The sequence below is a fragment of the Castanea sativa genome, chromosome 5 (genome assembly GCF_040712315.1).
Source record: "Castanea sativa cultivar Marrone di Chiusa Pesio chromosome 5, ASM4071231v1".
NCBI lineage: Eukaryota > Viridiplantae > Streptophyta > Magnoliopsida > Fagales > Fagaceae > Castanea > Castanea sativa.
Window position 1 is genome coordinate 12,306,740 of NC_134017.1, and position 72,089 is coordinate 12,378,828.

At 33.4% G+C, this 72,089-nt stretch overlaps 3 protein-coding genes, 1 long non-coding RNA gene and 3 pseudogenes across 5 annotated transcripts; 1 reads left to right on the forward strand and 6 right to left on the reverse strand.

The window, feature by feature from the left end:
• Positions 1–8,135: 8,135 nt before the first annotated feature.
• On the reverse strand, positions 8,136–10,047 carry LOC142633647 (uncharacterized; annotated as a pseudogene).
• Positions 10,048–24,014: 13,967 nt separating this feature from the next.
• On the forward strand, positions 24,015–29,850 carry LOC142636229 (mitochondrial ATP-independent inner membrane protease subunit 1a-like; annotated as a pseudogene).
• On the reverse strand, positions 29,824–34,113 carry LOC142636228 (putative purine permease 10). Its single transcript, XM_075810372.1, has 2 exons — positions 34,016–34,113; positions 29,824–32,353 (listed from the first exon to the last, which is right to left on the reverse strand). The coding sequence occupies exons 1-2, from the start codon at positions 34,050–34,052 to the stop codon at positions 31,155–31,157; spliced, it is 1,236 nt and encodes a 411-aa protein (XP_075666487.1). The 5' UTR covers positions 34,053–34,113; the 3' UTR covers positions 29,824–31,154.
• Positions 34,114–35,097: 984 nt separating this feature from the next.
• LOC142636227 (putative purine permease 10) lies at positions 35,098–39,150 on the reverse strand. Of its 2 annotated transcripts, none has more exons than XM_075810370.1 (2): positions 38,950–39,150; positions 35,098–36,349 (listed from the first exon to the last, which is right to left on the reverse strand). In XM_075810370.1, exons 1-2 carry the CDS (start codon positions 39,071–39,073, stop codon positions 35,202–35,204), a joined length of 1,272 nt encoding a protein of 423 aa, XP_075666485.1. In that variant the 5' UTR covers positions 39,074–39,150; the 3' UTR covers positions 35,098–35,201. The 2 variants fall into 2 exon arrangements, with proteins under 2 accessions (XP_075666485.1, XP_075666486.1); XM_075810371.1 differs by having other exon boundaries at positions 35,098–36,346; positions 38,950–39,122.
• Positions 39,151–44,020: 4,870 nt separating this feature from the next.
• LOC142634735 (protein REDUCED WALL ACETYLATION 4-like) lies at positions 44,021–46,939 on the reverse strand (annotated as a pseudogene).
• Positions 46,940–47,240: 301 nt separating this feature from the next.
• LOC142634338 (uncharacterized) lies at positions 47,241–48,463 on the reverse strand. The gene is made up of 3 exons (XR_012844121.1): positions 48,404–48,463; positions 48,252–48,324; positions 47,241–47,416 (listed from the first exon to the last, which is right to left on the reverse strand). It is a non-coding gene; the product is annotated as an uncharacterized LOC142634338 (long non-coding RNA).
• A 4,321-nt stretch (positions 48,464–52,784) lies between these two features.
• Positions 52,785–53,921, reverse strand: LOC142634736 (sugar transport protein 13-like). The gene is made up of 3 exons (XM_075809004.1): positions 53,501–53,921; positions 53,006–53,410; positions 52,785–52,897 (listed from the first exon to the last, which is right to left on the reverse strand). Exons 1-3 carry the CDS (start codon positions 53,919–53,921, stop codon positions 52,785–52,787), a joined length of 939 nt encoding a protein of 312 aa, XP_075665119.1.
• Positions 53,922–72,089: the final 18,168 nt, after the last annotated feature.

Sequence of the window (72,089 nt, forward strand, 5' to 3'; positions counted from 1 at the left end):
AAAGAGTCTAGTAAGCCCAAGAGACTGACTTATGACAAAGGAACTTGAGAAATTGTGGAGCAAATTGTCCTTTACAGGAGGAAGACGAAGGCATTGAAATGGGTAGCAACTATACTAAAGCTGCGAAGGCTGTAGGGAGGAACTGTGTTGTAATGAAGGTCCTTACTTCCAACTAGGAACCAACTACCAAACCCAAGAGGCCACCAATGACAACCGTTTTTCACATGTTCTAAAGCTCCAATATATGAATCCCAATACTAAGATTTGCATTAAAAAACAATAGCCATAACCCAAAAACCCGGAAGTGCTAGAATAATAAAATACAGAAAACAAAGATCAAAGCTTCAAGGTTCGAAGGTTGTACCTCAGCTTCAGTGCAAAGCAACAGTGAAAATTCAGCAAAACAAACCCAATTGAACGGGTCCAGTCCTATTGTCTTTGTTTGTTCTGTGCGCCTGTGCCGGTGAATTCCTGCTTTCCTTTGAACGAACTGTTCTAGTGTTGAAAGCCAAAGGAGAAAGAAAAAATAGAGCTAGTTGTGAAGACAATTGTGCGGAGCTGTGCATCTTCTAAGAGAGAAGACAATTGTGGTAGCAGAAGCATTAATGCATGGAGAGACTATTACTAAAAATAGAAGTACGTAGGAATATTATATTTTAAATAGGAAGTACAGTCACATGTACGGATTATTTGGGAAAGTTTATCTTTGAAGTGGTTGGATCCAATTCTTATCATTTATAGTTGGTGGCTTTTCTCGTAGGTAACAACAATCAATGTTTATGACATCTTATAGTTCTTTTTGCAGAAGTTATAGCAATAACTAATAGGTAGTTCCTTGCAATTGTCATACATTGATTAATTTCTTTTTTTATTATTGATAGTTGCTTTTGTATTAATTGCTATGATTAATAAAATTTAAATCCGTTTTTTTTTTTTTTTAAGAAGCGCCAAAGGTTTGTTTGAATATCATTTATTGCTAAAAATTGAAAACTAAAAACTAAAGATATTGTAATAAAATAATTTTTAAATGTGTAAACAGTTTCGTGGGACTCAATTTTAAAGTTGATTTTACCAAATTCTGTACTTACGAGTCGCGTGAATAGTACACGAAACCCACTATTTAAAACGCAAACGAAAGTGAGTTTGGATTTCAGCTGTATCCAAACTCACACTAAGAGGGCGTTTGGATTCCACTGAAAAATGCTGCGTTTGCGTTTTCATTTTTTTTTTTTTTTCCAGCCGCAGTTATTGACCCAGTCTTCTATGAACAGTGCATTCGTGCACTGTTCACGAACCCACAAATTTCACTTTTCAGCAACTTTTTCATTAAAAATGGGTCCCGCGGTACTATTCACACATTTTAAAATTATTTTGCTACAGTGTTTTCAATTTTCAGTTTTCAGCAATAAGTTCTATCCAAACAGACCCTAAGTATGAGTTTAGATTGCGTCTAGCGTTTGGCGTCTAGCGTCTGGTGTTTAAACAATGGGTCCCATGCACTGTTCACGAACCCACAAGTACAGAATTAAACAAAATTTTCATTAAAACTGGGTCTCACAGCACTATTTATACATTTAAAAATTATTTTGCTATAGTATTTTCAATTTTCAACAATAAGTGACATCCAAACAGACCCAAGGCTTCCGTAATATTTCTAAATGGTCCAATTCCAACAATAAATAAATAATAATAATTGTCCAAATTGAAATAATCCCCTCTTATTAATTACGATTCCACCTACCTATATACTTTGTTACTAAGGAATATTTAATGAGGTTAAATTATTTGTTACGCAATCTAATATCTACTACTCTCTTTATTGAAGTACATTGCTATTTACCTTTTAATAATTTTTACAAATAATAATCAGTTTCACTTTGGTAAGCTGTTTGTTCATTGGCAGCTTGGAAATTTTTTTTGAAGGTGATTGGCTGTTTTAAGTTGTTTCACACAATTTTGACCTCTCTTTTTATCTGCCTGATAAGCTTATTTGTATATTCTTTCTTTCTTTACCTTTTCCCTCTCTTGTGGGTACTCCTAGAAGTTAGACCTTTTATAGTTTAAATAATTTTCCTTTTTAGCCAATGAAATGTCACCAGTAAGTTATATTGAAGTCCTAAATAATTACTCGAAATTGTTTCTTATTGAAGTGGAATCGTTCAGGTCCAGGCCAACAACTAAGTTTCAATTTTTTTTTTTTTTTGGTGGCACTAAAGATAAGTGTGTTGTTTTAAAAATATCAGCAATTTAACATACAATTATTGATCTCTGCGTTTTTCTTTAGGGGTAATGTTAATTCTCCTCAATTTGAGTCCTCTCATTTAACAATTATATTGTGAGCTCCAAATGTGTAAACCGGTCTTTTTTTTTTTCTTTTTTTCTTTTTTGAGTGATGTTCGGGTTATGGACCATTTGTAAACAATTTATTATAACTTTTTGCTGAAATTGTGTTAAATTATACTTACACTTTTAAAAGTATAAAAAAATATATTAAAAAAAATAAGAAAAAAAATAAAGCTTTAAAAAGCTACCCATAAAAGCTAAAAATAAAAACCCTAGCTTATAATCCAATGTGATACAGACAAGTCTAGTAGCTTTTGAAATTTGTTAAGACTAGGCAATATCGAAGGAGATTTTTTTTTTTAAATCTCCAATTTTTCTTTTATTTCTTTTTTTAACAAATTCTTATAATTAAATGCATAACTTGTTCTCTTTTATTAAAAGAACAAAAATTTGAATCTCCCTTCCCAATTGTTGTAACTACAGAATAATAAAATAATAATAAAAAAAAGTTTATAATCCTTTTTGAAGAATTCTATTTTTTTTTTTATGAGCAAGAGGTAAGTACATAAATAATAATTCTTTTAAAAATTTTCTATTATTTTCGGTTATGAATTGGAACAAAAAGTACATAAATAATTTTTTTTTGAATTAGTATGGTAAAAAGAAAATGGACCATATAAAATTGCTAAATTGTTAAGTAGTACATTTTTTTTTTTTGAAAAAATAGAAAATTAATGCTAAGAAGTTATAAATCGGTCCAACCAAAATAATTTTCACAAGCCAAAAGCATATCAAAAAGTGGTTTTCAAAAAATCCATTTGAAATCCCTATCTAGGGATTCAAAACTCTAATTAGCTTTTAATGCATCTTTCACATTCACCAATGTAGCAATTTCAGACCATGAGAAACTTCCCCTAAAATTTTTTGCAAAATTTTTTGCATTAGAGTGAAAGACCTTAAATATCGTATACAACTTCTTCACTATATATATATTGTAAGTGCACAATTGCACCTGGCCTCAAGAACAGTTACGGGCTCAGGCCCAATGAGCCTTAAACAATATGATTTGTAGAGTGTGGGCTTGAAACCCAGGTTAGAAGTGTTCAAGGATTAAATGACAAGCCAAAGATTGCAAACATATGAAAACAACAAGGAATATTATAAATCAACATGCTCGGACGTAAGCCGAGGGCTGTTCTTATATAATCTCTTTCTCTTTGTTTTCTTTCTTTTAGGTTACAAAAAAGGATCCCCTATTTCTGTTCTAAGTTGCTCCTTAAATACTCTTCTTTTTGATGCTTTGTACATGTGTTGCCCCAAACTCCCCCTTAACCTAGATATTTCTTTTCTCAGTGCCTTTGAATAGTAACCAGAAGTTTCTCTTCCACTATTCAGGTGTCACTTCCCCATTAATGCGGCCAGGGTGGTAGGTGCAGGGTCTTTAATGTGGAGGTGACAGCCTTTATCTTTGGTATCTCTCTAACATCGGTGCTTCTGGGACATTCAAGGGCTTCCCCCCTTTAACCATCGGTCTTGACCGTGTCATTCCCTAACCTTTATCATGAAGTCCCGGGTTCTCTGGTGTCCGTCCGAAGATAAAATCACCCTCGGCTGGATCCTCGGAGTATAAGCCAACCCGTAGTACTGACAAGTCCTAAACCTAAGAGCAGGTCGGCCTTCCTTAGCATGGCCCAACGGCCTATATTCCCATCAGGGTCTTTTTACTCCCCACATATATATATATATATATATATATATATATATATATATATATATATATAAACTCATACTTGGAAAAATAAATCAATCATTGATATCCCAAGCAAGATTTTTTGAATTAACATGAAAATAAAGAATATCTTCATATATACAAGTTAACTTCATATGATGTTTGATGGCACAATAATTACAACCTTTTTCTGCCTCCATTCAAAAGAATTTATCAACCAAAAAGAATATATATATATATATATATATATATATATAAAGAACCGTAAATAACAGTGTACATTTCAGCAAATGGTAGTAGCATGAACAACAAATGGGGTACTTATGTCATTTCCCACTTGCACATCTCTTCTCACTTGTTTTCTCTCAGATTTGGGAGGAATTGTTTTTTGTGGGCTCTGGGAAATACCCATGCCCTACCAAAATCAACTCCCATTTTCTCTCTACCAAACAACCAAAAATTATCTTTTCTCTTCCAGATTTTCCATTCTCCCAAAAATCACTCAATCCAAATGCACTTTTAAATGATATTACATAGTTCATGGCTTGGAGCCAACTTGGAAATGGATATACAAAAGAAGATTTTGAATCTTTCTATGCATTTACACCATAACTATCATTCTATCAATTGTAGAACTTTCCAATGGAGAGTTACAATCCATCCATACAATGGGCTTCTGTCCTCAAAACCATGATCCATGTCTTGTGTTGCAGGTGTCAGTTACAACTTGGGTCAGCAGCAAACTGCATAGTTAAACAATGTGCAAGGATGAGACTAACAGAGACGTCATGGTTCGATCTTTTTTATGAAGATATAGAGAGACATTATCATCTTCTTCAAAGTACATTTCATTAATTGTACTTTTCAGCATAGTTTGTAAAATGCTGCAAAGTAGTTTATTATTATGCGAAAGGTAGCTGAAGGTTTTGGGATTAATCACTCACGAAAATTCTTGTTTAGGACATAAAATAGTAGTGGCTTTGAGCCATAGTAATCTGGTTCTAAACTTAAAGAGTCAAAGATTAATTGCAACCTATGCTGTAAAATTTAGTAATTGTAAATAATGCAAATAAGACACAGACAAACTGTACTAAATCAAATGTAGAACACTTTAATTTGTTTCTCAACATAACAGTGATTATGTTTAGTTTTATGAATAAAGAAAAACACACTGACATATTTGTTTTCTACAGATTTATAAATGTTATCTGCATTTATGTCAGTGAAAGTAGTTAAAGAAACTAATATTCAGGAGATCTAATTTGCAGAATGGGAAATCCATAATCTTTTACAAAGTTAAAGAAACTAATATTCAAGAGATCTAATTTGCATATTGGGAAATCCATAATCTTTTGCAAAACAAAACTGAGAGTCAATTGTTAATGCTTAAAAGGAAAGCTACCATAATTTTTATTGACAGAAAGATAAAGAGATGATTCCATAATTTGGCTATTGGGTTTGGTTCCTAGGAAAGCAGAGATGCAGAAGGACACTGTCACAGGTAGTGTGGGTTCCGCTGTTTTGATCAATATGCTGGTTAGAACTGGTAAACATGCAGAGATTTGGTCTCCAAGTTACAAGTGTTGGCATGATTGAATAATTCGGCTTGTTTCTTGTTGTAACTTACAACAAGAAACAAGCCGAATTATTCAATCATGCCAAGAACCAGAACCAAACCCAATATCTGATCAATAGCCTTAATCCCTCCCAAAATCAGCACGTTTCCCACCTTTGGTAGAGGAGATGATGATTGAAGATCTGAATGGTGTTTAATCAGAGTAGAGGGGCCAAGACTGTGACAGCTGAATTCAATCACAATTTGATGGCAGAAATGCAAAATCTAGAGCTGGGTGGGGATGGACTCAAAATTGGCAATCATGAAAGATTTCAAAACAAAATGATACCAATGCATGACCATGCGAATTCTCTTGGCAATGATGCTGGTTTTGTTCCCTTAGGAGGCTATGAACTAGGAGCATATGGATACATTTCAGAAGGTTTGCCAATTTATGAGCATGATCGTTCATTATCCAATATGATGACCAACAGGCGGGTGTCCCACTACACCTATCCAACTACAGAAATGATGAGCATTTACATGTGAGAAAGAACACTGGCACTAGTGTCTGAGAAAGACTGGTCATATTTTTCTCTCCATAGACAACGGCAACAACTACAAATGCAAGAAATTGCAGACCATAAACTCAATACCCAAACAGAAGAATTAAGCCTGGAAATTTTTAGATATACATAGAAAATAAATATTTAACTATACCTCAACTTGATATACATAGAGTAACAACATAGTAATAGAGACAGGAAGGAAAGAAAGCGATTTTTGTGTGTGGTAAAAGTAAAACATATTGTAAAATGAGGAAGACGCTGGAGAAATTGTTGTTTCAGAGTTGTCGACAGGAAATAAACTGACAGAGAGAGAGAGACAGACAGACAGACCAAGCACGAGAGAAGAGTAAAGAAGTGAGAGATGAGGGTTCATTAGTGGAGGTTTCCATGACCTAAAAAAAAAAAGATACATATTAGCAAACCAGAGTAACAAGTATAATTCATAGATTTAATAGTAACAATAATAAATAATAACCACACAGACCAAAAAGGAAAAACAGTATCCTACTTATGCAAAAAATAAAGTATTGTAGGAATAATAAATAACATTTTTTGCTGGAATAATAAATAATAATTTAGAATTTATAAAATTCAAATGATTACTAATAAGATTCTTCATTTTGTTTTCCCTTTTTATCAACACCATTCAATGTTTTCGCGCATAAGCGCAAATTATAATATAGTATATATTTAAAGCTAAAAACATGGATTTGATGGGTGTAGACTTGAATAAAGTATATATATATTCCTTTTAAAAGAATTTATCAACCAAAAAGAATTAAAAAAAAAAAAAATCGGAAGTAACAATGTATGTGTTTCAGCAAATGGTAGTAGCAGCTAGCATGAATAACAAATGGGGTACTTATGTCATTTCACACTTACACATCTATTCCCCCTTGTTTTCTCTCAGACTTGGAACTCCCAACTTATTTGATTTACCGGAACTTCCTACAGCATGGTGGTTCTTAGATTGGGAAGAAATATACTACTGTAGAGAAAGCAGAAAATAGGAAGCAAAAGTTTCCAGGCATCTCCATTTTGAAGAACCACTGTTGAAAATGTCATAAAATGAATTCTTAAAGATTGAGGCCCCTAATTCAAGCCATTTTCTATCATCTTTCTCCAAAGCAATTATGCATTTTCATCTATTTCTTTTTGGCCTTTACTTCTTTTTCTCAGTCTCACTAAACTTTCGTTTTCTTTTTATGTTACATTTGATTCATTCCTTTTGTTGGCAGACATGTTCTCAAAATGCAACTGTCAAGGGTGCATGCAGAAAGTAATAAAACTCCTCCGAAAAGTTGAAGGTGTCAACATTAATGGCTACTCAATCTTGTGAGTGGAGGCCTCCACTAGCACGTCAATGGCTACTCTTAATATTATTTTCTTTTATTACAATTATTTCAGTGATGATGTGATATTCTATTTTCAACATTGTCATTTGGAGGGTCAAGAATTTTGGATTTGGACTCTAGTCGTATTTGCAAGTGAGCATTGAGCAGGTGACGACTAAACTTGGTTGCGCATTCCTCTTAATTCTGTAGGACAGTTTCATATTCCAGATTTGTTACTTGAAAAATTAGTCATCATTATCATATTCTAGCCAATAATGCAGTAAATGCAATTAGCATTGAATGCCTTATCGATTTTTACATAAAATTTTTTGGATTTTGTGTTTTTTTTTTTTGGGAAGAAAAAGTCATTTTACTTTGGTATTGGATTCAGTTGTTTATAAAGTAAGCATTAGAAGAGATGTAGACGGGCAAAAGGCCATTGTCACAGGTAGTGTGGGTTCTGCTGTTTTGAGAAATGATGAACATCTACATGTGAGAAAGAACACCACAAACAACTTTCCATCAATAAGAGCTAGCGAAAGATAGTTCCGGAGGTCAACTTGGCAGATAAGGAAATCTTAGGGAGTTAAAAGAAAGGATTGAAACTCCAGAAGGTGTTTTGGCTACTGACCCAAACCCCAGGGGGTGTTTTTACATTTAAGCCAATAATAAAAGAGCATACATAAAAAAGAGTAAGCAATGTTGTTTAGGCATTGAAGAAACTCAGGTGCATGGATTATATGAATAATTATAATATTGGAGGATAATCTTACGAACTAAGTAAAACTATAATTACTAATTAAAAAAAATAAAGTACCTATGATTACAGATTTGAACATTTGAAAAGCACAAGTTGCAGGGATATATAATACATTTAACTCACATTAGTGCCGAAAGAAAACAATTACAACTTAACGCTTTTGCGCTTTCCTCCTTCTAGACTCTGCTTTCTGCCACTTCGTTCTTGAAACTAATTTGCTCTTCGGCTTCAGCTTTAACTCAGGTGAGAACTTGTAATTTTGATCTATCATACGTGCTTGTATATCCTTAAAGAACTGCATATTTAATTTCTTAGGCCCTCCCTGTTTAAGCTCCGTGTACTCTGGTCCAGAAACAACCCTTTCAAATGCTCCTATTAGAATATCTATATCACTCATGACCTCCCACACATTGGAGTAACGCCCATCTGGACCTTTCTTCAATTTTTTCAAGGCATTTTCAACTGCAATTTTCCTAGCTTGCTTTCCTGGGGACAATTCTTCTGGTTCATTTTCAGCTTTCAATAATTCAGAGATTGTTCGATATTTAGGCATTTCTTCAAACTCAAACAATTTGTCTATGTACTTATCACTACTTTCATTTGGGTAGGCTTATGTAGGAATATCGTCGTTGTAGACGACTAAATTCTTAGTTCGAAATAAATCAAACAAGTAAAAATAGTTTCACAAATGCGAATTTGTATTTATGAATATGTGGTACAATTCTCTGTAATTACAAAAGAGTGATCCTCTGATTCGACCTCCTTGAAAGATTTATTGATTGGAATTGTGGTAATGTGATTTTGATTTGAACACAAGATATCCTTCAATTTGGCTGAGGAATGGATCGAAGATCTTTGAAACGGAATTACAATGAATCTCTAGCTATGAGCTTGTTAGAAATTCTTTGTTCTTCGTGTTCTTCGTGTGTTCTTCGTGTTTGAAGGTTTGTGGTAGAAATTCTTCGGTGCTTTAGAGGCTTGATTCCGTAGAGCTTCGTTGATTTATGGTTTGTTGAGGTTTCTGGAGGCTTTTGAGCTTGATTCTAGTGACCTTTAAGATCTGGACAAGTAGTTTGGATGATTTTACTTCGAATGTTGTCTGTATTCGAGGTTGAAGTTCTTGAAATTCTTGGAGGCTTTGGGGTTTGATTCCGGCAGAGCTTCTGGATTTCTGAACTCAAAATATCTTCTTCCTTTTCTCTATGTCCTCCTAAATGTCTTAGGAAGGCTTCTATTTATAGGAGTTTAGGGGTGGGTGAGCGACACGTGGCGGAGTCTGATTGGTGACACTTGCCACAGCCTGATTGGTCCGCTTATGTCATCGCTTACACGTGCTGGATTGCTTGTGTCATCGCTTACGCATGCAGGGCTGCTTGTGTCATCGCTTACGCATGCTGATGCAGTTTCATGCCTTTATTTCAATGACACTTGGCAAATTTCTATTGGAATCTGAATAGTGATGGCAAAACCTAGCAGCAGTACGTGGCGCTTTATAATTGGTTGTATTTTGTGGACTTGGTAGTACGATGTGTCAGCTTGTGATAGGTCGGGAATTTTCCCTCTCTACAGTCGTCGTCGTCACCCTCACTACCAGTCCACAACGTCTTGTCCTTATCACTTCCAGACCATATACTTCTTAATTCATCACTGTCATCGGCATTAATTAGGTCAGAATGTTCCTTTGCCTGCTGTCTCACTCTCCGAATTTCTTCTTCAAGACGACTTTTAGGATCTTTTTCATCATCTCTTTCATCTTCACTCCCTGTCCACAGAGAAGTATCTTCATCCATCTCTTTCTTCCATGTTTTTCTGAAATCTTCATCACCCAGCTTACCATTGCCAAAACGATCATAATGTTTGCGCCCACCTCAAGCATAAGCTCGTGATGCTGCAAAATATTTAATATATTGTGGATGAATTTAGCATACCAGAGGAAGAACAACAGCGGACGATGTGAAAACTAAATCCTTGTTGCAACTGTGAGTTAGAACAAGAAAACTACAAGAACCCCTTCATATACGTTGTAGGTCAAAAAAATATATGGGATCCATCTTATCACGTATCGGTTATTAGTAGAGAAGAATCATAAATTTGGTGTAGTTGTTGAAGACAATGACCTAAAGTCCGATGTTAACTAGTGGGGCATTAAGTTCCTAAATTCTTAAGAAATCAAAATTAAATGGCATATTAGCTTCTAATGACATATCTTAACTATTGGTACTTATTTAAAAAGCAAAACAAAACTCTACACTTAAGAGTCTACTTATATTCAATAATGCTAACAAACCAAAACCAGAGAGCTGTAGTGACAGCCAGTCAAACCCCATTACTCCAAGACATATATCTATTTGAAGACCTCCTCAGCAATTTCATCAGCCATTATAGTTTTGTTTGCTCTGTAGAACCTCACAAAACCCCCCAAATGGAAGTCTTGAAATGGGTACCTTTCAAATAATCAAACTAATGTTCTTCTATAAGGACTTAGCACAAATATATAAACTACATTTCATAACATCACAAGCTTTCAGCCATGATTTTCACAAACAATCATAAACCTTTTAATGGGTTTTTCACACGCAATGAAAATCATTTAAAAACAGTGACAATGGAAAACCCAGAAGTCGTGAAAAATAGAACTTTTAAAAGAGGAATAGTAACCTTGAAATGCCGGGAAAATCCCCAAATTAAAGGGATATCTTAAGGCGCTTCCAGAAAGGATATATAATCTGAAAGAAAGAGCCAAGTTGGGTTTCTCAGGTTTTGTAAACAAAGATTATAAACAGAAATGACAAAGAAACTAAAAGAAAGGAAAGCTAATACGTATTATATCTATGTAATTATCAGAATGAGACCTTGGAGAAACAGACGTATGCAACAAATGGAAATGGAAAAGACGGGAACAGAGTCTGCGGGCCATCACTCACTTGCAGTTGCAAAGCTCAAGCCAGCCACCAGCCACCACCACCAAGGACAAGCACAACCTACCACCACCAACACAAAATATGATTAAAAAAAGTTAATTGGGTCCAGGCTTGGGTTTGAGAGTGACGGAGGAGAAGAGGTCGGAAATGGAAGAGAAGAGGAGATGAGGAAGAAGAGCGAACTCACCGGCACGTGGATGGGGGCAGGTAGATGTTGCAAAATGGGCGGGCTGGGTCAATTGGGTTCGCGAGTCGATTCGGGTCGGGTTGAGAGCTTATAAAAAAAAATCAATATAACTTGTTTAGAGACGATGAATAAAATCAGTAACAATTTGTTTAAAAAGAATGAATAAAATCAATTAAACAAATCAAAAAGGCAAAAATTCTTTTATATTCATAAATTCATGATAGAAAAAGTCTTCAATGTTAATAATTCACTGTCAAAATACATGTAATTACAAGTTTACATCTTCAAAAAGAGATAGATCTTAAGGAGTACTAAAAAGTATATATTTTAAGTTTATATCACTAATAATATCATTCTCACTTGCAAATTGTAGCTCAAGTTGGCCAATTTCATCAGTATCTTTATCTACAATATAATATTTTAATATAATTTAAGGTACCACGAAAGCAAATCAATAAAAAATTAAAATTGTGTAATAGAGGCCGAGAAAAGAGTAGAGGCGTAGGAGTCAGATTGAAATTGTGAAAGGTTGAAAGCTCTTACCTCTTAGTGGTTTATGCCTTTTAGCCTTTATGGACTACAACTACTACAAGTTCCTCTTTTTCTTCTTCTTTTTTTTTTTTTTTTTAGAATCAACAACAAGCTCTTAAGTCTAGCCATTTATTGTGTTAGTAAATAGTGAGTAGGTTAGTGTACTAGACTACTAGACTACATTTGATAGAAATTGTAAGTCAAGTGTGTGAGCTCAGAGTTGTGAAGTGTCCAATCAAATGGAATGAGAATTTAAAAAAAAAATAAATGGGTTGTCTTGTCTTGTCTTGTCTCATGTATGTGAAGTGTGAACATTTATTTATAATCTATTGGTTCCAGTGTTTTGTGCTTTATGCACCTAACATTAGGACGTAGTTTAAATATTTTTTAGCAAATTTTTTTAAAGGGTTGAGTCACGAGTTATTCGGGTCAAGTTGACTTGCAAAAAATCAGGTCGGGTCATGGGTTAACCCGTTTTTGCTTCAAGTCAAAAAATTCGGGTTTGGGTTAGGTATTTTTTGGATCGGGATGAATCAGGTCAAAAACTTCTGACCCGTTTTGCCATATCTAGGGGCGGGGCAGCATGATCTAGGTACGGTCTGAAGCTTGAAGATGGGTCTTTTGGTCTTGGGTGTCTCTTTCTCCTAATGCTTTCTCTCTCTTTGGGTGTATGAATCCAGAATTGAGTTTTGACATGTAGATATGGAGAAAGCTCTGTACAAAGGCAAACGTTAAGGGTAGGCTGCAGTATGAACTCTGTACTCTACTCTTAAGAGCAAAAGGCTTTTTGTACTTGCAATTGAGTTTTGAAATTTGAAATTTTCATTTTTCAAACTAATATCCGGTTGTGTTTTGTACTTCGTACTTGCAAATTTACAGAAATTAAAACTTTATATTTTATGCCTCACATTTTTTATATATTGATTGTAAAAAATTTAGGTGTTTCGCATATAAAATGATTTACATATTGGCTGTGTTATAAACATTTTTTATATATGAAATTATATTATTATTCAACGCAATGACAAGATATTAGGGGTAAGGTAAGAGTAAGACTGTCTAACATAATCTCTCCAAATTCTTATAACTTAATTCTTCCAAAATCTTGTAAAAAAATGAGGGCTTTGTACAATGGACATAAATATAATAGCAATAAATTATTATTCAATATAATGGCATGCACGTTGCACCGTACTTTCCCGCTATATTATTAAAATAGTTTATATTTTATTAATTGTCAATATAGTTTACTTTAGGTAAAACCAATTACCTAAGTTTCAAAAATATGATGAAAAAAGGTTAAATTAAATTCTACCCCAACTAAATATAACTTCAAAACTCAATTGCAAGTACAAAAAGTCTTTTGCTCTTAAGAATACAGAGTTCATACTACAACCCACCCTTACTGTTTAGTGTTTATGGCTTTCTTCATATGTATATGTCAAAACTCAATTTTGGACTCACACACCTGAAGAGAGAGAAAGCGTTAGAAGAAAGAGACACCCAAGACCAAGTGACCCACCCAAGAAAGAGACCCATATATAGAGTGAGCTAGGATTGACATTCTTATATAGAACTAGCTCAATAGTACTATGACCGCGTGAATTAACTAAAAATTTTAAGCAAAAGAGAAAATATTTTACAAATATTAGTAAATTAATCTAAATAATTATTGATTCACTTGAAACTTTAATAGACCTAGCTCACTCTTAACCCCAATACCAAGCACAAAGTTCCAACATGTAGCATTTACCAAACCAAAGAATCAAGCCCTAGCTATCCTATATTGTCATAGACCTTCATAAATTATGCTAAAGATAAGTTATAATTAGGAACATCTTATCATTCTAGCTAGAAAAGTTAATTTGGTTTTCACTGTATTGGTGTCATCTGGATGGCTATCCCTTATTATTGCTTGAAATGGTGCATTTAGCAGGAGAGAAAAAAAAAAAGAATTTTGAGGACTCAAAAAGGACAATTGCTAACCCAAAACTTCTCTTTTTTAAAACACTTTCAGATTGGATGTCGATTCAATTATAGGAAGTTATTCTATTTCTTCTATCTTCAATTTGATGGATGCCCATAATTTGACTACTTGATTGTTTGGTCCCAAATATATACTTCCCGAATACTTGGGTGGCTCTTTTTATAATTTGAAAAAAAAATTACATTACTTTATATATATAACATATTATCATATAAGTGATTCCTTAGAGCTAGGAAAAACATACGAGGCTTAAACACTCACATAGTCTCATCCACTATTATAGTTGAATATGGAGGGTGACTACCACGGAAATCCCTACTCTAGAAGTAAATTTTTGAGTCCAAACAATTGTATAATAATGTCTTTAGTGTAAAATACCTCTCAAACAATTTTACTTTACACAACCATATATATTGTGCTACATCCAACTGCTGTTATCATTAGAGCATGTTCAAAACATTTAATTACATTTATTATAACTTAGCTTATTTTGATTCTTTTATCATGATACATTTTTTTATCATAACCTCCAAATACTCGTAACTTATTTTGATTTCAAACTCACTATATTGTTAGCACATAAAAGGGCTTAGAATGGTTCAGGAATGAGTGATTCCTCAATCACATCACCAGCCACTAATATTTTTTTTACAAAGCACAAGCATATGCATGACATATACATATTAAATCAACAAAAAGAAATTTAGTGATTCACAATGATTCTTCCAATGGAAATCAAACATTATAAATAACATCGAAATGAGACACATCTAAATGTCAAATGTATAATTAATAGTTCCGATGCTTTTTTTTTTCCAAGTGAATCCATTAAAATGCTTTGAATGTGAGTGCAAGCATGAGAGAGAGAGAGAGAGAGAGAGAGAGAGAGAGAGAGAGAGAGAGACCATTGAAAGGAAGGTCAAGGTACATAACGTTTTGATTCCTAGTCAATTGAGTGACTTTGGGACCAAACAAATTTTGTAGCACATACCTTGTCAAAATCTGCACATTGTCGCTTATTAAATATCATAATATTATTGATTATTGGGTGCACCTACTAGCAGAAACTTTACAATTAATTTGTCTGATATAGAGAAGACTGAAATTCCAATTTATTACACTGAAGCAAAAATACATAGAAAAATTACTGAAGGGATTGAAATTTTTCAAAACTTGAGGGAGCTTCCCAAAATTGCATTCATTTTGATATATTTTATCAAAACATTCCTGGGCAGAAAGTTGGACATGGAATAAACATAAGGATTCGATAATGTGATCCCTTTTTCTTTTCCTTTTGTTTTTGGTTGAAATTTCAATAGTTACAATAGGTAAAGAATTTGTGCTCTTACCATTATGAAAAGGTAAAAATAATCTTTACTATATTTTTTTAATCTCAAACAATGAATAAAGCAGAGAACATGTCATTTCTATATTTTTCAATATGCTTGACATTACAAAGATATGTTAACACAGAAAATGCATAAAAGATGTAAAGAAAAAAAAAACCAAAAACAAAAAGAACATATAAAATAAAAGATAACCAAGGAGTTGAAAATTTATGGTGCAAGCAAAATTATTAAATAAATAAATTGGTGTTCTTGCTGGCAATTGCCATATATTCTTAATGATTTGAAATTTTTAGCATATATATTGATCATATATTGGTAAGACTTGTAGCAACCAAGTAACCATACTTATATGAGTTTTATAATATTGCATTAATTGACAATCAATGATGCTTGATATGGTGGAAGTTTAAAGGCTAGTTTGATGGCATTGGTGATTTGCTAGTGTAGGTTGGTTTTGTAAATTTATTTCTTTTAAGTATACTAGTTCGCATAGGTTTTTTATTTTACTGGTAAATTTTTAATTATTAACCCTTTGATAAGTGATAACTAGTGAATATTTTACTTAAATTTCTTCAGAATTATAATGAGTATTATAATTTTTTAGTTGAATTTTATGACTTTCTCTTACTAATCTAGCCAAGAAAAGCGATTGACCAGGGCCTTATTAATAAATGAAAGAGAGGGTTTTTGAGGACTAGCCATGAAAGCCCACACCTGTGTAGAATTGACATATTGGTCTTAGTGACAATCATGATAATAATGATTTGAATCTAGTCAATTCCAAAAAATTCATTGCTTAGTAGAAGTTTATATTAATGTTCATTTGAATTTTTACAAGTTAAATAAAAACAAAGATGAAGTTGATTTTTACTGTTGCTAATCTCTTTCTTGTTTATCGAGTCCACATTTTTATAATTATTTCCCTAAATAGTTAGTGGGTATCTTAAAATATATATGTAATAGTAATATTTAATATCCTCTTATTATATATCTAGTTATCTACCCTCTCTTATTTGTATAAAAAAAAAGGAGAAATTTGAAAAGACTTTTTTGCATTTGAACGGAAAATATAATTAGATTACCACTAGATAATTCTAGGCAATCATATTCCTCAAGATTAAAATTTGTATTTTTTTCTCACCATTCTTTTAATTGGTATTGGCAACACTAAAAAAGGTATTTTACTTGCCACCAACTGTAGCTAACATGCTTAAATGCGCAATGTACTGTGTACGTTGCTCGTAGCCTTTACACTTTTGTTGGATATAACCATTAGCTTCAATGCTAACCCTTTCTTCATAAACTTTGTGTTTTCAGTAGGACTTTTTGTGGTCCTGTTCTTTTTATATTTGACTCTCTCAAACACAATCACTTCAACCTTGTCTTTGCATTTCTCATTCCTACCTTGTTCAACACCTTGCTCATATTCTATCACTCCAACCTTGTTTTCAAAAGTGGTCATTTTTTCATGCTTATTTCTAGTGTGCTCCATGATATATATATGAATTGGGTTTAAGTTACACCTGGTGTAACTTTAAGTAATGTTACACCAATCAATATTTTTTAACAGTATGTGAATTTTGATAAATCAACCGTTGGATTACATTATTTTTGTATATTCTCTACGCTTGCAAAATTTCAAGATGATTAAAGATCAATAGTGATATCATCTATCAACTATATAAATTCAAGTTTTTGTAATTTAAAATAATGTATAAAAGATGAGTTTATGGATAAAAGAGTAAATAACATCTGATTGGTATGAAAATTGGTATGCATGTTTAGAATATATAGAACATGTAATCCAACGGTAAAATTTTCAAAATATAAATTTATTAACTAGTTATTGAGTGGTGTAATATTGCTTAGAGTTACGCCAAGTGTAACTTGAACACAACCTTTTATATATATATATATATATTTATTTTATTATAAGTGAATATGAGTATAGAAAACAGACCAAAATATGCAAAGAAAATAAGTCAAAATACACTGTGAGGAGGAGTTCATGAACATTAATTGCAAAACACATAGGTAGAGGTGGCAGTGCCAATGGTTGGTAAAAAGACAATTTGTCTAATTGTGACTAAATGAAGAAACACGAAATAATAATAAAAAAAGAAAAAAGAAAACCATGAGAGTTACCTACTAGAAACAAAACATCATAGACATTGTGAGCAAATGAGGACTTAGTCTTAACATTAAACAAGGTATGTATGGTTTGAACACATAAATACATTGCTGTAATTTAATTACATAACTTAATTAATCCGTAGCCAACTCTATATAACCTTAAATTCTCTGCATCGGACCAGGGACTTGTGTTCCGCTATGTGCAATTGCATTATTTTTTAAGGTGTGGGTGCACTCCATGCATTAAGACCCCTCTCTCTTTGGCTTTTCTTGTCCAAATTTTTTCAGTTTTCTTTCTATGTCGAAAGTATAGCAAGCTATAATTCTATTTTAACAATAAAGTTGTATAATTGCTATAATACTATTTTAACAATAAAAACACTAAAATGCAAGTACAAAAGGAGCTATACTTGTAAAAAAAAAAATAGCAATGAAATTTAAATATATACATAAAAACTATTATTTTATTTGGTTCTCCTTTAACCTTTCCTTTTCTCTTTTACTTAAGGCCCGTTTGATAGAAAAATTTGAGTAATATTGTTTGTAATTTTTTAAAATATGTGTTAGTGAAAAAGTAGATGGGTAAAAAAGTATTTCATGTTGTTTAAAATATGAGTTTGAGCTTGCCTAGCAAACATAACCTTAATCATTTCTTCTCCTCTTTGTTTCATACGTTCATTTCTTCTCCTTTGTTTCTATCGCCCATGCCCAACCACTCCGTTGCTTCTTTTTCGGTTCTCCATTACTTCATTTCTCTCTCTCCTCTCTTCTCCATCACTCCATTAAAATCTCTTCGTTTGGGTGTGGTGGTCACTGTCACTCGTGGTGGCTAGATTGGGTTTGTCATTGCCACCACCGCCGCCAGTATGGGTTTGTGTGGTTATGGGTTTGTTGAGCATGTGGCGCTAGATGTGCATCGTGGGTCGCGGTGGTTGTGTGCATTTTAATGGGTTTTTGATTTCAACGGTGGGTGGTGTTTTTGTTTTTGTTTTCCCGACTGGTAGTGGTGATGCAGTTGTAGTTTTGCGTTTGTGATTTTGGTGGTTGGGGTTGCGGTGACGGTGGCATTAGTGGCTGTGGCGGTGGTTGCTGAGTGGGTTACCTTGCTAGTGGCTTGTGGTTGGTGGGTAACTGGTTTTTTTTTTTTTTTTTTTCAGAGCCGGTGGCTGGCGGTGTGGGTTTGCTAGGGTGAGAAGAAAGAGGGTTGAGTTTGTTGGTTGGTTTGCTTCAGAGAAGGGAGAGAAGGAGATGAAGAAAGAGAGAGAAATATAAAGAGAGAATAAAAACATAATGAAATGGTAAAAAATACAGTTGTTTTGAATTTGATGTTAAGAAGTGTACTGTAAAATAGAATTTTAAAATAGATAAAAGTATCTTTTTAAATTACTAAAATTATATATTTGGTAGCTTCTCTTACTTCTTTACAAGTTACGAGTAGCTGATGAGTTCTTTGTGCAATATTCATGAGCTCACTATGTTGGCTGTCTCATGTAATTGAATGAATTCAGCCTCTGACATTGGTACCTTCAATTCAACCCCCAAGTTTTTTCAAAGTAGTCAACATAGTATTACCTATGTTTTATTACCCCCACTAAATTTTTGACTTTTGGTTCACCTAATGTCATTAATTTTTGGAGAATAACAAATTATTTAGCCTTGCCTTAGAAATTAATTTGGAGATCAACTTTGCTTGTATATATGTTGATTTAGTGTCCAAAATCTAGTCGGGTTGGTTATTGTTTTTAGGGATCTTACATATTACCACGTGATATAGGGAGATTTTACTTTGCCTAGCCTTGGTTTTAAAAGTAAAACATTGCTATTAGTTAATAACTAAATTATGGTTGACCATAATCTACCTCCTCACACTTCACCATTTAAAATGGGTGAAAATGTCTTTCAATGAGCTTTATTATATATAAATTTTCTCTCTCTCTCATCTGCCGATCTCTACTCTCTACTCTCATGAGTACACCGGTGCTAGAAATCATCCTAGCAAAGTATCCTGCAAGGCCAATTTTAAGGTTCGGCAAAATGTGAAAATTCAAAGAGGGGTGATGGTTTTGTGGGTTTTATAGGACTGGGATTTTGGCTGCGAGAATGGAGCTTTACAATGCGTTTGAACAGGGTGTTGGATTTGGTTGATACCTATGACAGCTATGGAGTTTATGATTTTTGATGTACATAGCCTTTTGAGGGTTGGAGGATCTTGATAAGGTATGCATTGTTGATTGGGAGATTAAAGGTACAAGAAGATGAAGTGTCACCAGCAACAAGACTGATTACAATATTATATGGTGTTTTAGTTTGAATTTGGAAATTTATTTCCATGAGTGGAGTTTTATTTGCATTTAGGATTGCGTGGAATCTAGCATGTGTTGGTGGGTACTTATAATGTGAGCATTAATTAGCAAATATGGAGTGGTGGCAGCAGGTGAATATGATTCTCGCCAGCACATTGGTGCTAACTCTTTTGTTCTTTTCTTTTTGTTTGTTTGTGTCTTGTGAGAACTTTTAGGAGTATTTAATGGCATTAAATTTTTTTAAGATCATATGGGACATTTGTTTGTAAAACTTGTTGTGTTGGTTTTGATTTGAGCATGTATTAGAGAGAGAACTGATCAGCTGGTGAAGATAGAAGAGACAAAGAAAAGAATGAATCCAATATTATTTTTACTCGTTTTTTAATGTCCTGACAATGGAAGAAACCTCAAACCATGGGTAAGCAAAGTAAAACTACCCAAGTGAGTTATCTGCATATGAAACTTTCACTATTCAATTCCTTTGGGCTATCTATTTCTCCCTTCCCTTTTCTGGCTTTACATTTCCATATGTTTTGCAAAGTGCAAACAATTTAGAAAATGCAACCGGATTAAATATCTTTCTGACAGATTAATTCCTTGCTAATATGAATTTGCTAATTAAAAAAAAAAATAGAACATTAAAATTTTGTAGGACATTTAACTGTAAAATGGTTCAATATCATAGATCCAATATGTGGGCTTGTGGTATCTAAAAATGCTGTCTTTTTCATACCATAGTTCTGTATCAACTTGACAAATTTGTAGGTATTTTTTTAATTGGTAGTTATAATCAGCATTTTATAACCAAATTGCTTCTCTACCCAAATTTGAGCATCCATAATTGCAATAAACAATGCAAACATTTTCCTAACTCAATGGTTTGAGAGAGAGAGAGAGAGAGAGAGAGAGAGAGAGAGAGAGAGAGAGAGAGAGAGAGAGAGAGAGAGAGAGAGAGAGAGAGAGAGAGAGAGAGAGAGAGAAGAGATAGAAAAGAAATGGATATAGAGAGAGAGTACTGGACCTTTCATGCTTCTTCTGTTCTTATGCCATTTGCGTGTGCTCTATACTTCTAATTTACCAAAACACCCCTTCTCTTTGTGATCATGCCACGTGGAATAGAATGGAGATGGAGTTGGTGAATCTTGATCCTGCTTGATGAAAAAAGCCTATTTATGTTTATTAATTTAGAAAATAAGCTTTAAGCTTAGACTTGATTATTAAACGACCCAAGCTTAAATATGGTAATATGTTTGTGAACAAGCTCGTGAACGTAAAAATTCGATTTAACTATATATAATATTATATTTTATGACAAAATTTAGGTACAGTTATTAAGGACCTTAAGTATTGTTTTTTAGGTTTTTCTCCTAAAATTTATCCATGCATTTAATAAAAACACACTTTTATACTATGAGTTTTATGCTAAAAATTCATCCAAACATGTAAAGCTTTCTCTTAAGGACTTGAACTCCGATCTTTACCCTACACTCTACAAGCATTTTATACTTAGGGAATGACTATCAAGGCGTGTAGTAGTAAGATTTTATTTAAAAAGCTAACCAGTTGACCATTTTTTTCAGATTCATTTAAGTGAATGTTTGATCTGAGAACATCTTATTTAGTTTTTTTTAAGGTCGAGTTTAAAAAGTTGCATAGAAGGTAAAAGTACTCTTCTCTCCTCATGCTGCCCCCTCAGACCTCGCCCCTTTGCTCATGGCTTAAACACTGTCCAGGGGTGTAGCCAGAAATTTCCACATGGGGGGGCCGGATTATACATTCATATGTTAGCCATTATTTTATAAATATTTTATATATATATATATATATATATATATAAAATTATCAAATTAAAAAAATATAATATTTCTAAACTCAAATGAATATATAAAAACTATTTATTTTGCTACAAAATATTTTAATGAAGAATTAAGCATCTCTCATCAAAGTTATGCTTGAAAATGATCTTTCATTGAATAAAATCATCCATTATCATCTCCTTAATCTTTAATAAAATGGTAAAAAATTTAATCTAGAAAAAATCATATAATTTTACGTTAATTAATAATCCCTCTAATGTATGGCTTTCACTTCCTATGTTTAACTATTCCTTTAAGCACAATAAAAAAAATTATCTTTAGTCTTAATTAACCATAACAGACAATTGAAAATTTAAGCTAATAAAAAATATATTTTTAATGCTATGTATAGCATACGTATTTATTAAAATCATTAAACATAACTTGAGAAGATTCTACTGGAAAAGGGAAATCTTAGAAAAATATATATCTTCTCTCTACAACAAGCCCAAATTATCTTCTATGACAAATCACTATTGGAACAACATATTTGGCACCAAAGTTCAACGCAAAAGAAAACAAATCAATTTTGAAAAAAAAAATGATATACGATGATGATAATGAGAGAAAATTATATCCAATTTAAAAGAAAAAAAAATTATGAATATGATGAAGAGAAGTAAAGGGTGAAGTTTAAAGATTAAAAAGAAGAACAAAAAAAAAAAAAAAAAAAAAAACCTCACCAAAGCCCAGTACACGTTTTAGTAGGTTGCTGCATGGGCTATTAAGAAGAAAAAAAAAAGTTGAGAGGTGTTACGTCCACAATATTTTTACAACAAATCATAGGTAGTTAGTTGTTACTGGTTCAAATTTGAACCTAACATTAATATTACTTTTTTACTCCAACAATAATAACCAGTAACAACCTGCCACTTATAATTTGTTGTAAAAATATTATAAAAATATTATGGACATATTATTTCTCAAAAAAATTTAATGTCGCATAATCCACGTTTTCAAACTTGCACACATAGGTTAGACAAAAGTTAAAATGTAAGAAACCCAAGTGACATTTAAGTGCATAATGAAAAAGTTGAGTTTTTAAAAAGTGCATAATGAAAAAGTGTTTTTTCAAAAAGCTGAGTGTTTGGTAAAAGCTGTTAAAAAGTGCATTTTGAAAAAACTGAGTGTTTGGCTAGCACTTATAAAAGTTGCAGTTTGAAGGGTAAATTACCAAAAAAGACAATGTAGATATAAGAGAGTTTATTTCATACTTAAATCAACTACTTCATATACTTAAATCAATTTTTCTCTTTCTAAATTTTTTTTCTCTCGTCAATATTAGCTAATAATAATTTACCACTTAAGATTTATTGTGAAAATATTGTAATAATTGATACTGATTTTAATTTGAACGTACTATTACAATTATTTTTTTCTCTTTCTACTATAATTATTTTTTTCTCACCAATATTAGTTAATAATAACTTACCACTTAAAATTTATTGTGAAAATATTGTGATAAAAATTGATATTGATTTTAATTTAAACGTACTATTAAAATTATTTTTTTCTATTTCTAAAAAATTTATTTTTTTCTCACCAATATTAGCTAATAATAACCTATCACTTCAAATTTATTATGAAAATATTGTGATAGCATTTCCTTTTTTTTTTTTTTTTTTTTGCCTTTTTCTTTCCCTCTTTTTTTCTCCTCCATACACGTACCCTTAAGTTTTTTTTTTTCCCTCTTTTTTTCCAGTCCACACACGTAGCCTTCCCTTTTCTACTTATCCTTCTTTCCCCTGTTCCTCCAGCGCAGAACTCTTTTCTTTTATTTATTTATTTATTTATTTATTTTCTTCTCTTCCTTTCTCTCTTTTCATTCTGCAGAGTTTTTTTTTTTTTTTTTTTTCCTTCTTCTTCCTTTCTCTCTTTTCATTCCACAGAGCTCTTTCCTTTTTTTTTTTTTTTTTTTCTTCTTCCTTTCTCTCTTTTCATTCCGCTGAGCTTTTTTTTTTTTTTTTACCACTTCGTCTGCAATGAGAGTCACTGTGCGTGAGACTCTGAAGGTGAGAGTCACTGTGCTTAGTGTTTTGTTGATCAAATCTCTACCTTCAAAATTTATTTCTCAGATCAACAAAGTCTCATAAATTTCTCTGATCAAAATTTAGTTCTCAAATCAGAAAGTCTCAGAGAGATGAGATGAGAGGAATGAGGGGCAGCTGCACAATGGGTAATTCGGTAATTTTAGGATGAGCCAACGGATAGCTAGAAAACGCCTGTGGACTTTTTTTGTTTATGGACCTCCAGACCTCCATAAGTGTTTTGGGCGTTTTTGCTTGGCTCAAAACGCAACTTTTACTTAAAAGTTACGTTTTTGCTTCACCAAACACTCAAAGAAGTCCAGCTTTTAAGTAAAGCTGCGTTTCAGCCCCTAAAAGCCCAACCAAACGGGCACTTAGGCAGAATTTAAACAATTTAAAAGTAAAGTCCATACTTTGGGGGCCACCTATTATATTTTGGAGGGCCCAACTATTACCCAACCAATGCTTCAGGCTACATTATAGAAATATTTTGAACTTTGGGTGGCCCCCCACCCAACAACGTGCCTCCGCCCCCGTCGCTGTCCACTATCTCATCTTAGCCAAACCCTTCATCTCTTCTCTCTTTCTCTCTCTGTTCATAGTCTCTGCCGCCTCAAGTCTTGGCCTCTAAAGCCTGGTACGTTTTTAATCTGTGTTTTTTTGCAAATAGCTGCTGATAATGAATGTTTGCATTAATGGAACCGAGAAAATTTAGGTGGTTAGAAAAATCTGCATTCAACATTCGACAAAAGGGTATATACCTTTTGGGGTTTAAGAGTGTTTTGGGCATTGGGTTTTCTCCAACATGCATGTTTGATTAGTGATACTATGAACTATAGTTTTGGTTTGCAGCTGTGGATTACTATGTTGTTTTTTCTCTCAAAACTTAAAAAAGGAAATATCAATTCTTGGGGGTGTGCCTCTCTTTTGTTTTTCATGAGTATGATACTATGATCTCCCTCATTGTTGTGCCATTAGCTCAGGTAATTTCTTTTCTTGGTATTATTTATCTCTTCTTTTAAAGTGAACTCCACATGCTTGACGAAATGTCTGAGTTGAATTTTATGGATAAAATTTTATATTGGTTGGATAAAGATCTTGCATTGGGTTCAGGTTCTATCTGCAGATAGCCATTTGAATGATGGGAATATAAGGTGTTTCTCCTCTTGAAAGCCCGTTTAGTAGGTGAGGAGGAAGTTTGCCTAGGATGGACTGTTGTAACAGTAGATGATTAACAGGTTGTGGGATGTAATGATAGTGTTGGGCTATTAGGGAAACACCTCTTTTGGAACTTAAAAAGCTTTAAGCAATGGGTTTTATTTATGTTATTTTTAGCCCCAGCAAGTAGTGGTTATTATATCATCTCCCCTATAAATAGGATTAAGCTTCAATTTGGGTTGGTGGTTTATATGATAGTGTAGACATAATAGCATGTTCCTCTTCCATTTATCTCATGTTCACTTTGTTTTTTCCTTTACCATTTTTAAACTTACAATTCTCTATCTTAAATGGGGTTCACATTTTCTTCTCTGGAATCAAACTTGCAGTGTTGGGTGGGAAATGAAAATTTTGAGAATCAGGTCCAACAGATGCAAGACCCAAAATAAGGTTTGCTCTAAACTTTCTTTTGCAATTTTTAAATTAAATATGGCCTCTTATTTGAAGATATGAGAGTTGAAACTTTCTTCCTATAAACTAGTTTCCTGAGTGCCACCACATTCATTTGTCATTCATCAATTATCATAATCTTAGTTCACATATTGCAGTAAGAGGACATAATGTCTTCTAGATTTACTCTGCTGGGCTTATATTCATTAACTAATTTGAAGAAGTATTTCGTCCATTTCTGTATCATTACCACTTTATCCTTGCACATAATTATGATGATTTGAATCTTTTTAACTAATCTCATATAAAAAGAATTGTTCAAAGTGCCTACATGTAAGAACTTTTGGAGTTACATATATAAAAAAAAAAAAAAAAAGTAAGAACTTTTGGAGTCACAATTGGTTAGGTAGATGTCATGGGCTTAATTTTAAGAAGTCACTATATTAAGAGCAGTTATATATTTATACTATGTAGTAAATCTTTTGTCTTCTAAAATTATTAGTACTTATCAAAGCAAGTGTAAGAGCACTTTTAGAGTAATAGATTTATCTATATATGAATTGCATTCATGTAGCCCAATTTTTTTGTTATCATTTTCAAGTTCATGGTACCTTCAAGTAAATAAATAGTTATAATATTTATTTAACTATCTTATGCATCACACGGGTTAGCTACTAGTGTATATATATAGACCTGAGGTTTATCACCAATTTATTCCTATCTGTGATGTTGTTTTTTTGGTTTTTGGGCTCATAAAATGTGATGGACCGTAATAAGCAAGTGGGTTTGATTTTCATATCAAACTTGAGTTGGACTTGGGTTTGTGAACATGAAGTTCTTTTGTCCATATTACAGGTATTCTGAAGAGAGAGAGAGAGGCCACTAGGAGCAGAGGCTAAGAGGCAGTGTTGGTAGCCAGCGACCAGAGTGAGTAGACTCATCCATAGCTGTTGGCGTAATCACATTTTGAAATTGGAACTCAAGATTTTGAAGTAGTAAATAGTTTAGCTTGAGACACAGAGATCTCAGACATGGTGGGGCTTATTGGGAGACTCTGGAATTTACAATATAAGAGTATAGTGAAAGAAGCATCAGGAAAAACCCTTGCAGTGGCAAAGTTCTTCTGCATCCTTCACGTCACCAACACTTACCTCTGCACCTTTGCCCTCGTATAACATTTTCCCTTAAACTTTACAAAACAACATGTTTTAGAAAGAAATGATAATAAATGAGTGGTTGCAGGCCTATGGTCCCAGCATGATCCCGACCTTCAATCTAACCGGTGATATGTTCCTGGCAGAGCGACTCTCCATCAAATTTGGCAAAGTGGGCCCTGGGGATATTGTTCTCTTACGCTCTCCTGAGTCTCCTCGAAAAGTCATGGTAAAGCGCTTGTTGGGATTGGAGTCTCATTCTGTCACCTATGTTGTTGACCCCCATGAACAGTGATAGATGTGACACTATCGTGGTATCTATTATCATTCATCAATTTAACTTTGTTTTTTTTGGAATTGGGTTTTGTTGCTAAAGCTTATAGTTATAGACTGTGCTTTGTTATAGCTATTATTAATGTTGTCATAGGTTCCAAAGGGACATGTTTGGGTAGAGGGAGACAACATCTATAATTCCAGAGATTCAAGGCAATTTGGTCCTGTTCCTTATAGCCTCCTTGAAGGCAAAGTATTCTGTAAGGTGACTACAGTTCTTTCTTTAGCCCATTTAATGTTGTATTTTGATGCTTTTAATTGTACTGTCCTTGTCCCAGCCAAAAAACAAAAAGGAGGGTATAATTTAAGTTATTTTTATGTTAAGAAATTCTGTTCTTTTGGCAATGAAAAGTATGGTAATTGCCTTTATTTTTCTCTCAATTTAATTTTGGGGCATATTGAAATTGATGCTCAATTAAGTTCCTGTGAGTGCATTTGGTTTTGTTGTCAAAGATAATGTGATTGGATGTATATTTTTTTGCATTGGTTTCTGATGAATTTACTAGGCTTAAATCATATGAGAGACCTAAGAATATATTTCATTCTGAAATTATAGTTGGTAGAACTAGCATATACGTTAATTAAATGGAAACTATGAAGATATAACTTAGCATTGAAGAATGTTTGGATAGGCGGGCTTAAAGACAGAAAATAGAAGTCAAAGTAGAAGTGAAGAACTTCTAACAAATTGGTAACCAATTAATACCTGTATTGTGTGTTTGGGGTTAGAGGATTTGGAAAGGGAATTTGAGGGAAAGCCGGAATTTGGGGAATGGAATTTTATAATTCGTTCATTTCGCTTGATGAATGAATAAGGTGCAAATTAATGCGGGGGAATATACATGGGGTTTGTGAGTGACAAATTCTAGGTTTAAATCCAATCAAAATAGGCGTAATTTGATAGATTCACTGGATGTGGGATTTTCTTTTGAGCACGCCTAGTCCAGATTGCCTTCAAGCATAACCAGCCCAGCTATCTTATCTGTGGTGATCCTAACCATCCTATCTTTGTTTATCCCTTGTTCTGAATGGGTAAAATTTGTAAAAAGATTGTTGTCTGGTTCTTTGTTCTTGATAATCATTTTATCATTTTCAATCGATAGCAATCCTTGTACAATTTCAATTTTCAATTGCTATATATGGATTGCTAAGCTATCAAGAAAAGTTCAGAGTAGCTAGATAAAGTCTAAAGATGGATGAGAGGCAATGCAAGACATATGTAGGAAAAACATACATGCTGTCCTGTCATGAATTCCATGTAGCTTTAGAAGTTCACCAACTCAAGACAAGATGGAGGAAAGGCTTCTACGATGAGGAAGCATCAACTGAAAGAAAGATTTATGCAGTCAATTCAACATAGTTGAGATTCCACATAAAATGCACTTGTCTACACTCTACGCAGTATCCATATGAAGTGCATGGTAAATCATTGCATTCGGTACAAGAGAATTTGATATGATCGAATAACACCGATAAGATCTTATAGCTCTTTTTATGCTCATGGTTTAACAATTATAATGCTAATGTTCTAATTGGCTGGTTCACCTTAATGAAAATCAGTGAAATTGTCAAAGTCTGGGTTTCTAAAGTCCTAAGCCTTGGAGGATGATTGCATAAAGTTGAAAGCCAGTTGCAAAAGCCATTGGTTATAACCTTTAATTGAAGTCCTGAAAGTCTGGACAGCTAATAAAACATTTGTTATTATTATTCTTATTATCACCAACATTTGAGTGGGTGATTGAAACTGTTATGAAGATGTAGATCAGGTTCATGTCATGACCTCTAGGACTTTAATGTCACTGGTTGGTGTTTGATATTTGACCCTACATAATTATCATCCTGAAAATATCAGTGTCATCTGTTAAATTTTATCATTGCTAAGTTATAGATATGTGCGCATTTGTATGTAGATATGGCCTCCTAAAGAATTTGGATCACTGATGAAGAGTGGAATGAAGGATCCAGATTTATAAGGTACTTTTCTTGAGAATTTATACTCTTAATGTTCCATTTGGGTGTACATTTCCCTAACCTTGATTTGTCATTGCTCATGTGCTAATTTTTGAGACCTTATGTAAAGAAAAAGGGAAAACCCATTTTATATGCTTTTTCATAGTACACTTATTCCCTCTTTTTATAATAGTTTGAGTGGTCTTGCGCCCATGGCACAAGTAATATAAATTCTATTTTAGATTTATTGATTTTATCTCTCTTCATTTGTAAGGTTCGTGTAATTCTCTAGGGGAACTTTGTGTGCACACTCATGCATGATGTTTGTCTGCTAATATAATGGAATATTATTACTTATAAAAAGAAAAGCACTTAATTGCTATATATCCTAATTCAAATGGTACTCAATTTGCCTTTGCCATATAATACTTAACTCCTTGTTTCACAAAGTGGCCAAACTTTCTTTTTGTGAATAGCACATTGTGTCGGTTTGGGTTTTAATATATTCATGGTTAGAGTAGAGTGAAGTGTGTGAGAGAAAGAAAAGAGATTAGGATATCTTAATTATGTTACCTTATTAATTATATGAATTATGTGAAGCATATCTAAATAAAGTTGGATGTCTGGAATTATTAGATATATAAACTTCCGATAAAAAACAACCACACATATTTAAAACTTGCTGAGGACTGTAAATAGACTCTGACATTCTGACTTTCGAGGACAATGATTCTCATCACAACGTCTAAAGATAATGGCTGCATCATCTTCCCAGTGGTCATACTGAAAAGCCTTGCCCCGTTTAAACTTTTTATTGCTCATGTCATTAGGAAATATTAAAAAGTGAAAACGGAAATGAAATTATTTGTTGGCTCTGGGCTTTTGGTCAAAACTCCCTGCTTTTTAAATTCAAAGAAGAGCTTATGTGGTTTCTCACTCTGATTTGTTGCTCTTTCATTGCTCTTATCTTGTTCAGGCTTTGTGGTGGATGCTATTTAGCTTTCCAATACTAATAACAAGTTACCTTTGGTGTCTTTTCCTGGACATATGTCCTAATTTGCTGACACTAACAAAGTAAGAACTTCTACAGTTCAATCAACCGTCTCTCTGTGTTATAGAGCTTTTTTTCCTCCTATGATATTCAATATCTTTCGGGCTTAAATATTTGATTCAAACCTCAATTTTGCAATATTTTGTGTACATTACCTAATGATTCATTTGCTGTTTTTTTTTCTTATTTTAATTCCAATTAATCCTATGAATTGCAACCTTGTGAATTTTTAATTTTTTTTGGGTCGGGCTCTTTTGGTGGCTAAGATGTGTGGATGGAAACCGAAAAGTGATTGGAAAAAAAAAAAGGTTTTGGGGAGGTCTATCTAGAAATTTGTTGTGTTGGTTTTGATTTGAGCATGTATTAGAGAGAGAGAGAGAGAGAGAACTGATCAGCAATATCGTTTTTTAATGTCCTGACAATGGAAGATACCTCAATAGGGAAAATTGCTACTTTAAAACCATGGGTAAGCAATTTAACTGTTATGTAATGTGGTTCAGTATCATAGATCCAATGTGTGGGCTTGTGATACCAAAAAATGCTGTTTTTTTTGGTACCATAGTTCTGTATCAAACTGACAAATTTGTGGGTATTTTTTTTTAGTTGGTAGTTATAATCAGCATTTTGTAGTCAAATTGCTTCTCTGCCAAAATTTGAGTATCTATAATTGTAATAAACAATTCAAACATCCCCTCAAAATTCTTTGATTGGGGTATAATTTTTTGGCTACCAACAGGCTTCACATATTAATAACAAGTCTTGAGATTGTTAAATAATGGGGAAAACAGTGTCAAATATTCTTTTTTTTTTTAGGGGTGCTTTTGTCTTAAAAGCCCCAACCTTGGAAGAAGACTCACTTTTACTTAAAATGCATGTAACACAGTGATAGCTATATGTTGTAGTAGTTATTATTTCTGATGAAGAATTCAACAAATTTTTATCCTAAATTTGGTTTGAAAAGTCATATTCTAGTGTTATGTTTACCTTTGGCCATATATGCCACCACATATTTTGCATTGGTTCTATCTCATTTGTCAGTTCTGGCTTTCCTTTTGCCCTTGAATGACCCTGAACAGAACCTCTTTTCAATGTTGTATTCATGGGTTCTCAGGACATCTCAGCTATTTCTCCTGAGCTTGCCCCCTTTATTTTTATTGCCCATCATCTTGACCTTGTTCATGTTCACCTACTGTAAAGGGGGTATAGAAGGGGGGGTGGTTCTGCTGTTGGGGTTTGTGGGGGAGGGGTTTAGGCCCCTTTAATTTGCCAGATTGATGGTCTAACATGGCAATATGCACAAGACTTGCTACCAAGTGCAATACCCAAATTGGATGAGTAGTTTAGACAAAAAAAGAAAAAAAAAGGGCCCAATTATAGTCATCTGAAAATATTGTTGGAAATGGAATGAAGAAGACCATGATTTACACTTCATGTGGAGAAACAATGGCATGGGGTTTACTTACAGTTTTGGAAATATGAGTTTGTAAACCATTCTAGGAATCAAAACAAAGGAAGAGAAGAATTAAGAATAGCTTCAGTGCTCATAATTTTGGAAATTTGTTTCTGTGGAAAGTGGAACTTTTTGATAGATATTCTTTAGCCCATCTTGTTCGTCGGTAACCTCTTTCAACAGGGGAAGCATTGAAATTTCTTCCTTGACATCTCTCTTTTCAGCCTTGGACTCAGAATCATCAAGGCAGTGCTGATAGAAATATGAAATAAAGCCCCAAATAGCTAACACCATGGAAATCGCCTTTACCCCATCCATTTTGTCATGGAAGAAGATTACGGCTAGAACTGGAATAACAGGCAAACCCAACACGCTTATGACATTGGAGAACAGGGAAGACACTTCATGTATCAAGCCTACTGCGCCAATATTGAAAATCTGCCAAGCTATAGCTGTCCAAATCAAAGTACTGACATAAACAAACTTCCCCAGTTCAAACTCGTCCATCTCTCTCTTTAGACCTTTCCACTCTCCGCTAGCAAAGAGCCCCACCAGTGTAGCACAAGTTGCTATCAGTGACTGATAGATTATCATTTCCAAAATCACTGTAAATGTTTCTCTTCTTAAAATCTTATGGAAGGAGAGCTCTGTAAGGGAAAGCATCAATCCGTATCCAGCAGATGCACCAACAGTGCAAGAGAGTCCAATTTCATAATTCACATTAGAGTTGCCAGTGAGGTTTGTAGAATTGGTTTGAAATACCAACAGGGCAGAGGAGATGGTGAGAAGGACGAGAGAATTAATTATAAAAGGAGTAAACTTCTGGGAATTTATAAGGAAGGAGAAGAAAGCATTGAAGGTCAACTGGGATGCGCAAATAAGTGCAAAAGTAGATACTGGAAGGTGCAAGAGCCCAACTGAATACATCATGCTGTTTGCTGCCTGAAGTACACCTAAAGAGACATATATCAAAGCAAGGATTAAGGCGGAGAGCTCATTCCTGTGGATACTGTTCGAAGTAGGCTTTTCAGGTGGAGAGATGTAGTAGTAAGGAATGATGATTGGGAATCCTGCAACTTGCACTAGTGTTGCTATCCATTTGCTCTTTCCCCCTTTGTCATAGTAGAGTCTTCCCAAGAGTATAGCTGCTGACTGGCCAGAGAGGACAAAGAGTGTAAAGATGGTCATTCGGAGCCACTGCATTAAGGTTCTGGGTTGGGAGATTGTTGATTGGTTGGTGGCATTGATATGACCAGGTGAGTTTGCTTCTTCAGCTTCTTGAACTGGTAAGAACATGTAAAGGGATTAGTAGAGGAGAAACTTTGCTATCTTATGAATTCCTTTTTAATTTTGATGTGTATTGCTTTCCAACTAATTAGTTTGTCAACAAGCATTATTTTTTAGCAGCATCAATAAACACACTCAATCTATGCTATTAATAGGGTCCTTTTTATTCTGAAAAATTGAGGGTCTTCCACTGAAGTGTATTGTGCTTTCTTAGTTAACTCTTTATGTTTTGTACTTTTCTGGCTCCCTGATCTTTATCAAAAGATTCAAAACTAGTGATGTACAATTTACAAAATATAAACTATTTTATAACATTTCATGTTTCTCTGTTCCCAATTTTTTGCTCTCTCTAGTTATTAGTTAGGGACGGGCACCAACTCGACCCAATGCCTTGGGTGGGTTTTTTCGTGTGTTGATAATTGGGTTGTGTTCTAAAACTTTTTCAAAACTTGGTTTGGGTCAGGTTTGGTTTGGCAAAATATTTGACCCAAGTAACTTGGCCAAACTCATGCAATTAATAGTTTATAAAACATATATGTATTTTAGGTTATTTTTTTAATTCATTTGGATTTTGGAAATTGGTTTGGTTTTTAGAGTTGTCATGAGTTGAGTTAGATATTTCTCAAATTGAGAAAGTAGAATTAGATTTGAAAAATACTCGAAACCCAGCCCACCCATGCACAGCCCCCCAAATTATATGTGCTTTTACTAAGAAGCATGAAGCACGAGCAGGGCTTGTAAAAGAAATGCTGATTTTGAAACAATAGAGTACTAATTACTAAACTACTAATAACGAGTGTCTACATCTATACGTAGAGTGAATATTCAAACTAAAATTGATTAAATATTACTTTGAAATTCCTACGTTAGTAAAGAAGCACATTAGTAAATACCTTTTACCTTTTATGAAAAAAATTATCTGCTGATTTTTCTCTCTTGATCTACCACTCCCCAAAAACTATTTTTACATTTTTATTATTAATTTTTTGGTATAGTTTATGTTACTTAAAACTTTGATAATTTGTATTTAGAATGCCAATATGATTGTGAGACTGTCCTAGTAAGCATTGTGTTTCTAGAAAGGAATTTAGAACTCCCAAGATTTGCTATGACAGCAGGATTGTGTCATCAGCTCATCACATAGACTAGATTTCCTACTGTTGAGACTAGAGAGTTTGCACTTCCTGTATAAATTATTTCTTGACGGGTAATGACTATCATACACAGTGTGTACGTATATACCATGCAACAAGGGCTGAAATCGTGTTTAAAAATTTAAAAATTGTATTTTACATTTCACGATCTCAATGGGGTGTCTATGGCAGTGTGTGATAAGCTGTGTGCACCAAGATTTACCGTTACTTACATTGTGAGTTGATTAATGTGTTACAATGCTATACTGCTATACAGTTTTGATTCATATCCATCAACTGCTATACTTCCTATTTCAAACTAAGAGAGATCTACGAAAAGCTTTTGTACTAAAATCATTTTAATTTTTCTTCCTTATAATTTGGAGGGGAACAAAAACAGAAGGGAAAAAAGAAAGAATATACAGATGGACTGGAATATTTAGCCAAAAGAACAAAAAAGAAAAGAAGAATATACAGGCTAGCTGCTTTTCTTCTCTAATCTTTGGATACAGAAATTTGACTTACCCGTGACTTGGAGTTGCAGATTTTGAGCTTGCCCCATGTTGAGAGAGAGAGAGAGAGAGCCTTTTTGCACAAATAAATTGAAACAGGGAGAGAGAGAGAGAGAGCCTTTTTGCACAAATAAATTGAAACATGCACTTGAACTGCATGCAATTTATGGTGTAACGGTTGTCCAACTCCAGTGATGTTAGGTCTTATTCCATAATTAACACGTTGCATCATTTTAAACATTTATAGCTTCTCAACAATTGAAAAATAATATGGGCTCAATCACAATCATGATCCAATATCATGATAGATGTGGTTTAATTCGATGATTTATATTTCTTGGTATGAGTTTTTAAGTTGTATGGATTTCATTTTATTTTACTTTTTTTAAGTAGTACGATAAATATCATTAAACTATGTTGGGATTTTGGCAAAATTATACCATTTTGCAGTAACTTTTTGTAAGTAAATCATCAATGCAATTGCCAATTTCACTTAAAAATTCATAGTTTGCTTGATTTGCTTCAATTGAATATATGCTTCCATTACAGGACTATATGAGAATTAATTTACCCTAGAACTCCCATGATTTGTTTAGATAGGCATGCCTTGTTGAAGATCTTACGCTTTTTAAATGTGGGAAATGAAATTTGAGAGAGAGAGAGAAAGAGAGAGGGAGATCAAGTTTATACACTTGAAAACTTAGCAGGTATATGGATTGCATGCAACATGCATGGTGGGTGATACCGATGGGTTTCCAGTAACTATAATAGTATAATGTGCAGTTTTATTCCATAACTAACACGTTATTGCACATTTAAAACATTTTCTTTTTGATAATATTTGAAATGGTTATATCATATGAATGGTGTCACCATATCATTTGAATCATGTTAGCCTTTATTATTAATAGTTATAATAAGTGGGTAGGGGAATTTGTATCCTAATTCTCCTTATTAATAAATCAGATTAGGTAATGCCACTAAACTACAAAGTGAACAATTACACAATAAATTAGGAAGAAGAATGAGAGATATGGTAGAGATAAGTCTTACTAGAGTATCTGCTTGACTAATACTACTTAGCCATTCCATACGAGTAGAAAGATTCGAAAATCTTCTTTTGTAGAAAATTAGCCTTACATTGATCTTAAGCCTATCTTATGCATTAATAATTGTAGTCAAAATAAAGCAAACCTTATTCATGATCCATTAACCTCTTGTAGTGAGGAGGCATTGGAAGCTTCATTTTTATTTCTATCTTCAAGCTTGGACTTAAGATCATCAAGGTACTGCTGATAGACATACGAAACAAAACCCCAAATAGCCAAAACCATGGAGATCACCTTAATTCCACCCATTTTTTCATGGAAAAAGATCACAGCTAGAACCGGAACAATAGGCAAACCCAAAACACTTATGGCATTGGAGAATAAGGAAGACACCTCAAAAATCAAACCTACACAACCTACAGCAAAAACATCCCACATTAAAGCTGTCCAAACCAAAGTCATGATATAGGATACTTTTCCTAGTTCAAACTCCTCCATCTCTGTTTTTAAACCTTTCCACTCTCCACTACCAAAAAGTCCCACCAAAGCACCTAAGGTTGCAACCAGAGACTGATAGATTATCAAGTCCATGACCGCTGTAAATGTCTCCTTTTTTAGAACATTTTTGAAGGCGACCTGTGTGAGTGAAAGCACCAAACCATATCCAGCAGATGCACCAATAGTGCATATTAACCCAATTACATACTTTCCTTTAGAAACTTTGGAAGAATCTGAAGAAGGGTTTGTTTCAAAAACTAGGAGGATGGAGGATATAGTGAGAAGGACTAGAGAATTGACTATCAAAGGAGTGAACTTTTGTGAGTTAAGGAAGAAGGAGAAAAAAGCATTGAAGGCCAACTGTGATGCACAAATGAGAGAGTAAGTAGATACAGGAAGGTACATTAGCCCACTTGAATACAAGAAGCAATCTGCAACAAGAAGTAGACCAAGTGATACATAAACTGATACAAGTACCAAGGTGGATGGTGGCTTAGGGTGGATAGTGGTGGCAGTACTGTTTGTTTTGAGTTTTTTGAGTGATGGGATGAAATAGTAGGGAAGAAGGACAGGGAAGCCTATGAGTTGCACAGCCGTTCCCAACCATTTGCTCTTTCCACCTTTGTCATAATATAATCTCCCCAAGAGTAATGATATTGACTGGCCAGAGAGGAGAAAGAGTATGTACATGGTTATTCGGAGCCACCATCCATAATTTCTAGGCTGAGTGGTTGTTGATTGGCTGGTGACATTTGTATGCTCTGTTGTTGAGTTTGCTTCTTTGGGTTCCAACTGAGCTGCTAAGATCATATTGAAAGGACAATTATAGTTGGAAAAAGATATCAAGTGTTAAAAAATGGCATCTTTTATTATTATTATTATTATTATTATTATTATTATTATTATTATTATTTATTTATTTTTAGTTTATTTTGGTAAACCACATTTTAAAAAAAAAAAAAAATTGATCCCCTCTTTTAAAAGATAGCATATGGAACTATAGGTATACATAATACTCCTCTCACATAAAGGTTAGATCCACCCACCATTATGTGAAATGAAAATTACATGACATCTTTTTTCGTTTTCTAGAGTACTACAACAAATAAATAACCTCCAAAACAATCCCAACGCACAAATTAATTGGCATAATATCAGCATTTTTTTATATTTTTAAATGAATTTTGTGCAGAGTAAAATTTATATACAATATCTTAAGTGTAGTACACTAGGTTCTCTAATTGAATTAAAACACTTGGTTTATATATATATCTATATATATATATATATATATATATATATATTTAATACTCCTCAAAAAATATAACACTATTTATGTCTTATTGGTCAAAACAACTAGATGTATGAATTTAATTGGAGAATCTAATATAGTGTGTATAATTTTACAATTTTTAAAAAGGTCTTTCATCCAAGCTTTAATAACCAAGATTTAAAAAACATAATCGAACTGGCCAGTTTGACCAGTTCAATCAAGAACCGGCCACTGATCTGGTCCAGTAAAATTGCCCATAATCGGCTAGAATAAGTCAACGATCGGAAAAAATTGGTCAAAAATCGGGAACCCGGTGCCAAACCGACTCATTTAATGGTTCGTTTTTTAAAACCATGTTAATAACACACTTTATTTTTTCTAACCAGAAATGATATATAGTTCTTGATTTCCCTTTCTATTTTTTTTTTATCCTTTTTCTTAATAATGGTTAGAGAGTACGATCATTTTTTTTCAACATTTAATAATGAAAGTTATACAAATAATATTACGTTGTCATATCCTATATGGCACTTAATTCCAAATCTAAAAAACATAAAATGTTAGGGAAAAATGTTATATATATAACTTTGAGAATGAAAAAATGATAAATTGATGACTATGACAAGAGAAAAATCTTATTTCTTTGAGAAAATGCAAAAACCAATCATTTTGATACAAAAATAGTGCATTCAATTAGGCTTTATGGAAAATACTTAATATTATATTTTACTCACTAGATAATTTTCAAATTATAAATTTTTATCTGCTCTCTTTATAATATCAAGATCCAAACATACAAACATATATATTTATAATTTTAATTCTTATAACTAAATTTAGTAATTCAACTAGGAAAAATATAAATAAAACTGAAAACAATATATGTACTTTCAAACCCAAAGTTTTAGCATTTTGTAGTCAAGAAAACAAAATTATTCATAAGAGTGATCCAAATAAAATTTTCTTTTGAAAATTAATTTCAGAAAGAAAGAGTGAAGACATAGGGGTGAGACTTGAGAGCTCTTGTCTCTATCAGTATCGTAGGTAGATTGAAGACCTAAAGGAACTGGTAGTCTATTAACAAGTTAACAACACTTTAATTATGTTAATTGAAGGCTTCAAAATTGTAGCACCACATATATTTAGGTATCTATTATCTAAAAAGGTCTTTTAACCTATATATATATAAACTAAAAATGTTTTTTTATGATTGGGCCATGAGTGTAAGATATTTGGTAATTTGCATTTTTGGGTTCTCTATGGGACAACTTAATTTTTAAGAGAGAATTAACTAAAAATGTTTATTTTTTTATGATTGGGCCATGAGTGTAAGGTATTTGGTAATATGCATTTTTGGGTTCTCTATGGGCCAACTTAATTTTTAAGAGAGAATTAGATATCATTTTTGGAAGGCTAAACTTCAAGTTTTAAATAAATATACTATAAAATAATTTAACTATATAAATTGTTCAAAAAAAATCCTTGTGGCCAAGGCCATGATCCACTTGGCCTCAATATACTTCCTTCCCTGCCTAGGATGCTTCTTCACTTAGCATAGGTGGCATCTTCATCGCTATGAATATAGATAATAGGCATGCATAATATATATATATATATATATATATATATATATATATATATATATATATATATATATAATTACATCCTGGAGATATTCTATTATAGAAATGCGATTTTTCTGACAGAATTCTGTCAATATAAGAGAAAATAACCATATATTGTTCTTTAAGACAAGGATTTCTTCAAAGATGATGTATCATGTTCAAGTTCAATTATTTTATTGCTGGACAGTTCTTAAAATATCTATCAGTTACTATCATAGCAGCAGTAAGTTCAGAATTACAGAAACAAACTTCTTTACCAAAATCAAATTAAATATCTCTCTATCCCTTGTAACTTTGACTACTGCAAGGCCAAAATTTTTATGGTTTAACTGACACCTCCCTATACAATTCATGCTCTAGAGGGAAAAAAGTTAAAATTGTGGGATTAAAATTGTAACTATCTTTAAAAAATGAAAATAAAAAAAAAACTTCTTAAAAACTACAAACTACAAACAATAAACTTCTTGCTCTTTGGTAATAAATTTATGAAAATATGACTTACTCATGATATGGAGCTGAAGTTCTTGAGCTTCTTTCATGTCAAATTTGAATGAGTTCAAAGATGTTCCAGAGAGATAGAGTTGGGGAGAGAGAGTGTGTGTACACAATAAGTGAATCATGTACATTTATAACTTGTATTCTGGCAATAAATGGGTGTCGCGGTCCCATAAACAATAATGGTCACCGTTTCTTCTTATCATTTCAGAGATATTCAAGGGAGAACCAAGTGCATCCAAGTCATTGGAGCAAAGCGGTGGGGATATATTCGAAAATATTAAAATCTTTTTTTGTTGATGTCAAATTGAGTTGCCATAGCCCCACTAAATGTTTGTATGGCTATCAATTTCCTATAAAAATCACTATTAAGTTGTCCTATTAAGACTATAATGATTTTTTTTTGTTTGTTGCTTCTTGTTTTCTGTCCGATTATGGGAATGACTTGTTAATTATCATCTTGTGGGAAGTGATTAAAAGAGAGAGGAAAAAGAAGAGATTTAATTTAAACTAATTAATAACCTTCACTTCTTCATGTTCATGACAGAGTAAGTGTTACTGGTTCCAAATATTTAGTAATTTGGCATCCTAAAAAGTTATTTTATCTTTTTTACCACCTCATTTTACAAAACACTCAACATTAGTGATTTTATTTTAGCATTCAACACAATAAAATAATATAAACAACATAATAAAATAATATATCTACTACAATAAACAACTACCACGACTAATACAATAAAATAATATATCTTTTAATAAAATGTTAGGTTTGCTCCACTGATGCAGTCCACTAATGCTATATTTTGATGGTAAATTTAACATTTTAGCAAAATGTATACACCAATACAAAATATGCTGTGAGTTGTTATTTAACTAGATTTCATAAGGGTCACATTGGTCAATTACTTGCAATGGCTAGCTCAACCAATTTCTAAAGAGTAGGTGAGAATATTCAAAGCAAAAAGATATATATATATATATATATATATATATAGATATAAACTTTATGGGATAGCAATACCTGCTTTGTCTCTAGTACGAAGCAATAGTGCCATATCATATATATATATTTTATATATAGGCGTTGTCTGGTGGGTTCCACGTGTCAAGGTGACTCTATGGATTTTTTTTTTGAAACTGACTGTATGGATTTTCAGAGTATATTGGCTAGAGGGATATCATCTGTTGTTCTTTCTTGTGCCTGTTTCTCTTAATCGACGAGGAGAATTCAGTTCTTAATTTCATAAATGTGCATGGTTTGTAAGTGGATTTATGTGCATAATGTGATCTCAAAGTACAAATATATCCATGCGGACCATGCCTACATACAGCACTTCTAACAAAACAAAACCTATGACAGCTTTTTTGTTCCCTAAATGTCACGTACAAAATTCCTACATGCTTTTCTTCTTTTTTTTCTTTTTCTTTTATTATTATTATTTTTTTTTTGGGTTAGCATATTGAAAACCTCAAAGCTCTAATAACAAGGCACGCAAAAGTATAATTTAACCATGTGATGAAAAGAAAGTTTAGAAACACAAAAAAAAAAAAAAAATATATATATATATATATATATCACAACATTTTTACAATTTTTATTTTAAATTGCCGTAGAATTGTCACCTAAAAAGTTACAAAAATATTGTAACAGTTTGTTCTATCTATAGAATAAATCTGTGATGAATTAAAGAAATCAAGAAATGAAGGGAAATAAGGGTGAAAAATATCATGATTCAAAGCTCTATTGATCCAAGGCACTTCCTCAGGAATAAAATTTCAGTGGTGAAATTGATAGTAAAAATGACTCTAATTGAACCAAAGAGAAGCCCTCAGTGATGTACTAATATGTCCTCCCAATAGTTGAGTAAAAAAATGCCATAAAAAAGACAAGTAGAAAAAGCAGCATTGCTTGGAAACAAAACAAAACGAGAAGGGCCAAAGAAGATTTGAGTCAAAGACAAAGTGCAGAATCTAGGCTCAAGCGGCCAAGTTTGAGACTTTGAGGTTAGCTTGGCCTCATCATCAAAGCCCTTTCCACAAGGACAAACTGGATGATGTGTACAAGTTTTACAACATGTGTTTTAGCAATTATATGCCTTCTTCCAACAATAGCCAACAAGATGAAGACAATTCATTTCCTTTCAAAGTATTTTTTTTAACCCCTTGATTTAATTTTCAGTTGACACTTCAACAGTTCAACGTTCAACGCTCATTTTATGAAATTTATGGTCACATCACTACTCACTCACTAGTGTTAATAATGGGCTAGATTGACCACAAATTAAGAAAACTGAGTTGTCAATTTCAATATGATGTGTTTCACACTACCCATAGTCATGATTTTAGTATCATGAGGATATAAGCATTTGATATTTAAAAAATATCATATTTTACTATTTCAAAAACTACTTTATCTAGAGTGATTATCAAGAGCAGACGTCATAGGTTAATTTTTTTTTAAAAAAAATTACTTTTTCTATTATACTATACTATTTTACAATACATTTAATATTTCAAATTTTATTTTACCATACAATATATTAAAATAATATAACCCAATACCCAAATAAAACCTAATACTCAAATAAAAATCCAAAACCCAAATAAAATATTATTTATAAAAAATACCATCTTGCTACGGTACCATCATAAAAGTAGGATGATATTGTAGCTCAATGGTAAAATTTTTTAGAATTGAAAGTGTGGATAATGCAAGATTTATGGGGTTTGATGCTAAATTTTAACATATTTGATGTTTTAGCATGCCAGATACTGATGCTAAGTGTGGATTAGGACTTATTTAGTTGCAATTTGGTAAGAGATTTATAATAACGTTGTTGTTTTGTCAAAATATGTGTAGGTAAAAAATTATGAAAATACGTGTAATATTGTTAAGTACTTAAATTTTTATTTAAACAACAGTAACAAACACCCCTTTAAAGTTTTGAACTACTAGAGAGAGGGCTGCCTTTGGATCTTCACTTGGATGGGTCCCACAACTTTAGTAGGTATAAAAAATTTCTCTGAGTCAATCACATGCCAAAGACTAGATGAGGTTTCTAAGCTGGTTGCTCCTTTTAGTCATTTTCATTTATAAAAGACAAAAATATTGCCGACTTTTGACAATTTGCTACAACTATTGGCAACCTATACCTATTTAGGGTTTGATAATATGCTCACGGTGCTAAAAAGTAAACCAAAACCAAAAATGCTCACAAGCGGCATTAAAAGTGTGAAGCATCAAACTGCCATGCTTTTGGTCCCCAAGGAAAACAAACTTCCCAGCTTTCTTTAATTTCTTACTGGACTAACAATTAAAAATATGAAACTAACGTCACAAACTCGATATTAATAAAAGGATTGTGTTGCACGAATATACCAAAGAATCGCTCACAATTAAATTTTCCAATTGAATACATACACCAAGTTCGTGAATCCTCCACTCATGTAATGAGACAAATTGACAATGTCGCATTACTAATGAATATTGAATTTCATTGATGCCAGAAAATGAATCTATATCACAGGAACCTATATTTTCTTTTTAATGACTGAACAAAATGGAGAAATTTTGATATGTGACAATCTGCAATACTACAAAAAAATTTCTTTGGTATCATGTGCTGCCCTCTGCCACATTCTCAATGCATGCCCACCTCCAATTTTCTACTGTGATGCAGCAATGAGGGCGACTTTCCTCGGCACTATTGGAACATTTGCTTTAAAAGCTAAATTTGCAAGCAACATCTTCCAAATTCCCCTTATTTTACTCCCGCCTATATGTTTTGTGCACCCAACAAGAGATATCTATGCAACTCTTTTCAAGTCAAGATTCGTCAGGCCTGTAATAGTAAATTGTATTGCTAATCATCACATACAAGTAACTAAAAAAGAAGGAAAAAAAAAAAGGGCTCAAAGATCCCCTTTTTTTATTCTCTCTTAACACGTGTGTGCATATATAATATATTAGAATCAAAGCTCTTCATGAATCCAAACTATGAAAGTTCACTCTCAATAACAATTAAGTGGCAGAAAGGCACGTACCGGTTAATGAGGGATCTGAACGAGAACGAATGCGATGAAATACACACACACACAAATGGCTGCCCCAGCAACAAAATTAGAAAACAACCGTCTGTTGTCTTTTGTGGGTATAAAAAATGTCTTCAGTGTATTGGTTAATTCAAAAAGGCGATGAGATATCTGCATAAGCAAATTTAGAGAGCAACGTGTTAGTACTGAGTGGCTTTCACAAAATCAGAGGGTAAAGAAGAAATATGCTTACTATGACATATGTGGCAGAAGTGAGCATTAAGTTAAGCATGGGATATTCTGGAATAAGAGAAAGGAGCCACTTAGACTGTCCATTAGGCACATTTGATCTGCAGAAACATATATGGAAATTAGAAATGCACTTGAGTTAATCGTCAGCATAGTCTTCTCTTTTTGGGTGCTGTTTTTCTTATAGTCTCATACTTTCTTCTTATTTTTATCAATTTCTCTCTATACATTTGCATTTTATTAAACCTTTCAATATTATATTTTTATAAACTGTAGGAGGAAGAGAAGGGACTACCTTTACTTTAACATTATCATAGAAGATGGAAAAAAAATTTCAACGCTCTTTTAGAAATCTTATGAAAGCTTAAATACCTCATCCACCAAGAATAAAGATGGACATGCTTTTCACATCATGGTATCAATTCAGTTCTAGGAAGGGTTACACAAGATTATGAACTCATATAAAGCAACAGAAGAGAAATAAAAATGAAAGCCACTATGCTTATGCATAAAGATGTGCTCAAACTAAACAAACATATTTTATAATGGCTATATAAAACATCACTAGGAAGATTAGGGAAAAATAAATGAAAATATGAATTAGATTACACACCTCAACCAGATATGGAATTGTGAAATATAGGTCTCCAAAGTTATCTTGCCAAGCCACCTCCTAATACCAAGTAGACAATTAAGAAATCTCAAAATATGGTAGCAGAATACATAGAGGTTGAGGGGGTGGTTAAAGGGCAGAATGGTTTCATGATAGAGATAGAAAATGTACAAAAGAAAAGCTAAAGAGAAACTCCGAAACTGCTGAGTGAAATTCCGCAAGCAATTATAAACAATGAAATCATAAAGAAGGCGAAAATAAGATGCTGGAAAATGAAAAAGGAAATAACTGATTAAACATTTTACACGTAATGCCATAATATGATTCCCAAATAGGACCAATAAAACAACTACTTAATACGCACGTTATAGGAATCCATGATGTGTATGGATGGTATTTGTTGTATGTAACCTTGTCCAGCTTGTAAATACATTCATACCACAGATAACCAACCTGAAAAAAATTTAAATAAAGAAATAAAACCAATAAATTAGAAAACTCAATGGATTGGTTGGCTGCCTTACGGAACCAATCTTTTTCATCTTTTCTTGATTTCTTAGATTCTTGTAATTTTTGTTCTTGATTGTTTGACCCTTTGTACACTCCCTGTGTACTAGGGTGTTCCACCCTTCTTTTTTTTATATCAATAAACTTTTTACATATCAAAAAAAAAAAAAAATCTATATGAAGATAATAGAAACAACATGGTAACAAAATCAAGCAACTCACAAACACAGAAGCTGCAACAATGCTTGCTTTGATTGAGACTCTCCTCTTGGTTTCACATTCCTCCAATCTCTCCATCCATTTCTCAACCTTAACATTAAAATGTTTGAAAATTTTAGTAGTTGGCAGTTGGTGCAACAAGAAAGCAAGATCTACCATACAACCAAACTTTCAAGGGATTACATTGGGGTGGTAGTATGCATATATCATTCCAATGATCCATATATAGCGATCAAGTCCAGATCTGAAATGCCACTCATGTAATCGAGGGAGATTTGGTTTTGCAGGATCGGTATACCCTGTCATAAAAAATAACTATTATGTATATGCATAAGCCAGTAAGTCCACTTGTATTAAAAGGTCATACCCAGTGCACAAAGTAAGTATACATGAATTAAGAATTAAAAAATCACCTTGAAAGTTGAGGGTGGTTATTTATCAGGATTTCATGTGGGGAACAAGGATAATGGAGAGTTTCTAATTTCTTGTTCTTTGTTTGTGACTGACAGATTCATTTATTGTAAGGTAAACTTGGAGGAGATTCTCTCTCTTTGGTGTATTCTTCTGTGTTTAGAGGCAAGTCTAACGACTCAAGAAAATTTTGGGCAAGAGTGAGATTGTCCATATTGGACCAGTTCAGGATGTGGATAATTTAGCTTATCTTTTTGGTTGTAAAGTGGGTGCCTCACCCATCACTTATTTGGGATGGCTGATTGGGTTGCCTTAGATTAAAAAATGGAAAAAATATCATAAGGTAGTTTTATCTCCCCTAGGACAGAAGCTCATGGTCAAATTCTGAAGGCAGATAATCTTTGTAGGCAAAACATAGTCATTGTTGATTGGTGTTGCATGTGCAAAGCAATGACAGAGACAACTGAAATCTTTTCTTGCATTGTCCCTAGGGAGCTTTGTTTGTTGGCTTTTGCTTCATTTGGAGTAGCTTGGGTAATGTAATGCCGAACTTGGTACAGGATCTTTTAGCATATCGGAGAGCTAGCACCGAGCAATCAATGTTTAGATGTGTGGAATGTTATTCCATTGTAATTGATCCAGTGCATTTGGAGGGAGTGAAATGCTAAACTGTTTGATGGTCTTGTGGACTCCTAGCTTCACTTGAGACTTTTGCTCTTTAGATCTTTGTTTGAATGGTTAAGGGATATTATGGATTTAGCTTGTAATTCTTTTAGGGAGTTTTTAGCTTTTTTATAATGTTAGATGTTAGATCTTTGGTGGTGCTCTTGTATTCTCCCATGTAGGGCTTCACCCTCTTCCTTTTTATTATATTTCTTTTGGGGAAAAATATAGGAAAAAGAAACGGACCACAAAGTATGAGACCCGACCAAAACACATCCCAACCAAAAGCCCCAAAAAAATGTCATCTTTAAACTTTTGTACAATTGATTGCTGTCACATTTCTGCTAAGTTCACTTAGAGTTAAATCAAGCAAGCTTAATCGCTGAGCTATGAAATGACTTGCTAACTCCCAGGTCAATAATAAATGTAGCAGAAAATTAAAACCAAAAGACAGAAGATAGGGTTACTAACCTAAAAGGAATGCTAGAGGACGCCAGAATATTTCAAAAAATCCCGGGATTTCCCATATCAAGATAACCCCAAGAAAGCTTGCAAGAAACTTCACAGCCATCACTGATCTTATCTCGTTCTACTTGTTAAAAATCCCAAGGGCTCCATACACCATTACAGGGAAAAGCGTGTGCATAGGGCAGATATAGTACAGCATATAGTCATTGTTCAGAACAATGCAGCAAAATGCCACAAAGAAATTTAACCGCCACATCATCTGTTTCATATCGTAAGGATTTAGAAGATCATAGATTAAAAATATATACAGAAAAAAAAAGAAAGAAAGAAAGATAGTAAGTCAAATAATAAATGATTATACATTTTATATTCAGTGAATTAAAAGGTTACCTGAGTAAAACGTGCAATGCTAAAATCCTTTCTAATATAATAATAGGAAAAGTTGCCAAATCCAGTCAAAAAAACATATGTAGCAATAAAGACGCGTATTGCATTGTATATCTCTGTTGCAGCAAAGTAATGGTACAGTACAAATAGGACCTGCCAAAACATAAAAGAAAATTTAAATGCAATCAATGACAACTTGTAAAGCAAATTCACTAACCCAGGTAAAAATACTTATTAAAGCTAGTTATATAAAAGATGAGTGTAACAATAAATTGATTAATGTAGTATACTGTGCACACAAGCAGTTTCAGATATTAAATTAATATGTGAGATTCGATACATCAGAAAAGAATGTTTTTTGATTAGTGATATATTAGCAAAGAATGTTACAGTCTCAAATCTGTAATCATTCAATAATTAGAAACCAAAATCATATCAATCCATCAAATAGGTTCAGGGTTTCTTTGCAGCATCTATTATCAAAATCATAATGCATGGCTAAAATTAACAAACGAGAAAGCATGTAGCCAAATTTTAATAACGTCTGGAACAAAATGAATGACAACTAAGGTAAATTAAGCTAGTTTGTCATATGAACACAATGTAGTGCCAGAATACAATTATCCAAAATAAATAAAGCATGAAGTAGCAGGCATAAGTTTGAGAGAAGTTAAATGCATTACATATGTTTTCCCAAGTAAAAAGCTACAGCAATGCAACTAAGTACAAGTTATATGCTTAAAAAAAAAAAAAAAAAACTTGCCTGCATCCATCCTTTCCACTCCTCAGTTTGATGCCGATTAAGGTAAAGTAGGGATTTTCCAGAGAATGCTGACATATCACTATGTTTTTTCAAAGAAGTAAATGCTGAAACTATGATCAGGAGAATGTTGAGAAAGAGGAAAAGATCCCGATTGTAATTCTGCCCAAAAAAGCCACCAAAAATTGATCAAAATTGTCAATAAAAAATTGCAGCCAATTGTGTTTATCAACATGTGAATTTAAACATGACTCTAACATCATCACCTGTTAGCTAGAAATAGACTGTTGGGAAAACAAGGTCATAAAAAAAATGCATCACATTGAGTAGCATGGTTATTATCTATTCTCTTGTACTAATAACTTAATAGAATATTACATTTTGGCTACAAATAAACTGTAGCATAAAAATTTGAATTTCTAGCCCAGCTAAATAATAAATAAACAAATAAATAAAGGCAAAGAGTTTTAGGCTATCATCTTATGAGGCTTTTCACCAAGTGTTGAATAGAGAGAGGTCTTTATTATTGCCAATGACCTTATCTTCACCTTTTCTTATGAAAGAGGGCGTTGTTTGAGCTAAAGCTCATTGGCATGTTGAAAAAGGGGGGAACAACGAAGGAAGAAAGAAAATTTATATTTTCCTAACCTAAAAGAAGTTCATAGAATACAACTTAATCCCGTATCTTTATATAAATGAAGCTGGTCAGGCCCAATGGAAGGTACTCAAATCCACATAAATAATAATAATAACAAAAATGATTTTATTTTATTTTTCTTTTAGGGGCAGGGGCATGAACAGATATAAGGCAACACTATAATGAGGAAGAAAAGAACTAGAGTCCAGAATTAAATAGAAAGCAAGTGCCTCACTGCCTTGTGTGATAAGTATGCAACTATGCAACACAACATCTTAGGGAAGCAAGTGAGAGCAAAGGCGTTAATTAAATATATATATGGGATTAAAGAAATATGTTCTATGAGCAGGAGAAATGCACCTTTGTAGATTCTCCCAGTAATTTTGTTCGATCACATATGTAGAAATAGACCAGAATTGCCCCCAACTCAGACCTACAGCATGCAGTTATGATATGAAGATTGAAAGAATGCTAATTTTGTATATCAAAAAAAAAAAAAGATAATGACTTACATTGCTCTCAAAGTTGCTCTATTTTCTAGCAAGAAAGAGTCATCCATTGTCAGAAACCTAGAAACATGAGAAGCAGAAGGTAAGAACACCCAAAGATAATCAAAGTAGAACTCCAAAAGAATACATAATAGCAAGTTACCTAATTAGAATTTCAAATTTTGCATTACAAAAAAGTCTAAATTGTTGAATTTATAAAAAGAATATGGGGTTTCTGTTCCATCCATTGCCTCACAGAGTGAAGCTACCATTTAACAAGCCAGAAACAAATATTGCTGCATTTATAAAAAGAATATGGGTTTCTATTCTATCCATTTCCTAACAGATTGAAGCTACCATTTTACAAGCAGAAAGAAAACGGCAAGGACATATTGCCTAACAAAGTACAATAACTTCAAAATGGGAAATTAAGGCAAAGAGAAACCTATTTTTTAATTAGTAAGTTACACATGCACCCATGGGGTTCAAGGGACCCAGGGGTACCATCACCTCTTAGGATGCCTGGGGATTGGGGTTTGAAACCCCCTCCCCAATTTACCTAGTGGAAAAAAGAAGAAGAAGTTACACATGCATCAGTATATGTGCTTAATGTCATATATTTTGTTCACAACTGGTTCTAAGCTCAAAAAAATGAGGGTTGTAATAGGTTGACAGTTAGTTGGCTAGCATATAATCCAGTAATTTTATTATGAATGGACCCATTATAGATACATGTTGTGGCATCCCCTACTAATGAAGCACTGCATCAAACCCCAAATGCAATGAAAATTGAGCAAGGATTAGTTAGGGTGTTCCCTTGAAGCAGCAACGTGATACATCAACGCTTGGGTGTAGTGGTTAGTCTATTGAGGATCCATAGTTGACCCCAAAGTTTTGAGATTAAGGCTTGGTGGTTGTTGTAGATTAAGGCAAATAGAAACTAATTAGTTAATTTATGGGCAGGGAGTTAAACATACATTAAGAAACACTATACTAGACCTAGGTCATTAACCCTTGACAGTAAATAAACCCATAACAATAAGTTAGAGCTTATAAGAATACAAAGAGTTTTAACACTTCAAATTATGAAATGGAAGTACCAACTTGAGCGGTAATATAGTAAATATCAGGTTTAAAATTCACAGAAGAAGAATAGCATTTAAAGTTAGCATGTGATCATGATACCAGTCACCCCAATTAGCCCACTGATTTCCAGATTAGCCATTAAGTAAAATCAAGCATCTAATAATGTAAATGATACATAATTCATGCTGAACATGCAATTATCTTTCCTTGTTTTAGATGATAATGATACTTAAATACTGACATCTAAATGCTTCAGCACACTTCAGGTTACATTCAAAGCAAAACAATATTGGAGGGGGAAAAAAGGAGCAGTTCTAATGTTCTAAACCAAAAAACATAACGATTCGCATGATGAAAGTGAAGCACTTGATAAATGTAACTTGCCTCTTCCTATTACACTCTGTAAACAAACAAATAAATTCAAAACAGGGATAAAAACACAATTGCTGAACAAAAAAGGGAATGGAGTAATATGAGAAATTCTTGCGACATGACTTCTTTCACAACTAGTTAAGGTGGCAAGTTGTGATTGGAGCAACTTCACTTTCACATGCCCCCCACAACTCACATCACTTTTATGATGCAGCAAAAAAACTCACATCACTTTTATGATGGAGAAACTGAATTTACAAAATTCATCATCCAACCTTAGAAACAAAAACAAGAATAGCACATTGATTACAAGAAATTAACTTTTTCAATTTAGAAATATGATTATATCACTAATAAACCTCTGAGAATTAAACCTACCTAAATCTAACCGAAAAATATTAATTCAATGCAAAAAAAAAATTATTAAAAAGAGAGATAGAGAAGGGACATACCTGAAACAGAGTGCAATGTGATCACTCTGTATTTCCATGGCTAACACCTTCAGATACAACAAACTCTCCAGCACTAGACTTAATTCTCCCACCTCCCACACCAGATTTAGCACCAAATGGCTTTACGCTATCTCTGTAATACCCCACATAGTTTTATTTAAGAGTTTTCTTTGAAATATAATTGATGGGCTATAGGCTTTCTTTTAATTATTATTGCAGCCCATTTTCCACTAAGTCCACATCTTATAATACAAACTACAGGGTAGAGGAAGAGATAGTCAGTGTTTTATCTAAGAGGCTAAGAGGCTAAGAGGTGTTTTCCTTGGAGTTAGAGTATATACAATTGAAGAGACAATCAGATTGTTCAAGGTAAGATTTCTCTCAATTAGAAACAAGAAAAATTAGAATTTTATAAGGTTATTTAAAAATTTGATTTTGATCCTAAGATTTATATTCTAACGTTTAGATTTGCCGCTGGATTAGATGTTAGATTTGAGCCATGGGATTTCACGAATCAATATTTGGTTTAAGTCTTCCATTGGATTTGTACATATAATCCTAGATTGAAGTCAAACAATTCGGCCACTGTTCTTCTGTTGGATTCGTGTATATATATATATATATATATATATATATATATAATGGATAGAAGAAGTCAAAGATTGCGGTTGTGTTTTGCCTCTGAGACCTTGCCTTGAGTTTATGCTATAAGTCAAATAATGTGGCTATGGTTTCATTGCCTCTGGGACTTATGCTATGCCAGTGTGGTGTTATATATATATATATATTAGGATATTAGGATAGCTGTAAAGTTTTCTATGGTGGATATATATATATATATATATATATATATATATATATATATATATATATATAATATGGCTTGTTTGGGGTTATGTATATTAACTTAAACTCCAAAGTATTAGCTACTGCCTCTGCGTTCTGATAAATTCAAGGAAAACACATTTTTTTTTTTTGGGTAGAGATACTTTGCATTAGTGCTATCATTTAGTTCAGCAAAATATTTTACTAGTGAGTCAGTTTTTGTAGTTTAGTAAAATTTATATTTTTGTAGAGGATATTGAGTAAATTCCATAATTGATTATAGGGAGTGTCTTGAGGCTCTTTGGAGATTATTTGGGCTGGACTTTCAGAGTGATTCGAGTGCGGTAAGTAATTATGCATAATATGCACAAGTTTTATTCCTTAGGTTCTTAGAAGTTAAAGATTTTCAAAGTTATATTTTTAAGCTTACATTTTTTAAAAGTTTATCAAAAAGCATTTTTACACTATTGAAAGAGAAATTTTAATTGGCTTTTAAATAATGTTTTAAAAGAAATTTCGAATTTTAAATAACGTTTTGAATGTTCAAAACCCATTTAAAAGATGATTTTTAACTAAACTATTTTCTGAAAATAATTGAGTTTGAAAGTAAGTTTTCTAAAAAGATTTTTGTTCTTTAAATTGTTTCAAACCAAGTGATTTCGAAATCATATTCTCGTTTTTCAAATGGTATTTAAGACGTTCCTTTTAGCAAACTAGATTTTCAAACTTATTCAAGAATTGTAAAAATATTTATATAAACTCTTCAGTTCCTATTCGTTCCCTAAGAGAGTCAAGCATCTTTTGATTTATGTTTCAATTTGATATAGTGATATTCAATATGTCTTTATTGTTGGAACAATTGTTGATATTGAGAAATTTATCATATGTTGTATAAACTTTATTGTTTGTGATATGTGACTCAAAATGAGTGTTTTTAGAATTGATCAGATATATGTGTAAATCCGCTCACAGGATTGTATGTGAGAATATGTGTTAATCCCTCACCAGCAGGGGTTAAATGTTGGTATCCGCTCACAGGATTGTATGTGAGAATATGTGATGTGTATATGTGACACTGTGCTCTGATCAATTATTTGTATGTGTTTTCAAAAGATTTTAAGATATAATTATATGTGTATTAAGTGATTCTTTACATGTTTTGAAAACTATATTGGATATTTTGAGTGAAATTGTGAAAACAAACTCGTGCTTTGCTTGACTCTATTCCGTTGTGTATTTTGTATAATTACTTACTAGATGTGTGGCTCACCTCATCAATCACTATTTTCAGATTAAAGTGTAGTTGGGAATATAGAACCATTGGATCACTTTGTGAGGTGCAAGGTAGAGCGTGGAAGTTGTAGGCGGCTTCAGTGTTACTTGAAGACTCATAAAAATTTTAGTTACCTTTGTTTTGTAGTTCACGTTTTATATAATGGAGATTATTTTCAATTTGTGGAGTTTGGAAAAGATTATTAGTTATTATTATTTTTTATTCTGCTTAGACTTCACAATATTTTGGAGATTATTATAAATTGTGGATTTTAGTTATTATAAGAGGTTTATCAGAAGCATTGTTTATTTGGAGTTTTATGGAACAATGTTTAAATAAATTATGTTTATTGAGCTAGGTAAGGTTAGCAAGCTAGTCATGTATCTAAATTCATGTTTCATGGATTTGGGTCCTGACAATCTCCACCATTTGTCCCAACTTTTTCTACGCCACTATTACCAACACAAGACCCATTGTTTTCATTTTCACCACCAATCATTTCAACCCCACCTGCACCAGACACTGATGTAAATCAGCCATTACCACCAGAGCTAATTCTTCCACCTCTCAGACCTGGTGGCTAATACTGCAAATTTAACAACTGGAGTCATGCTCAACTGGTGGATAATCTCTCCTCGGGTGCCATATAACTCCGCCAAAACCAATGTTTTCTCCAAACTTTTTCATTCATCTCTTCTTCTGGAATATCTGAACTCTCTGGAACTAGGAGATAAATGAAGACCAGCATGCAGATAACAATTACTGTAAAAAGGACAAATAATCCTCCTTTCATGCTGCAAATCATTGGCAGTAGTGCATAGGTCATCACGAACATAATCGAAAAAATTATACTCATCATCATAGGGCCAGCAGTTGAACTAGCTCTCCTTGGGAAATCAACTTTAATCCATTTTGATGAAGTTACTCCATATCCAAGTGAGTAAGTAAGTAGGAATCCAAAAAATCTGTACGCCTCACTACGTGTAGGATACAGCACAGAATAATGCCCCTTCAGTAGCAAAACTGAAAATGCAAGGAGTCCAAAGAGCATCACAAATGAAAAGACTACTAAAAATGCTCGTCGTCGTCTAAACCTATGAACCAAATATAAACCTATCAAGCTCGCGAAGATGTTCACATATTCATAAACCATCGATGCCAAATAAGATGCATATGCGGAGATATCAAATTTCATTAGAAGAGTTGGCAAGAAGAAACCGATGGCAAACATCCTCGACAATTGCAGGCATATCTCCTGTACACCAGTGATAACCAGATAAGGCCGACATTGACGACTAAAGACATACTCCAATGAACTCCAAGCTCCCAAACTCTCCTCCTTTAATTGCTCAAACTTAGAATTAAAACCATCACCCCTAGTTTTTGTAAATTCTCTTCTTGCTTTTCTGAAGCTTTTCATCTCTATATAGTACATTGGGGTGTCATGAGCAAAAATGGAAATGAGGAGAGGTGGAATAACTAAAACTCTTGGAATAGCAAAACAAATCCTCCAACCCCACTCAAAATTTGCCATGATAAAATTTAATGTTAATCCTACAGGAGTTCCAAACCCATATGAAATCTTATATATCGAATCCAATCTTTTTGCAAAATTAGTTGAAGCAGACTCTAAAATATATACTGGAACAACTTACAATAGAATGTAATAAACATTAGACATGACTATAATAAGTAAAAAAAATTCAATAAAGAAAAATTATAACATTATATATGTTGAAGATTATGCAGATGCAGTTTTGAAGATTATGCAGATGCAATGTTCATATCCACAAACATCCACAAGCAGGTCATGTAATGACCCAGTCCATTTCAGGTTCATATCCACAAACATCCACTTTTGCAATGTCTACATGCTATTGAAGTTCCTGACAGATATGCAGCTTGGGTTAAGGAATGCATCTCATCCCCTTCTTTTTCGATTGCCCTAAATGGGAGTTTGGTTGGTTATTTCAAAGTGGCAAGGGCCTTAGGCAAGGAGATCCCTTATCTCCTTACCTCTTTGTCCTAGGAATGGAAGTACTACCCCAAGGTAGTCAAAGGCGAAAGGCGCCTTAAGGCTTTGTATTGCTTGAGGCGCCAAAAAGGCGCTAGCCCAAGTGAAGCGAGGCGTCAAATTCTAAATATAGTTATTCTACATGTAGGGTTCCAATCTAATGTATTTGATGTATAAGAATATTCTATAAACAAATCTGACTTTGTTCCTAATAGATAGGAGCTGGTCTATAAAACTAGTTTTTGGGTTTGAATCCCAACAAAAAAATTAGTTCCATCCAAATATCAACTAAGTATGAATAATAATCAAATATCAACTAAGTCTAAATATTAAACCATAAATCACCATTAAAAAATTAGACTTCATCCAAATATCAACTAAGTCTGAATATTAAACCAAAATATTGTTCATAACTTCAGATTAGAAAGAAGAAACTCCTGAACAAAACATTGAACTTCATGTCTATCCATGAGAAAACAAAAGCATTTGAAGACTGAACGTTCTAATAGGCTAATAGCTTGAATGTGGTTGTAATTTTTAATCTAAAAGGTGGAAGTTTATTAGTTTGTTAAGCCACATGTACAGTTTGTTAGACTGTTAAATTTTCTTTTCGCACATCTTTGGTTCTCATAAATAAAGAACAGAGCAATGTATTTCCTTCTCTAAGTTTATACAATCAATTGCAAATAGCTAAAGTTTTCTCTCATACCAATTAGTATTTTCCTATTGTGTGGTTAATTTCTAATAAAATACCTTTATGTTTAATATTCTTGAATGAGAATTTTTACCTGAGACATAAATCCAATTCCTATGCCAGTGATAATTCTGCCAATAAAGAGAATCAAGAGAACTTTCGTTAAAGAGCTTAGTGAAGATCCCAAGAGTAGCAAACTGAACCCCAACAGCAGAGGCCATTTTCGTCCTAGCTTTTTACAGAAGAAGACAGATGCTAAGGCTACAACAGCAGCTGACCCGAATAGTAATGAGAGGTAAGCTTCTATAATATTGTCATAATAGACACAGAAGTTATCCTCCCTGGTCTTCATCTTTTTATAGTTGAGCTTATGGAAGAACAATTTAAAGAAGCTATCCATATTCACGACACCACCTGAAACCAAAATAACATTGTTTAAAACCATGATAAAATTTCAAATTTAGGTTTCTTTTCCTTAATATAAAACACATTTTGCAGTAGAAAAAACAAATCTACATTTTGCTATATTTGGTTTTAAAAAAATGCAAGTGAGAAAATTCTATGCAACAAACAACCCACATATGAAAGTTTCATGAAATTGTTATCACACTTACCCATCTTATCAAGACAAAAGCATAAAGTAGTAGTCCATTAAGTATTTGAAAGAGTCCCCAACGCACAAAAAATTGATTCAATCTTTTAGGCTATCTATTAACAATAGAGGGGCTGATCATAGTCTATAGATACGAGATTAGATGGTTCCAACTGAATTAATCACAACCTCCATCTCCATACAGTAATTGATTTCAAACAGGATCAAACCCGATGCAATTCAATCCTTCTTCTTGGCAATGATTCACAAAAAATAGAAACCACGCTAGACTGAAGCCCATTGCTATAGGGACTACTTGTATAAGGGAATGACTGAGGTAATTGCAAATAGATTGAAAGACACAGTGGCTCTTTAAAAAGGATGCACTCCTAGTCTCACTTGTATAAGAAGAGACACTGATAATTAACCCAAAGAGGCTAACTACTCAGCTGAATGATTAGGTGAGCCAGCCATGATCACTAAACTTTGCTAAATGGGGCATTTAATAATGTTAATCAAAATTTTCTATATGCTCTATAGAATGTTGACGGGTTTACAATTCTACATGCAGCGGGCCCTATGCTTCTAGAAAGCAAGAAATTCCTCAAGAATACACCCACCAAAGGGCTAATCTTGCAAATCTTAGCTTCTTAGAGCCATGAAACCTTCTAGGATGGTGTAGAAATGTTTTAGACTTTGCTGTACAGCATGAAAAGTTCTTTGAGCTAGGCTCCCACAAGTCTTCCTCCCAAGTAAAACAAAAAAGATGGAATCATTCTCTAAGGTGACACCAAGCCAGTAAGTGCTTAACATTACCTTTATCCTTACTTTTATAAGAATGAAATAGATAAAATAGTCAAACATTTGTTGGAGGGAGCCATAAGGCCAAGCCAAAGTCCATTCTCACCACTCACCTTATTGGTGAGGAAGGCCGACAGAAGCTGGCATGTGCATTGACTACTAAGCATTGAACAAGGAAATGGTGAAGGAAAACTGGACAAGTTCTGAATTCTGACAGTGAATTACGTAACAAATACACATGGAAGAGAACATGTTGAAGATGGTGTTTCGAACACATGAAGAGCATAACAAATTTTCAGTTGTACCCTTTGGCCTAATGAACCATATCTTTAGACCTTTCTTCTGAAAGTTCTCATTGTTTGTTTCAGCATTAATGTTTTTTTTGGAAAATGTCATTTTCCAAAAAATATTTTTTGGAAAACTATCTTATTTTTTGGTGTTTGGTGTTGAGCTTGAGAACATTTTTTGGTGTTTGGTATGCACAAATTTTTTATAAAATTTCTTTTATAATTCAAAACATATATACACATGTATATTGTGTAAACCCAACTAATGTAATTAATAGATACAAGAACACCGATTATCTAATAGAATTTGGAAGAAATGAATGAAAAAAATTCACCATTGACAGCAATATACTGAAAGAATTAACATTTGGTGGAACCTTTTGAAACCATCGGAAACAGCCAAATCTATAATCTTTAAAATTAAACAACTATAATAGTGTGATGCAAAATCGTAATAGACTTTGTAATACTCCCAATGTAGGCACAACCCAAGCAAGCAAGAGAAAGTCCTAGACAAACATGACTCATGCCATAATGAATGGGTACCTTAAGATAATAGTAAAGATGCCAGTTTCTTCATGGAGTTAACAAAAATAACCATACATAACATAAGAAAAATGGAAGGCGAACCAGAAATTTTCATAGCCAAGAATAAAACATCTGACATACCAACTATATGGTAAGTCCCATGAGACCCCAAATAGAGGAAAACAGAGGATCCACAAACCCCTAGGGTGATCACAAATGCTAGAGTTTCCCAAATTATTTTTCATCTAAAGTATAATTTTATTCTCAACAGTTTCACAAATTATGGCCCTTTCTTTCAGCAATGCTTCTAGCTTCTTCTTTCTTCTGACTTCACAGTTTTGGCTCTATAGGCTTTTAGGTTTAGGTTCTAGCTTCTTATTTTTAGCTCCTGCCCAAGACAACTTCTAGAACAGTAGGAAAATTGTGGCTGAAGTTTAACTTGTAGAGGAGAAATGTAGAGAATTCCAGAGAGTGAAAGCAAGAGAGAAATTTATGGAATGACAGTGGAATTTCTAGAGACAAGGGAGGCAGTGTTGGTGTGCCGCAAGAGAGAGATACTGTTGATGACTCAGGACAGGTGATTTCAGAACCTGTTGCTGTACTGCAGACTAGGACTAAATCTTTGAGGTCTTGGGTCATATTAGAAGTTTTGGTCCAGTAATTAGGTTCCTCCCCTGAAGATGCTACTTGGGAATCTCTTCACCAGCTGCAGCTCTCTTTTCCTCACCTTGTGGGCACGGTGCTTTGAATGGAAGGGGTAATGTTAGGGACTACAATTGTATTGTATCTCTTACACGTGTGCTGTAAATTGTTGTTATAGATAGCTTAGTTACCATTGGGGTTAATTGGTACATTGGTTGGTTAAGAGTTTGTTAGGCAAGTGGATACTTAGCTAACTAACTGGCATTTTGTTGAGTGGTTAAGAAAGGATCACCTACAGGTATAAAGTGTTAGGAACTAAATACTGTATAGTCATTGATGAATAATATGGTTTAGACCATTTCTCTCTCTCTCTCTCTCCCTCTCTTTATGTTTCTGTCTAATTCTCCATGGAGGCTAGGTCCCCTTGAAGTGACCTACCCAATTCTTTCTTTTCTCAATTCTATAAGCAGATTCATAACATATGGGAGGCTTTTGTCAAAGCTTTATGAATTCATTTTAGCACTATTGCATATGACGATCCTATAGAAGAGTTAAGGAGGTTGTGACAAACATTGATAGTGCCACATCATAAGGCCCAATTTGAAGCACTTTCAAATGGAATCAACAGCCATTTAGAGGATCATAAGTTGAGTTGTTTGTTGAGTGGCCTGTGCAATGAAATTAGCTCCAATTAAGGATGTCAAAACCCACACTTTGCAGAATTCTGCATTTGGATTAGCAAAAATCCAAGAGGAGTATGTGTTGGTAAACAAGAAAAGCTCCAAGGTAGTAGATGAAGTGGGAAACCCTTCCAATCTTGGACCACCTCTGAAGAATGATGACAGGGTGGACTAGAAGCTGAAGAAACAATTACACAGGATATCCCATTTCAAATGGAGGAGAGGTGGAAGAAGGGCTATGATTTAATTGAGACAAACCATGGCAAGCTAGGCATAAATGTACAAAGGAAGTGATCAAAAGAGTAATGGTTTCCTCTCAAGAGAAGCAAGGCAAGGAAGCATAAAATATTTCTCTCTTTTCCTTGATTGGAAATCCAACCCCAAGAGCAATGAGGGTTTTGGGTCAAATTAAGGGTCAATGGGAGGTGATTCTCTACGACTTGAGAAGCAACCATCCTTTTTTGGATTCATCTCAAGTGTCCAAGATGAACCTACCAATGGTCACCACCCAAAGTTTTGAGGTAAAGATTGCTAATGGGGATGAAATCCACACCAAAGGCACCTGTAATGTGGTACCTTCGATGGTACAAGGTCAATATTTCAAGGTACATCTTAACGTTCACCTTGGTGGATGTGATGTAGTTTAGTGACCCTTTGGTTAAGCACTCTTGGCTTCATCCAATGAGATTTCCAGAAACCCATGGAGATAAGGATAGAAGTCATGAAATTGTTCTCACAGTTATCTATCTTATTGAGCCAAAAGCATATAGTAGTAGTCCATCAAGTATTTAAAAGAGTCCTCGATGAACAAAAAAAAAATGATTCAATCTTTTAGGCTATATATCAACAATAGAGGGGCTGCTCATAGTCAAAAGCTACCAGATTAGATGGTTCCAACTGAACTTCAGTTTCTACTTAGTTGATTGATTTAGGGGTAGTGCTGGAACATAATTAATGACAACCTCCATGTCCATATGGTAATTGAAGTCAAACAGGATCAAACCAGATGCAATTCAATCCTTCTTCTTGGCAATGATTCAGAAATAATAAAAACCGCGCTAGACCAAAGCCCATTGTTATGGGGACTACCCTGTATAAAGAGAATGCCAAAGGTAATTCCAAATAGCAGTGGATGGCTACACTGATTTGAAAAGAAGTAAACCTATGTCATGCACATTTGATGGGGAATCCAGGTTTGAGGTGGCAGAGTGGGAGTCAAAGCATGAGAAGTGTTACTCCTTTGAATATCAAAAGGACTGTTTCATAATAGAAAGGCTATGGCACCCTTGAAATAAAGCCGGACAACTGGGTGGTTTGATGGGTAGAACCTAGGAAGCACAGACACAGACATGGGTGCGGGTCTGGACACGGGTAGAACACCGTAACACGAGCAATTTTTGAAAAATTATAAAAGAAAACGACCGATACAACACCGGTATGATATGGGTACAACACGGTATGACATGCCAAAGAGTGAAAACCAAAGAAACACAATTATAACACTCACTCTTAGTTTTAGTTTCTCTAAAAAAAAAAAAAAAAAAAAAAAAAAAACTCTCAGTTTCTATTTTTAATTGTGGCAGAACTTTGCAATAATATAGAAATTCATTTTTATTTTTAATGAATACAATGGATTTAGCTATCTAAATAGACGAGAAATTCACATCCCTTTTTGTAGTCCTTCAATTTAGTTCCCCTCTTAGTCTCAATCTTTGCCTAACTTCACAATTTAGTTCTATCAAAACTAAGATTCTTCCCCATCATCCTTAATGTCTCTGTCCAATGTCTATCTTCTCAGCATTGTATTTGGCATTACTGCCATCTTTGCTCTCTACCTCCAAGACGTTCACAGTCTTCACTCACCACATGTAAATTTCCATGTTTAGAAAATTTTCTACATATTTTTATATTTGTTTAACACTATAGTTTGTTTGATATCGCAAAATCATCTTGATTTCCAATTTGTTGGATCCCAAGCTAAAAAGCCTGACTTGAGAGTGAGTTTGAACTTGATATTAAGCTCAAGCTTGGCTTGACTAATTAATCAAGCCAAGCTGAGCTGAGCCGACTTCAAGCTATTTGGCTTTCTCACAAGCTCGAGTTCAAACATTTTTTTTAGGCTTGTCTTGAACTCAAGCCAAGCTTGAGCATTTGATTTTTACTGAAGAGCTAAGCTCAAACACACACGACTCAGCTAAGCTTAGCTTGTTTACAGCCCTACCTAGGGTACTTTGTAAGAAAGACAATATCGAAATTGGGCTTCAAAATTGCACCACATTAATGATTAATACATCAAACATATTTGGTCATGCCTCTTGTGATCCAACACTATTATAAGTTAGATCTATGTTTCATTGGTAAAATGTAATGATTATTTGAAGTCTGTTGAAGTTCAAGAAGAGGTAAAACAAGAAGTTGCAAAAGTGGTTTATGCAGGGATAAAGAAGAAAAGCAAAGTAGACAAAAACGACATCATTTCAAGTAGAAGAAAGAAGAAAATATTGAAAACGCTGTGTTTTGATTTAATTAAGAAAGTGTGTGATGAAAACACACGTGTACAAGTTTGTTATTTCTGTTAGTTAGCTCTCCTCTATTTTAGCCTAAAGGATGTATATAAACAATGTAAATGATGATTGTTAATTAAGCTTTCAATTTCTTCCATTCAGATCAATAAGACTGTTTCTCTCTAGAAATTTCTCTCTCTGTTAGGAGTTAGGACCTCCATATCCAAACCTAGAAATTTTACATGGTATGAGAGCTTTAATGGCTTCCATTGCAAACGCAGAAACTGGTTCAGAAATTTCTGTTTCTTCTTTTCACAATACTTTTAATCCTAGAGGTTCTTCACAGGATTTCAATACACCTTCTTCAATGGTTGATGAAAATTCCAATCCATCTAGCCCCTATTTTCTTCCTCCGGCTGAGTTTAGAATTGATACAATTCACTAATAGTAGATCAGATACACTTCTCAATAAACAGTACAATTCACTTACACTCAATCATTGATATAATCATTTACACCATAATTAGATCACACTCTATCATTTACACCACAATTAGATCACTATAACAAACTCAAAACTAACTCAACCATTTTATCAAAAATAAAATAAACTGACTCAACCAACTTAGATTTTGACACGTGTTCTATAATAGAATTCATAGCTGCCTCTAATCTAACGGCTATAATACAAACGACAGCGTTTGATTAAGTGATGTACATGTGTTATTCTAAGATTAAGATTGGTCACATGTGTAAGACTGGTTTCTATTAGATTGGTCTTTGGTTTGGTTTCTATTATAATAATAATAACAACAGGAAAATTGCATGTTGTAGTTTTAAACATCCTAGCTTGTAAGTAGAGGTTTCAATTTCATTTATATTTCAGACCACTAAAGATGAAATTCTCATTCAAGCAATATATCCAGATAGATTGCATAATGTTGGATCTAAATGTAAATATTCTTAGTATTGTATTATTACAAAAAAATCATTACCTCCATTTCCTAGGGCAAATCCATAACGTAAATGAGTCAATTTCTTTTACAAATATCATTTATGCAAGTGGATGACTTCTATAAGATATTCCTAGTTATATGTAATGAGGTAAGTATAAAGAACTAAATGTTTATCGATCATACCAATAATTACACCCAAATAATGGTCTTCGGGAAGCCACTAGAGAGGTATCACCCTACAAAATAACAGTGAAGTAAGTTAAGGGGAAAAACACACACACAAACAAAAACTATATAACTTAGAGATTTGAGGTAAGTAGATTTATTTGCATACCGGTTGACTTGGAGTTCGTGTACTGACTTCAGGTGATTGTTGTGGAAGATTACTAATTTCTGATGGTTGTGGAGGAGTAAATGCTTCAGTTGGTTGTGGACCCTATAGGCAGAATAATAATAATAATCATGATAATAATAAAATCAGATTGCAATAAATAAAAAATTATGATAATAAACTAAAAAAAAAGTTAGTTAGGAAATTTTGATTTTGGGTTTGGAATTTTTTATTTAGTAAAAATCTCAATTCTGCCTTGACTCAAACCCAAAAATCATGTTCAAGCAACATAGGGTGAATGAATGACAAGTTAAACTAAGGCTTTCATCCAAACTCTCAAAATAGACTAAGGCTAAAGGAAATGAATGGCAAGTTAAACATCATACTTGATCATCTCGATCTATCTCCTCCAGCACTTGGTCATCCCGAACTACGGCCTCCATGGGCTCCAGCACCTCGTCTAGCACTTGGTCGTCCCGAACTACGGCCTCCACGACCTCTAACATGTAGTCGTCTTGAAATATGGCCTCCACGTAGTCATCTCGAACTATAGCGTCCACGGCCTCCAACACGTAGTCATCGCGAACTACGGCTTCCACCGCCTCCAGGACGTAATCATCGCGAACTACGGCCTCCACCGCCTCCAGGACGTAGTCATCCCGAACTACGGCCTCCACCGCCTCCAAGATGTAGTCGTCCCGAACTACAGCCTCCACCGCCTCCAGCACATAGTCGTCTCGGACTACGGCCTCCACCGCCTCCAAGATGTAGTCGTCCCGAACTACAGCCTTCATCGCCTCCAGCACGTAGTCGTCTCGGACTACGGCCTCCACAGCCTCCAGCACGTAGTTGTCCCGGACTATGGCCTCCACAACCTCCAGCACGTAGTTATTTTGAACTACGACCTCAAGCACTATGGCCTCCACGGCCTCTAGGACCTAATCGTCCCGAACTATGGCCTCCATGAGAGAGAGAGAGAGAGAGAGAGAGAGAGAGAGAGAGAGAGAGAGAGAGAGAGTTACATAAATCCAGAAACCCAAAAAAAAAAAAAAACAAGGAAATTAAGTCAAAATAACCTGAAAACCTAATTGGCAGACAAATCACAAAATCATTCAAAAACCCACAATTTTTTCAGATTCATTCAAACAAAAGCCCAGAAAATCTAAAGCAAATAATAGAAGCATGCATCAGTTTTTCAAATTGAGAAGTAAAAAAAAAAATTGTGCTTACATTACTTCCTTTCCAGGCTTCGTAAACACGCTTTGCCGTGAGAGAATCGCACAAAGCTCTGTACTTACTTAGTTACTTTACTTCCTTCTAAACTCACGCAGGGACGGTGTCAAAGACTTGGAACTTGTGGCTGTTTATTTCACTCTCATTTGAAGACTCTCTCTCTCTCTCTCTCACACACACACACAAACCCCAAATGAAAATCCACACTGATTTTTTTATTTTGATTTTGGGGGCTCACTCACATAGTCACACTACTATTAAGGGTTTTGAAGAGAAAGAGGGGCGTTGATAATAGAAATCTGGTCTGAGTGTGGAATTTTGTTTTGCAAATGTTTTTTTTCTCTTTTCTTTAGCATATACAGTCTGCACGGTACTCTTCTTCTTCTGTGCTTAGACAATGCTCTTGTTTTTATGCTAGAAGGGGTGTTTCGGGTGGGTAAAAAAAAAAGACCAGGAAGATAATGGTGGTAGAGGGAGAAGAGCAGAAGCACTACTGCACGGGGGAGAGACCCATTGGAAGATTACTAAAAATAGTAGTACGTAGGAATATTATATTTTAAATAGAAAGTACAGTCACATATACTGGTTATTTGAGAAATCCTATATTTTAAGCTGTTGGATCCCAGCTTTCAGTTCTTATCATTTATAGTTGGTGGCTTTTCTCTTAGGTAACAATCAATGTTCATGACATCATGTAGTTCCTTTTGCAGAAGTTATAGCAATAACGTTTGCAAGGGCCATACATTAATTAATTGCTTTTTTTTTTTTTTTTTTTTTAATTATTGATAGTTGCTTTTGTATTAATTGCTATGAGTAATAAATTTTAGATCCAGCTAATTTTTTTTTTTTTTTTTAAAGAAGCGTAAAACAACTAAAAGTTTGTTTAAATACCGCTTATTATTAAAAATTAAAAATATTGTAACAAAATAATTTTTAAATATATAAATAGTATTATGAGACCCAGTTTTAAAGTTGATTTTCTCAAATTCCATACTTGCGGGTCGCGTGAACAGTACACAGAATCCACTGTTTAAAACGCAAACTCAGGTGAGTTTGGATTTCAGCTACCCACTCTTTAAAACGCAAATGCACATGAGTTTGGATTGTGTCTAGCGCCTGGCATCTTTGCATCTGGCATTTAAACAGTGGGTCCTGTGCATTGTTTACGGGACCCAAAAGTACGGAATTCAGAAAATTTTTATTAAAACTGGGTCTCACAGCACTATTCATACATTTAAAAATTATTTTGCTACAGTATTTTCAGTTTTCAGCAATAAGTTGTATCCAAACAGACACAAGGCTTCCTTAATATTTTAAATGGTTCAATTCCAACAATAAATAAATAATAATAATTTTCCAAATTGAAATAACCCCCTCTTATTAATTACGATTCCACCTAGCTGTATACTTTGTTACTAAGAAAAATTTAATGAGGTTGAATTATTTGTTACGCAATCTAATATCTGCTACTCTCTTTATTCAAGTGCATTGCTATTTACCTTTTAATAATTTTTACAAATAATAATGAGTTCCACTTTGGTAAACTGTTTGTTCATTGGCAGCTTGGAAATTTTTTTTGAAGGTGACTGGCTGTTTTAAGTTGTTTCACACATAATTTTAACCTCTCTTTTTATCTGCCTGATAAGCTTATTTGTATATTCTTTCTTTCTTTACCTTTTCCCTCTCTTGTGGGTACTCCTAGAAGTTAGAACTTTTATAGTTTAAATAATTTTCCTTTTTAACCAATGAAATGTCACCAATAAGTTATATTGAAGTCCTAAATAATTACTCGAAAGTGTTTCTTATTGAAGTGGAATTGTTCAGGTCCAGGCCAACAACTAAGTTTCAATTATTATTATTATTTTTTTGGTGGCACTAAAGATAAGTGTGTTGTTTTAAAAATATCGGCAATTTAACATACAATTATTGATCTCTGCGTTTTTCTTTAGGGGTAATGTTAATTCTCCTCAATTCGAGTCCCTTGCATGCTCTCATTTGACTATTATATTGTGAGCTCCAAATGTGTAAACCGGTCTATTCTTTTTTCTTTTTTTTTTGGGGTGATGTTTGGGTTATGGACCATTTGTAAACAATTTATTGTAACTTTTTGCTGAAATTGTGTTAAAGTATACTTATACTTTTAAAAGTAAAAAAAAAAAAAATTTTAAAAAGAGAAGAAGAAGAAGAAAAAAAAAAGATTTTAAAAAGCTACCCATAAAAGCTAAAAATAAAAACCCTAGCTTATAATCCAATGTCATACAGACAAGTCTAGTACCTTTTGAAATTTGTTAAGACTAGGCAATATCGAAGGAGATATTTTTTTAAAAAAATCTCCAATTTTTCTTTTATTTCTTTTTTAAAAAAATCTTATAATTAAATGCATAACTTGTTCTCTTTTATTAAAAGAACAAAAATTTGAATCCCCCTTCCCCCCATTGTTGTAATTATAGAATTATAAAATAATAATAAAAAGTTTATAATCCTTTTTAAAGATTTCTATTTTTTTTTTATTATGAGCAAGAGGTAAGTACATAAATAATAATTCTTTTAAAAAATTTCTATTATTTTCGGTTATGAATTCGAACAAAAAGTACATAAATAATTTATTTTTTGAATTAGAATGGTAAAAAGAAAATGGACCATATAAAATTGCTAAATTGTTAAGTAGTACATATTTTTTTTATTTTTTGAAAAAGTAGAAAATTAATGCTAAGATGTTACAAATCGGTCCAACCAAAATAATTTTCACAAGCCAAAAGCATATCAAAAAGTGGTTTTCAAAAAATCCATTTGAAATCCCTATCTAGGGATTCAAAACTATGATTAGCTTTTAATGCATCTTTCACATTCACCAATGTAGCAATTTCAGACCAAGGTAAATCTTGAGCAGCTGATGCAGGAGCATCTACATTATGAAGTTTTAATTGTAATCAAAATCAGCAGCCAGAAGTAATTTCTATTTTCATGTATGCAGTAGTAGCAGGATAGAAAATACAGCAACAGCAGTGGATATTTTTGTGGGCAGCAGCTGAATTGAGTCGTGTTTTAGTGTCTTGTTATTGTTTTCGTTGTAGTTTATTTGACAATTAGTGCACATGAATGTATTAGGTGATTTGTTAGTTAGTTAGAAACAGTTAAGCATGTGCTACTTATAACTGTAACTAATCCCATTACAGTAGGAGCCACTTAGCAAAGCTTGGTTGCTTTTGTAGCTAGTATTATAAGTAGCTGTAATTCCAATTGTAATAGATAAGGATTTCCCTGAGCCTTTAGTGCTAATTTTCAGAGTTGGGTTCTCTGTGTAGAGGTTTGTCCGCCTATAGGCTATAAGCTACTCTAACCAATTCTCAACTCTTTCTAAACCCCAAGCCTAAACACAAATCCCTTATGTACTTGCATCACCAGCTCCCATTAGAAATTTTGCTGCACTATTTGACCAAGTCTTACAATATTATTACAAATATTAGTTAATTTAAATCCAGCATATCGATAGAATCAAAATAAATAAATAAAATGGACTAAAATTAGACCACTTTAATCTATATATAACACTACATCTAAATTGATCACTTTAGTAAATGGTCCAGAATTAGACCACTTGAGTTAATTTTTCTTTGGGGACCAAGATAAAATAAATCCATAATTTTTAAATACACAAAATAACCCCCCCCCCCCCCCCACACACACACAATTTATTATATAAATAAATATTATTTTCTTGTATATAAGAAAATTTCATAGTTAGTTTTATATAATTCAAGACAACTTTTAATTTCATTTTTACAGTTTTCTTGTATATATGAAAATTTCAGCATCAGTTACCAACATATAATTCAAGACAAATATTTACATTTCATTTTTATTCAAGGATTTTTTTTTGGGGTAAAAATTAAAGATTACATATTAGAGTAAAATTATAGTTTTTAGAAAATATATAATGTATAAAATTCAATTAATTTTAGATAAATTAAATAATAGATGTCACTTTAATATGTTTTAGCATATAGAATTTAATATAAGAGAAATATAATAATAACATCAATAAATGAAAAAAAAATTCTTTTGTTTATGGATATAAAAGTAAAACAAGTCCCAAACTAGTTACCATAAATTTTTTGCTTCTAAAAAAAAGAACCCATAAAAATCATAGGATATTTTCTTCAAATGGAAAAAGAATAAATCTTATATGCATTCCAACGTCTCTAATACAAAATTCAAAAGATTTTATTTTGTGAAAAAAATGGCTTTTAAGTTTTAATGGGGAGATTTACATAATTAATAATCTGATGGTCTGTGTATTCTTGACTCTCAAGATTGTAATTGTTGGAAAAATAATCAAGATGAATATATAGCTAAAATTCATCAACATGGAGAACATTTGTTATTTTTACTATTATCTCATTCATCTTTTATTAATTGCTAAGCTTACACCATACATTTTTCTCTTTTTTGTGACTTTTAGCATACCACTACATCAAAAAATGTCTATTAGATCAAGTGTTAATATAACAAAATATGTATATAGTAGTTTTAGACAAAATATCGCATCTACAAGTTAAAATGGTTTCAATAGTAACCTAAAAGTGTTAAGCTATTGCATCAACAATAATAAGTTGCAATAACTTATAATTTCCAGTTCCAATAGAAGCTTTAATATATTAAGAAATTTTTTTGCAATAACTTAAAATGAAAAAATCGTTGTAATAAATTGATACCAATTGTTTTTGCAATCCATTGCAACGAAAATTTCGAATTAATAGCTTATTGCAACGAAGTTACTATTGCAATAATTGGATATTAATTCTTTTACAATATATTGCAATGACAAACACGTAACTACAACGAATATATCATTGCAATAATTTTGTATCAATTATTTCATAGTCAATCGCAGTGACAAAATGAATTAATTTTCTTTTACAATGAAGATATCATTGCAGTAATTTAATTCAACTTATTTTGTTCAATTATTTGCCATCTATTACACTAAAAGTCTCATAAAGTAATAGCTTATACTTACAAGATATTCAAAATAGGAAATGGTTTATTGCAATAGCACAAGGATAGCGAAGAATATTGAAGATTTTCAAGAGAGAAAGAAAGAGAAACAAGCAATATTCGATTGGACGAGGCAAGGTTTTGAAAAGGTGAATACTCCATCGCGGGCAAACTTTGACACGATAACACGAGCCAAGGCTTATTGGAACAATGTGATGAGCTTGAAGGCCAAGAAGGAACTGCAGAGTGTCAGAATCAAAGACCTCAAAGAGTATGTCGATGAGAATAAATCGATGGGGCAGAGGGCAAAAGCAGAGTCGTCAAACGATGTGGACTATGCGATAATGTCAAAAGATTTTGATTGGAAGTTTATGATGTGTTGTTGTTGCGGAACGACGTTGTTGGATGCTAGAAAATATGCAGACCATATGTCGTCCGTGCATTGCAGTTCTTTTCCATATGAGTGGAATTACGTGGCTCCGATACCTGTTCCTGACTTGAAATCGGTGATTGGAGGCCAGTGGATGTGACCGCCGCTGCAAAATTGGTGGAAGATTGGTCAAGAAATGAGTCCGGAGATCAAGACGAGTCACAAGATTTGAAGTTGAAGCCCTGGCCTTATTTTGACGATATCAACCGTGACAATTTAATCAAGAGAATTCAGTCGATATTGGAAGTGCTTATTAAGACTGAATGTTTTGCTCCGAGTCATCTCTGTATGCTGAAGGCCTTGACATTGGAAATGCTGAATGATGATGCCAAAATCGTCAGTTGGGTCACTCGTCCAATTCGGAGCTCTTAGTGATCTTGTATGACCTGCGAGATAAAGAGAGTTCATCGAAAAGACCACCGGGTTGTGCCCGGTGGGTGAGCCTCCGATGCTTAAGTTAGTATCAACCCATATCTTTCATATATAGATGGTATTTTGTAATAGTTTCTAACGTACCTTAGCAAATGGACAAATTGTCCTTTTTATAGATGACATAGGTAGCTGTTGGACATAAATAGGGGTGATTATTACCCTAATTGTAACGTTCTTTATCTTGATGAGAGGGTTTAAGGTCTTTGATGATCGTTATTGAATGTGTTGGGCAGTTACTTATCTATCTTTGATGGCTTACTAATGACGCAATGACTGTCCATTAAGATGGACGACCTTAATAATTTTTATGGACTCATCAATTGCCCCCCATTCCCAAGTCTGATTTTGCTTTGTGCTAGTCAGGCTTTGGGAATATTCTCGACTTGTTTAGACTCAGACTTATTTATCTTCAACTACTTTCTTCTTCAAGAATGGTGGTATTTTCGCAATGACTTCTTAGTATCTGCCTTTTGACGGTCTTTTTGGACGTTCGAGTAAACATAGCTTGATCTTGAAAGTGAGCTAATTTCTTTGGACGATCATTTTTTATCACTTGTTGAAAAGTAAGGTAATTTCCTTGGACGACCATTTTTTATCACTGCTAAAGAGCGAGGTGATTTCTTTAGACGACCATTTTTTATTTGTTTTCTGGTTGTCACGTTTGATATTCTTGATTTGTGTGCGACTTTCGTTTGTGTGAGAATCCTTGTCTGCTTACACTCGTCTAAGGGAACTTAGTCACTTAGCCACTTTTGGGTGACTTACATTCAGTTACGGAGCTTCGTCATTTAGGCTTTATCAGTGATTTACATCCGTCTTGGTAGAATCTTATCACTTAGCCTTTTTTTTTTTTTTTTTTTTCTTTTTGTGACTTACATCCATTTAAGGAATCTTGTCACTTAAACTTCGTCAGTGATTTACATCCGTCTTGGCGGAATCTTATCACTTAGCCATTTTTTGGTGACTTACATCCATTTAAGGAATCTTGTCACTTAGGCTTCCTCAGTGATTTACATCCGTCTTAGCGGAATCTTATCACTTAGCCATTTTTTTTGGTGACTTACATCCATTTAAGGAATCTTGTCACTTAGTCCTCGTCAGTGATTTACATCCGTCTTTGCGGAATCTCATCACGTAGCCATTTTTTGGTGACTTACATCCATTTAAGGAATCTTGTCACTTAGGCTTCGTCAGTGATTTACATCCGTCTTTGCGGAATCTCATCACGTAGCCATTTTTTGGTGACTTACATCCATTTAAGGAATCTTGTCACTTAGGCTTCGTCAGTGATTTACATCCGTCTTGGCGGAATCTTATCACTTAGCCATTTTTTTTTTGTGACTTACATCCATTTAAGGAATCTTGTCACTTAGTCCTCGTCAGTGATTTACATCCGTCTTTGCGGAATCTCATCACGTAGCCATTTTTTGGTGACTTACATCCATTTAAGGAATCTTGTCACTTAGGCTTCGTCAGTGATTTACATCCGTCTTTGCGAAATCTCATCACGTAGCCATTTTTTGGTGACTTACATCCATTTAAGGAATCTTGTCACTTATTGCTAGAAAGATTCTTTGACGCTATGTCGTTTTGGACCTTCTTGAGGCCATGTTGATATCTGCATTAAGTAGCACATGCACTTGCCAAGACTTGGTTAGACAAGAATTTTAGAAAAATTCATATATGAATTATAAGTTACCAATGGCCTAGGTGGGTCTTTTCTTATTTTCGTGTAATCCTAGAGTTCTACCTCTTTTGTGATTTGTCTAATAATACATACATTTTTGCCTGAAACCTTATTATGTGTAAATTTTTATAGACAAATATAAAAGAGATAGAGATAAATGTGTTACCTTAAATGACGATATTATTTTGTCACATACCTCGATCTTTTTATTTTTGGGATCTTCTTGACAGGCTCTTCATTTTTAAGATGACGAGCTCTTCTCTTTTCAAGATTTTTTTTTTTTTTTAGCTCAACATGATGCTTCATGTCTAAGACTTCTTTTGAGACTTAAATTCATGAGCATATTGTGAATATGATCATCTAGCATTTTGAGTTTAGGAAACTTAATAGAACTTCTCAAATTCATGACGATGAAACATATGCTACTAGTAATATAATCATATTGATTGTGATAATTGTAACAATTTTATAGCAATATTTTCAACATGATATACATACACATTTGTAATAATCATGCAAGCTTGATATTTATTTAGTTTCACTAAAATGATCTCATGGATAAAAAGAAAGAAAGAAAGAAATGAGTTACCTCAATAGAAGGCCTTGAATCTCAATACAATTTTGTACATACCTCGGTCTTTTCATTGTTGTAGTCTTCTTGACGAACTCTTTGTCATAGAGCTCTTCTTTATTGGATTTGTACAACTCATGATTTATAGGAGTTAAAGCATTTTGTGATGTAGATGGAATTTTCACAACTTTTAACTATATCTCTATTTTCTTCTTAAGGGTTTTTCTTCGTCAAATTATGACACCCCCTTAGAAAATTTGGAACATTTGTTTTTGGCATATCTGAAGCTAGTATTCTAGCAAACCTCTTATAGGTTTACATA

Bases quoted from the DNA above. Each gene is read 5' to 3' on its own strand.
- LOC142636228 (XM_075810372.1), bottom strand. From the start codon at position 34,052: ATGGGGCAAGCTCAAAATCTGCAACTCCAAGTCACGG. The intron at 32,354-34,015 runs GTAAGTCAAATT...TGTTCTTACCAG, and splicing joins TCTGCAACTCCAAGTCACGG to TTCAAGAAGCTGAAGAAGCA.
- LOC142636227 (XM_075810370.1), bottom strand. From the start codon at position 39,073: ATGTACATGATTCACTTATTGTGTACACACACTCTCTCTCCCCAACTC. The intron at 36,350-38,949 runs GTAAGTCATATT...ATATGATCTTAG, and splicing joins ACTTCAGCTCCATATCATGA to CAGCTCAGTTGGAACCCAAA.
- LOC142634736 (XM_075809004.1), bottom strand. From the start codon at position 53,921: ATGGCAAATTTTGAGTGGGGTTGGAGGATTTGTTTTGCTATTCCAAGA. The intron at 53,411-53,500 runs GTTTATATTTGG...TTGCATTTTCAG, and splicing joins CATCTTCGCGAGCTTGATAG to TTTTGCTACTGAAGGGGCAT. The intron at 52,898-53,005 runs GTTGAGCATGAC...TGTCTGGTGCAG, and splicing joins CGAGGAGAGATTATCCACCA to GTGGGGTTGAAATGATTGGT.